This window comes from Miscanthus floridulus, chromosome 18 (genome assembly GCF_019320115.1).
Source record: "Miscanthus floridulus cultivar M001 chromosome 18, ASM1932011v1, whole genome shotgun sequence".
Lineage (NCBI taxonomy): Eukaryota > Viridiplantae > Streptophyta > Magnoliopsida > Poales > Poaceae > Miscanthus > Miscanthus floridulus.
In genome coordinates, this window is record NC_089597.1 from 16,754,071 (window position 1) to 16,809,117 (window position 55,047).

Here is a 55,047-nt window from a genome sequence, read left to right on the forward strand (position 1 = left end):
TGACGTTTCTCCCTGCTCATATCGGCTCTTTTGCTTGTCGCGACATCTTTTAATTTCTCTGTATTCGTCAGCCGATATTTGCATCTCGAGATCGACTGTTCCAGCTTCTCTCGATTTGGTTGATGTCAGGACCTTAGTCTTTCCTTTGAGCAGCCTAGCATCGACCATGTTTTGATCTACTGGAAAAGGATTATCATCAACTTTAATTTTCCGAGGCGTATCAAATTTGAGTCTTCCTTGCTGAATAGTCCTCTGTATATGCTGCCAGAAAATTCTGCATTCATTAATGGAATGAGAAGTAGCATTATGGAACTTGCAGAACTTCTTATTCTTCAACTGATTAGGGGGCAACATAACATGATTATCGGGCAACTTGATATGTCCTCTCTCAAGCAAGAAATCGAAGAGCTTGTCTAATTTTGTGACGTCAAAGTCATAGCTCTCCTCGACTCATCTTTCCCAAGGATTTGGCACCATTACTGTCTTTTTGCTCCAATTCTAATCAGCCACGGCAACCTCTTCTTCTACATCTTCATAGCTGTTATCGACTGAATATGGATTATAAGCTTCGGCCATTGCGGTACTTTTCTAGAATTAGGTATCTCTACGCATATTCTGGAACTGGCTATTGAGCGCTGTCACTCGTTGAGCCAATTAACCCAAGTTGTCAAATTCTTGTCCCAACAGCTTTTCTTTCCATGTTGGTAGCATCCCTTGAACGGGCAAAGCAGCTAGCTGATCATCAGCCAAGTTTAATGCAAATTTTTAGTCTCTCGGAACCTCTGAAGAAACTCAGTACCTGATTTATTAGTTTTCTGCCTTATAGTTGTTAAATCGGTAATCTTCTTTTCTCTAGTCCTAGTATAAAAATATGTATGAAATTTCTTTTCCAGGGCAGTCCAATTGGCAATGGAGTTGACTGGCAGTGATGAAAACCAAGTGAAGGCTGGCCCTAACAGGGACAAGGAGAAAAAACGAACTCGATGGGCCTCTTTAATGGATGCTTCGCCCAATTATGTAAAATACCGACTGACATGTTCTATTGTGCTTGTACTGTCTTAGCCAGTGAACTTGGCAAACTCTAGGAGCCTGTAATTTGTAGGAAGAGCGACCAAATCGTACCATTCTGGATATGAGCGTTTGTACACGAAGGTTAGTCCTTTTGGCTTCAGACCGAACTAATTCTTCATCATCTCGGTCACTCTCAGCAACAACTCATCAGCATTCGAGTTTGGATTTCTCTGCACCTGCTGACCCATCTGCGGATTGAAATCCCATGTGCCTTGATACCCTGGATTCAGAATCATATGAAGGGTGTTATGATCTGTGCCATAATGATACCCCTGTGGAATTTCTATCTGTTGGGTCCTTTGCTAGTTTGTTGTTTGAAGTCTCTGATTGTAGACATGAGGATCTATATCTCTACGGATCCTTTGAATTGATGGTGCTATTTTTTGAGCTAACGACGGTATGTGGCCTAATGTGCCAAAATTAATCATCTGGTTCTAACCTTGCCCCGTCGGCTGTTGCACATGCTGCACTGACGATCCAGGATTATACTGTATCTAATTCGTAGTAGTACCTTGAGCTTGCTCAGATGAACTCTGAACTACTTAGACATCATCATTACTAGCTAGTGCTGCTTCTTGATGGCTGGTACCAGTTTGATTAGTCCCTTGAGTCGATGGATGTGGAATGTTGTAATAAGCCGGTCCAACCTGATCAACTAGAAACCCATAAAACACCTCTTTCATGGTGTTATGGAATGTGTTCAAGAAAACTTCATTATGGTTTGATATGGCATCATAAACAGATTTATTTATAGCTTTTGTGAAGAAACAAACACTTGGTAGCGGATATTTTTGAACAATTGTATTGTCACGTGTTTTAGTGTAGGACAACAAACACTTATTCTGAAATTATTCTATAGCTTTGCTGATGACATCTTTATCTCCATCGGGTAAGTCTTCATAAGGTACTATAAGGATGTCATTATTATTGTGAGCCGTCATAATGATTGTGGGGTCCCACCGAGCATGCCAGAATGTGTGTCGGCACAAAAATTCATCTCATGCCAGGGCATACGAGCAAGCCGGAAGGGTTCGTTCGATGGAGCTAGAGATCCACCTAGCTTCAACACAGGGATTATTAATCCTACGCACTCCTCCTGAAACATGCCAGTCAATTTGACCCTGCAATTGACAAGAAGAGAAAGCTAATCAGTAATTTAAGGCGGAACATGCTGGTGTTGCCAGACAGTCCCGATTGTATGGCTCTGAGAGCCGATGTGGTATGAGATCGACTAAATAGCCGATTCCAGCATACTCATAAGAATAAATCAGTTAAAGCTCATGGAGTTAAGGAAGAAAAATTGGTTATCATTCAGGATGAATATCGTTATTTAGACAAATATTAGTCAATGGCAATAGGATATCGACACTAATCAGTTTATGCTAAGCCAATAACTGCAAGTAACTAAATCCCTTTTTATATGAAAATTCAGCCCATCATAATTTGACCATTTAATAGAGATAAATCTATGAACATATTAGATCTCATCTATCGCTATAACCAGTGGGGCATGAGGCAGAATTATGCAGGCCGTAGAAACAGCAATAAATTCGACAACCCTAACTTATTACTAATATCAGTGGGGCATGAGGTAGAATCATGCAAGACGTAATACAATAATAAGATTATGGGGCTAACACATCTTTCAATCTATCCTTACTTCAACGGTCTCATGACATGAACTGTACGTGAAAACACTCGATATTGGCTAAAATAGCCGATTCAGGCATAGCGCACAGTTAAGGTCATGCCCTATCAGAAATAGATCTAACAAATAACGATCCCCACTCTACGGTGCTAACAGTGAGGTGTGAGACATAATCACACAGACCATGATAACGGGCCATGGAACGGTTCTCGTTAGCTAATAGATCTACTCAAGACCAGACATGCCTTAACCGCACACTATGCATGCTCAAGATTGACATAAAATAGCCGATAAAACATAACTCATCGTTTAAGGTGCAGATGGGATCAGTTTAGATTAATAAACGATGGGTTAAACATAATATAAGGCCAATCTAGATCAATCCCAATCAGGCGAAGTGATATTGCTGTAATTGAATAAAATATGAAAGCAATCAACAATATCGGTAACTTAATGAATCTATCCGAAGAACGCCACCCATAGATAGAGCCGATAACTTGACCTTAATCTAGTTCGAGCAGTGAAGGTCGATCGGATCGATGCAGCCGTACTTGAACTAAACAAGAGTCGATAACTGGCTTATACTAGAGTCACAGTGGAGGTCGACCGGATCGATGCAGCCATACGAACAGAAGTATAAGCCATAACGGTACTTACAGACAAGCTGGAGGTTGGTTGGACCGATGCAGTCCTGCTTGCTGAAGAACTCACCGGGATCTACTCTACTCCTACTCCTAAGGGGTGGCCAAAGCCGAAAAAAGTAAGTAACTTATATTTGATTGATTGTGTGTTTTCTTACAATAGCCGGGGTCCAATATTTATACCCAGAGCCTAAACATGAATCCTACTCGAGCATGACTCATTATAATCTTTGGCATAGAAAAAAACATTCCTAATTTAAGATAACTTGGACCCTAATCTTTTCCTTTTTGTAGAGTCCGATTTGTAGTTTCCTGGCGCCAACCGTAGCTTATTATCGTTATCTTCTGACGTCATCCAAAGAGATCCGATTCTAGAGCCGATCCTTATGCAATCGATTCCTTAATTGGCATAATCTTGGAAGCCTTCGAATTCCCATGTTCCTCTCCCAAATTTTGGTGTAAACAGCGACCCGTGAGCGGTCCTCGTCCATCAGGCTCATTGCTAGTGGGCCGGGGCTTTAGGGCCCTGTCCCTTTCGTCTAGGTATGTACCTATGTTACTTTTGATCTCATAGTTGAGTTTTTTAGCACAACTGACCTCTACTTTTTTTACAGCGGCCAAGGACTGACGGGATTGAGCATCGCCATGCCTCCCGTGCGGGAGGAGTGGAGATCCAGCCTGCAATGAGTTGTGATGAGCGGCGGGGAAAGCAGGCTGGCGGCGGTAAGACCTTCCCTTCTGGGGGTTGCGCCCTCTCAGGCGATCATGAGCACGACGACGGCGACAGCGGTGGTGATGGGGGCAATCCCCATGGCGATGGTGGAGGCTGGGTCATAGGTGACCCTTGCGATCCCTCCTACACTAGCTGTGGTGGAAGAGAGGAGGGAGACCAGGCTCCCTGTCTTGCTTGGTGGAGGGACGCACGACTCGCCCTCCTGGTCGGAGCAGGAGGTGTTGGGAGGTGACATGGCCAGGCCAGAGGTAGAACCTCCACCCACGAGCCGCAGGGTCAAGGTCAAAGATGCATGGCTTGAGTCCTTGGAGGACTATGCCATTGGCCCGCTCGACCTGACCGTTAGTTCATGGATGTCCGACCAAGGCCCAGTCGATCCTGATGTTGTATCCACCATAGAAGTCTAAGAACTTCTTCCCAATGAAGTTAGTTCCATAGTCAGTGATGATACAGTTAGGAACACCAAAATAGTAGATGATGTCGAGAAAGAACTTGACCGCCTCTTCCGATCGAATGTTGGTGATGGGCTTTGCCTCTTTCCACTTGGTGAATTTATCCACCACTACGAGCAGGTGAGTGAAGCTACCTGGGCCCTTTTTGAGGGGTCCTACCATATCGAGGCCCCAGACCGTGAATGTCTAGGTGATGGGGATGGTTTGGAGCTCCTGTGCTAGCAAATGAGTTTGCTGAGTGTAGAATTGGCATCCCTCACACCCGTGGATGACCTCCTCTGCCTCTCGTAGTGCAGTGGGCCAGTAAAAACCTTATCAGAAGGCTTTTCTAACCAGCAACGTCGGGGCCATGGGATGTTCGTAGATTCCTGCATGGACCTCGAGGAATAGCTGTTTCCCTTGGTCGGTAGGGATGCACTTCATGAGTATTCCTGATGGACTTCGCTTGTAAAGTTCGTTACTGAATGTGATGAACATCTTGGCGCATCCAGTGATCCATTGCACTTTAGTCCTTTCAGGTGGGAGAGCCTCCTCGAAGAGGCAGGCTAGTAGCGGCGCTCGCAGTTGATTTGATCAAGTGCTACCACGGCGATGTTGGTGGGCGTCGTCGTCATGGAGGCACCAAGGTCGGAGCCCCCGAGCGCTAGGTTGGCATCGGGGTGTGTTTGGATCAGACCTTCTAGGATGTAGGCGGACGGCTCATGAAGGTCATTGATGAAGACCCCATCTGGAGACAAAACCCGCCTGATAGCCAATTTTACAAGAAAATCGGCGACATCGTTGTCCTTTCGGGGGACATGATGTAGTTCGATCCCCTAGAATTTGTCCTAGAGCTTGCACACCTCTTGGTAGTATGCTACCATAAGGGGGCTTTTGTAAGAGGACTCCTTCATAACTTGGTCAATGACCAACTCCGAGTCACCGCAGACGTAGAGCCGCGTAGCACCGAGCTCAATGGCCATACGTAGTCCGTTGATGAGGACCTCATATTTTGCGGCGTTGTTTGAGGCCAAAAAGTGGAGGCAGATCACGTAGTGGAGCCTACTCCCATCTAGGGAGATTAGAACCACTCTAGCCCTTGAGCCAGGCGCCATTTTGGACCCATCAAAGTACATCGTCTAGTACTCATGGGTGATGTCTGGGGTCGGTAGCTGGACCTTTGTCCATTTGGCGACAAAATCCATGAGAGCCTAAGACTTAATGGCGGTGTGGTGGATATACCTGATGTCGTGGCCCATTAGTTTGAGTGCCCACTTGGAGATCCGTCCTACGGCATCACGGTTGCGGACAATGTCTCCTAGCAGGTATGAAGTGATGACCAAGACCTTGTGGTCGGTGAAGTAGTGTAGGAGCTTCCGGGTCACCATCAGCACGGTGTATAGAAGTTTCTACACTTGGGGGTACCGAACCTTGGTGTCAGTGAGTACCTCCCCGATGAAGTATACGGGTCGTTGGACCTTAAGGTGGTGTCCTGGCTCCTCTCTTTCGATGACTAGGGCGGCGCTCACCATATGGTTGCTTGCCACGACATAGAGGAGGAGGGGTTCTCCCCGTTCATGAGCGACGAGGATTGGGGCCAACATTAGTGATGTTTTGAGGCTCTCCAAAGCCTGTTGTGCTTCCTTAGTCCAGGCGAACGCGCCTATCTTTTTGAGAAGCTTGTAGAGAGGCATCCCCTGCTCACCTAGCTAGGAGATGAATCGGCTCAGGGCGGCCAAACAGCCGGTGAGCCTTTGTATGCCCTTGACATTGCATATAGGGCCTATGTTGGAGATGGCCGTGATTTTTTTGGGGTTGGCCTCAATGCCGCATTCGGACATGATGTATCCAAGTAGCTTCCCCTTTGGAACCCCAAAACACATTTTTCAGGATTCAATTTGATGTTGAACCTTTGGAGATTCATGAACATTGCGGCCAAGTTTGCGATCAGGTCGCAAGCTTGAGCTGTTTTGACCACTATGTCATCAACATAGACGATGATTGTTGGTTTTGGCCGCTCAACTTGGTCAGGCTGGTCGAGCGGGTTGATTTGATCGGTGAAGCATTGCTGCATGCACCGTTGATAGGTGGCGCCAGCCTTCTTTAGATCAAAAGGCATGGTTACATAATAGTACGAACCATACGAGGTGTTGAATGAGGTCGCGAGCTAGTTGAACTCTTTCATCGTGATCTAGTGATAGCCTGAGTGGGCATCCAGAAAGGAGATGATTTCGCATCCCGAGGTGGAGTCGACTATCTGGTCTATGCATGGCAAAGGAAAATGGTCCTTTGGACACGCCTTATTGAGGCCAGTATAATCAACGCACATTCTCTATTTCCCAGTCTTCTTTTTAATAAGAACAGGATTGGTAAGCCAGTTGGAGTGGTATACCTCCTTGATGAATCCGGCTGCCAGGAGTTTGGTGACCTCCTCACCTATGGCCCTGTGCCTCTTGTTGTCAAAGCGACACAGGCGTTGCTTGGTGGGCTTTGAGCCCGGGACAAGGCGTAGTGCGTGCTTGGTGACCTCCTATTGTATGCCTGGCATGTCAGAAGGATTCCATGCGAAGACATCATGATTGGCGCATCAAAAGTCGGCAAGCTTGCATTCATATTTAGCTGGGAGCTAGGTCCCGATCCACACCGTCTTGGTTGGGTCGGTGGGGTCGATTCCCATTGCCTTAGTTTCCTTAAGTGGGTGGAAGGCAGTCAAGGAGGTTGGCTTGTTGTAGTCCGGGACTACTAGGGTCGATGATTCTTTGAGTCAAGGGAGCTCGACTGAGTTGATGACAGTAGTGGCGAGCTCATAATGCTTGTGGTCGCACGTGTAAGCATGTGAAAAGGTGCTACCCATAGTGATGATATCGTTTGGTCATAGCATCTTTAACTTGAGGTAGGTGTAGTTGGGGATCACCATGAACTTGGTGTAGCATGGCCACCCCAAGATGGCATGGTCGGACCCTAGGAAGTCCACCACCTCAAAGGTGAGGACCTTTGAGCAGAAGTTGGCTCGGTCACCAAACGTGATGGGTAGGTCAATCTGCTCGAGCGGGTATGCCTATGTTCCTAGGATCACACCGTGGAAGGGAGAGCTCACTGGGCGGAGCTCCGACTAGGGGATGCGCATGGCATCGAGGGTGTCGATGTAGAGGATGTTGAGGCCACAGCCTCCATCCATCAACACCTTGGTGAGGTGTTTCTTGCGGACAATGGGGTCGATGATGGGCGAATAGCGAATTGGTCTGGTGATGTGGGAAGGATGGTCCCTCTGATCAAAAGTGATTAGAGATTCTGACCAGCTAAGGAAGGAGGGGATGGCCGTTTCAGCGACGCATGCCTCTCTGTAGCGCACTTTATGCTAGCGCTTGGAGTAGATGGCATCAGATCTCCCTAAGATCATGAGGCATTCCTCGAGATCAGGAAAGTTGTCCCCATCCTTGCCTGCCACGCTTCCTTTCTTGGCCGCAGCCTCCTTGCCCTTTCCTTCTTTTGGCCCATCGGCCTATCGTAGAAAGCGCTTGAGGAGTTCATAGTCCTTGTAGAGGTGCTTGATGGGGTAGGCATGGTTGGTGCATGGACTCTCCATGAGTTTGTCAAAGTGGTTAAGCTAGCCCTGCTAGGGCTACTTGCCCGCATGATCGGTCACGGTGACCAAAGCGAAGTTGGTCGATTGGTGTCGATCCTTCTTGTTCTTTTTGCCCCTTTGTGTGGAGGTGACGTCGTCTTGGTCCTCATGCTTGGCCTTGCCCTTGTCCTAGCCTCCACTAAAGATCACTTCGACCGCCTCCTCACTGGAGGCATGGTTCATGGCAATGTGGTCTAAGGCTTTAGACAGACGAGCTTGTGAATCAGAGACTAACAGGTTGTCCTAGAGAGGAACACACTGATGACATCCACGATAACAACATCAGGAAGGGAGTTGCATCATTTCAAGAACCTATGGATGTAATCCCATAGGGACATGTTGGGCTCCTGCTGGTAGCTATTGATGTCCTAGGAATTACCAGGGCGGACGTACGTCCACTAGAAATTCCCGATGAAGATCCTCTTGAGATCCGTCCAGTCGCGGATGCTATCTTGCTGGAGGAATTCAAGCCATGCTCAAACATCTTCCCCCACATAGATGGGGAGGTATTAAATGATGAAGTGGTCATCATCCACTCCTTTGGCTCGGCAGACGAGCCAGAAGTCTTTGAGCCATAAACCAGGATTCATCTCCCTAGTATATTTGGCGATGTTGGTAGGCGATCGAAAGCGTTGTGGGAACAACACTCTCTGGATGCGACGGCCAAAGGCCCATGGTCTCAGGCCATCCGGGCTAGGACTCTGATCGTCCGGTCGGCGACCATGCCTGGGGTGCGTTTCCTCATTGCCCTCGTTGGTCCGGCTAGGGCCTGTGCTGCCTGCTCTCACCGCCCCTTGATAAAAGTCACCATCACACCGGGCTTGACGCCGATTGTTGATGATGCTGCGAGCATCTTGGTTTAGCCCGAGCCATTCACGCACAGGCGGTCAGTGTGGAGTGGGCACCGGGTTAGGCCATGGTGTAGCTACAGCCTCCTATTCCACGCCTGGTGACTATGGTGGTGAGTGGATGGAGTGATTCAACTGGTGCGCCCCCATTCCCCCGGTGGGGAGAGAGGCCGTGAGTTAGTGTTGCGACGCGTTGCTCTCTGCCTATTGAACGACGATGGTTTCCACCAGCGCCTAGAGGTTCCGGTGGAAACCATCGCCGTTCAATAGGCGAAGAGCTACGCGCCTAGGGGTCGACAAGCTCTAGAAGGCCGCACAGAAGCATCGCCATAGCGGCGATGTTCTGGCTAGCCCGAGTGAACAATGGGGATCGTTCCCCCCGTCCATGATGTTGTGCTAGACCTGGCAGGCGTGACCCTGAACGCTGCTCACCGGGTTATGCGCTCGTGGTGCGGCGTGCTGCGTTGAGCGCGCTGGCACAGGTGGTGACTGGCTCCTCACCGTGCTCCTATGCACGCACGAGGGCCTCCACACGAGGGTCCGAAGGGGTGTGAGTCTATAGGGACTCTGCTACCATCGGTGGCTGTCCTAGAGCATCTGCCATAGCGCACTCTTGGGATAGAGGGTGGCTAGGTGCCACGACGTCGTTGATGTTGGAGCCGTCGCTTTCGACCTCGTCATCCACGTGGTCATGGAAAGAGGCAGGAGCGTAGTCCGCCATCCCCACGAATTCGAATGTGAGAGGGGGCGGCGTCAGCATCTTTTGGAGCCCCCACGCGTACGCGTTCGCGGGGGATGCGAGGCCATAGGGGAACTGATTGCATGGCGGTCATAGTGGGGACAATGGGGTCCCTCCAGAGAATCGGTGGAAGATATTAAATAGTGAGTTCAGAACAATATGTATGTTACTCACAGTGGGGTTTGAGCCCAGCGTGGACTCGAAGCGGAGCGTAGGCGCCTCATCGTTGAGGTCGCCGGGTAGCTCGGAGTGGATGGAGGGCGCTCCTCCTCCGATGGGCGCTGGGACAAGTGCCTCCTCATAGAGGTGAAGCATGCCGAGCCGGTCAGTGACGAAGTCTATGCTTCCAAAGAGGAAGGCCTAGGATGGCTCGAAGATAGGAGGAACCCACATCCCAATAGGTGGGAGCATGAGAAACTCCAGCATGCTGAAGCGAGTCGTATCACTTGAGCCCATCATGCCGAAGATGGTGGAAAGGTGGGCCATCCGACGACCTAAAGTGTGAACGTACGGTGTCCTCCCCACGGACGGCGCTAACTGTCGGTGCGAAAAGTGACCAACAAGTAAATATTTATCATTTTTGTCGTATGTTGTGATCGAATGTGACCTAGTACTCAATAACATAGGGTTTATACTGGTTCAGGCAACGTGCCCTATGTCTAGTTTAAGTCGATCAGTGACTTTATTCCTAAGCCTAGGTGATCGAAGTTTGCTATGGGGTTACAAACAAGTGGGAATAAGATTGGGGGTGTCAGAGGTCCGTTCGAACTCTGGACTAAAGAGCCAAGAGTGACGGGAGCTCCTACATACGCTAAGTATTAGAACGTATGCTCTGTGTAGCTTTAGAATGTCTAAAGCTAGCAGAGAGTGAGTCAGAATAATCCATCTGTTGTTCGTCCGTTATTGGGAGAGGGCGTATTCCCTTTTATAGATAAAGGGAATGGCCTTACAAGTGAGAGAGAGAGTGAGAGAAAGAGAGTGTGTGTGCTATCTAGTCTTGTTGCGCACACCATCGTGTACAAGACAGTTTGTCAGTGCCTATAAAACTATTGATGCCCAGATGCATGTGGTAGGCTCCATCGTGTTCTTTTGGTATGGCAAATATCGGTGCCTACCATACTATAGGGCAAATGTCGATGCCTACGACACTGTTTGTGTTCTGACATATCTAAAAGGTCGTAAAGCACCTTTCTAGCATGGCCTGTCAGTACTGTCCTATAGGTGTGCAGGATACGGTCTTTGGTATTGCGGTTGACTTGAGTGCCTCACCTTATCTACTCCGCCTGATTTTTTGGGTCCTCACCGAGCGGGCGTCCCCGTTCGATCGTTCTCAGTTGGCTCTGACCGCGTCGGTCAAAGAAAGAGCTGTAAGTAGAGGTTCAGTGTACTTCCGGTTGAAGAAGCGAGCTAGAGTCAGAAAGCGAGCGTCGTCTCCTCCTTGGCCAGGCCTTCCGGTTGGAGAAGCGGGTCGGAATCGAAGCGAGCGTTGTCCCCTCCTTAGCCAGGCCTTCCGCCCGGAGAAGCCGGTCGGAGTTGGAGTCCTTCCGGTCGGAGACTGGATCACTCTTTCGGTTTGTCGTTAGGTATTTTGGTCGGCCCAGGAGTTGCGCGTCGTCTGTAATGCCATCTACTGGGCTGAGCTTTTGCTGGGAAGCGGGCCCATTAGGGACCCCAGATTATGAACCCGTCATATTTTTTACTTTTTTATACTTCTTTCTTTTTTCTTTTCTTTTTTCTCTTTATATTTTCTATAGATTTTTTTTATTTTTTATTTTTCGATTTTTTATCTTAATTATTTTTTCTTTTCATCCCAACACTTGGACGGGAACCTTTCGTCGATGACTTTTCCCACGCGATGGTTGTGCGGACGGGAGCTCGCGCGGCCCACATGCACGCGTTGGTTTTGATTTCCCAGCGTAGGTATGTACGTATGTTTTTTATTTATTTTCTTTTTATTTTATTTTGTTTTCTTTTTTTCTTTTCTTTTCTCTTTTTCTTTTTATGCTTTATTTTTTATTTATATTTATTTTTTTGTTTTATGTGATTTTTTATTTTTCTTCTTATTTTCCATTTTTATGTTTCTTTTTTATTTTATTTTCTTTTCTTTACTTTTCTTATTATTTTTATTTCCTTTCTTCAATTCATTTTTTTGTTTCATGTGATTTTCATTATTCTATTCATTTTTATAGTATTACTGCTTTACTATAATTATTTATTTTGTTTGTTTTATTTTATTTTATTTTTATATTGTATTATTTTTTGTATTTCTTTCTTTTTTCTTTTCTCTTTTGTCTTTATGAAATCTATAGATTTTTTATTTTCCATTTTTCTATTCTACATTGCTTAATTATTTTTATGTTTTTTTATTTTCTATATTTCATGAGATGCTATGTTCATATAGTATAGATGTGATGTTCTAAGATATTTTTTTCTGATATTCACATGATATATAACGTTATGTTCTGTGATATTTTTTTAATGTTCATATTGTATAATGCGATGTTCTATGATTCTTTTATGTTCACGTGTTATACATGTGATGTTCTATGAATGTTTTCTATGATGTTATATTATGTATTTTGTAATGTTCACGTAGTATATATTGATTGCTCTATGGTGTATTTTGTGATGTTTATACAGTATACATGTGATGTTCTACGATATATTTTGTGATGTTCACGTCGTATACATATGGTGTTCTTGCTTTAGTTTTTTTTATTTTCTTTTCTTATTTAAGTTATTTATTTACTTTTTTACTTATTTAGCATTTGTTATTTATGTTTACATTTCTATTTCTATTATTTTAATATATTTAATTACTCTAATAATTTTATCTTTTGCTTTTTTTCTAAACACACGTGATGTTCGCGTAGTATACATGTGATGTTCTACAATATATTTTATGATGTTCTATGATTTATTTTGTCATGTTCACATAGTATATATGTGATGTTCTATGATGTATTTTGTGAGGTCCATGCAGTATGCATGTGATGTTTACATAGTATATATGTGATTTTCTATGATATAATTTTGTGATGTTCACGTAGTGTACACGTGATGTTCTACAATGTTCATAAGATGTTCTGTGATATATTTTAAGTTGATCAATAGTATCTGTGTGATGTTCTCTGTTATTTTCCTTTTATTTAGTGGGCTTGTTTCCCTTTATTTTTGTTCAACTTTTTTTTATCAATTTTATTTTCTACTTGAGTAGTCTATTATATTTCTATATTATTCATAACATTTTTATTTTATTTTTTATTACAAATTTTTATTCTTCTTTATTTTACTCTAATTCATTCTTTTTCTTTTTCATGTTTTTATTTTCTATATCCAATGATATACATGTGATATTTATATTTTATATTTAGTATATACGTGATGACTTTTGATTATTATATTTTTTCATTCTTTCCTTTATATTTTTATTTTGTTTCCTTTTATTACGTAGCGTTCTTCATATTCCATGTGCTATATTTGATTACTAGAACAAAACATCTAAGTGATCTAGTGGTGGGTAATGACTTTCACATGGCAAGGTCTTGGGTTTGACCCCTCCTACGTATAATTTTTCCTACGTATATTCCCTCTGCTTATATTTTTTATTGGACCAGAGCGTGCGAACGCGGAAGTGCAAAGACAAGCTGGGCTAGAGCGAACGGGATGGCCCAGATCGCCGCAAGCCTCGCTGGGCCAGAAGCGCGCCGGCGACCGTAAGTGCGCGCGACGCGAAAAAATCTAAAGGTGGTCGGCGGATGGTTTCCTTCTACTAGGTCGAACGCTAGGCACCCCCTAAACTCGCACCTCAATTTTGCTCTAGATTTTATTATTTTTATTTATGTTGTGGTATTTATTTATCTACTGTTTATATATGTGTTCATAGTTTTTGTTATTATTTTTTATTTTTACGGATGTTGTAATGCCAATTGCATGAACCTGTAACTAAAATACCGTCATCCTAAGCCGAGAACATTTTTTTATGAAGACGGAGCATTGTTTTCTAAACCTAGAATATTGCCTATACTCAGTAAATAAAAGAAAATATTCTGTCTTCATGAGATAAATGTTCGTTCCTAAAATTTCATCTAAATATATCTATGTGGGATCTTATTTTGAAGGATTTATTGCAAGGAACATCATGGTGTGATTGAAATTTAATTTAGATGCTCGATTTAACAACTATAGCTTTTTTAAGTATCAAAAGTCTTGGTATTAACGCTGATGTCAGCAGCATGTGATGTGCATGTATCAAAATATCAGAAGAAACAGTCCATTTAGGTCAGCTTGTGATCCAATATCAAAACTTCGGGCCCATTCGCGATAAAAGCGTCCAGCCTTCGAGTGCTGGGCCTTGAAAAATATTATTGCCTGTCGATTGCTCCAGTCTGGCCGAACGACGCAGCCTTGTTTCCGTCCCGCACTCCCGCACGCGCCAAAAATAATCGGACGACGCAGCCTTGTTTGCGTCCCGCACTCCCGCGCGCGCCAAAAATCATCGGCGGGAGGTTTCGGTGCGGCAGATCGGATCTTAACAGTCCCCGTGTTCGGTGGCGCAGCGGTCATAATCGCGATGAGCTCCACGAGCACTCGAGGAGGGGACTTGAATCATCTGCTCCCGTGCGTCGTCGCCCTGCGCCATCGATCAGAAACCTTCCTTTGAGCGATTTTAGGACGGAACGGGCCACCACACGGTACGCGCTTCTTTTTTTATAACAGTAAAACATACGTTCATAATTACATCGTTGTGGCACTGTTTTTCCCAAACAATGTACGGGCATTTATCTAGTACACCTAAAACAGACTCTAAAATCATCTATCCGGTGATACCAAATCTCAAACCCTCCTCACACGTACGTGTCTGATACGAATTATCCTTCACCCAGAAGTCACGTATCCGTGTCCTACATGGTTCCGAATCCATGTGGCCGTGTCTGACAAAGTCCTAAGAGCTCACGTGTCCACGAACTACATGGTTTTAATACGAAGACCGGCTCACGCGTCCACATCTGAGGTTTAATAAAAAAAAAATCTAACCCCTATGCAACGCATGAACATATATCTGTATTCCATAATTTAAACAGTGAGTCAGCGACAGCTGCTCAGACAAGCTATACACATGGAAACCAGAAAAGTGACGGTACGCTTGAACTTATCAGCTCTATTCGCTTGAACTTATCAACCATGCTTATTATCCATGATACAGTATTTTTCTCTCATAACAAAACAACATCAGCCAGTTTATCAGCCGAGTCGAACAGGGCGAGTAAAATCTCAACTTTTGAACTACTCCAAAACCTGCGCTTTTTTCAGTACGTTCGTCTATATTACAAAATTACAAAATGTGAAGGATGACAAAGGGTACAAGCAGTAACAGATTTGAGATTTCCAACAAATACGTAATGCAGCTTTATCGAGCTTTCCAGGGGAAAAAATATTCAAGCTACCAGCACGTTAACTAATGATGTCATTTGGTGTAAGAAAAAAAAATCGTGTGAAAAGTCTCCATTGGTTCTTCCTTTAGACCACAGTAGTCCTCTCGTAAGGAACAGCAGTTGGGCTCACATATCTGAGACAGACCAAAGATAGGCTTCTTGCTCCATTGCTTGCTTCTCGTTCTTCAGCTTGAACATGTCCTTCTCAAATCCTGGAGACAAAAAATGGAGGTGAAATTATAACCAGCTACCAGATTTACAAACTGTCCAGAAGGATAAAAATTTTGAAAGCACACAACAAGCAAGATATGCCCTGCAAACTGATAGCAAGTATTTTCAGAGTTTATCTTATGCTTCCCAACCATGTTCATCCAGACATTTCTTGCTTGAAATTTAATATTCTGACAACAATTGTAAACGGGCTCTCAGGTTACTCTACCCAATGAAATTCGCACTAATGAGAATGCACATTGTGTTAAGCTCGAAACCACATTTCTTATATGGACACATGGCTAGATGGCATATTCTGCCAAGCTCAGAAAAACCCAGTGGATATACAATTATACAAGCTAGTTGATATGAAAATGAACAAACTGATTAATTGCGTGAGGAAACAGAAACCAGGCACATGACTATTAGTTGTTGGGCAGGTTAAAACGATGAGCTTTCTCCTTTTGTCACAGACAAATGACTAATCCATATTAGCCCTGTTCGCAGTTTGGTGCGAAACTGCTCAACCTGCAGAACCAGTACAGAGTCCAGACCAAACCATATATACAGTTTCGTACGGGTTTGCCTGGTTTGCAAGTGAACCAACGAAACCATGCCCTCCATCTCTGAACACACAATGATCGCCGAAACACAAACTGGGAGGAATTAATGAAGGCATATAGAGGATCAAAACAATGTGGGAAGGAGTTTGTTAACTACTTGCGATGCCATAGTGAGGAAAGGGGCATCGCAGCAAAGTGCAGGAACGAGAAGTGAAGCCTTTTGGACTCATTAATTGCAGCTGCTTTTCTGCGGTGTCGACCAGAAATTGGTGATGACCAGTGTTCAAGCCCAGCCAGCGAAGCCACCACACGCACAGAGAAGCCAACAGTGACCTCTCGGACAGTCAGCATCGTGTGACAGCCCGTGCATGTGCTCGAGGAAGGAGACGACTGGGCTTAAACTGTTCAACCCGCAAAACCAACCGTCTAACCCGGCAACAAACAGTTTGATCGGCGCTGGTCCCCAAAACCAGCTTAAACCATGGTTGAACAGGCCTAATCTATATATGCAACCAATACACTAGAATCTCTTAAAAGAAACATCATGCAAAATCTCCACAGAAGCACAACGTGAATCCTAAACTACTGTGATACAAGCCTGCATATACACATGGTAATGATATTCAAACCCCAGTAATCTTCTTTTACCACTCACATGCTGCATGAGGCTATAAGATAAAGTTGATAGTGACATTGCAAGGAACATACCATTACTGCGATCCACGCCGTCCCAATGACGACCAGGTTTTATGCCATAGCGGTTTGGAGGAGCATCCACTCCACGTTTCAGCCAGCTGTGAGGAGGTACATTTTGGGGTACTATGAAGCCAGATTCTTTCATCTTTTCATCATCTCCCAAGTCTTCCAAAATAAATTCTGGATCTTTCCGCTGCAATGCATTAGCACACATATCAGCCATTATCCACAAACAAATAGACGAAGTGTTGACAGATTGAACCAAGCCACTCAAAATCAAATACTGCAGCAGTGCAGTTACCTTGACTAGATGAGCCATAGGATCACCCCATCGGATTCTTTCTTTTAGCATATTGTCAAGCTCAGGGTCATCCCTGCAAGCAGAAAAAGTTCAACATCAAATGCACGCAAGAGAAGGTTAGATTCACATTCAATTGGACAAAGAGTAGAGGAAAGAAAAATAGGCACCATATCCTAAGTACCTTGTTCGAGCAAAAGGTTTTTTCTTCTCAGCTTGAATCTCTTTTAATCTAGCCTCAGCTTCTCGTTTCTGAACCAACCCTTTACCCCATTCTATATGTATTTCCTGCCAATAAGTACAACATGGGCCATTAGCTAAAAGGAGTTTTTGGACAGATAGTTACAATACAAGTACCAGAGAGGATAAATTTGCAGTCATAAGCCTTCAATCTGTTTTGACTGTTAACACTAATAGGTACTATAAGTGTGGGTAGCTGTTGACAATAAGCTAATTGGTCAGTAATTTGGTGTCCTGTTGATTGTTGTACATCCTACTCATATGAAAGTTGACCATTTGGTGCTTAGAGAAAATTCCACTTCATGACACAGGCAGAAAGAAAGAAGTTTCATGACATACTTATTAATTGATTTTCAGGAAAAAAAAAAACAAGAACTATGTCCTAATTTACACAATGTCAGGGTTCAAGAGAGTTGCAGAAGAAGTTGTTTCCAATCTATAAACTGAGCCATATTTGCGAATTGCAATTCAACTAACTACAGAATATTTCAGAGAGAGGACAAGAAACATAAGACTAGAAAATAGAAAATCAAGAAGAATATCTATCTACCTTTGGCTTCTCAGGTTCCTTTGCCTTGCGCATTTCTTCTTCACTTATCCGTCTTCCTGGAAAACAACAAAACAATGGTAGCATAAGAAACTAGAATGATTATATGGGTAAACAGCCAATACAAGCTGTACAATGTGCATAATGCATTCATCCTACCTTCCTTATCTCTGAATACTGCTTTTGCCCCTTTCCCAACCAGCGAAGGATCCTGTGACGCAAACCTAATAACAAAATGACAAATAAATATATTACAAATCTAAATCAATGGGCAAGCATCTCTGTTCCAAGATGTGAAGTTGTCACTCACTTAACCATCTCAGCCTCCTTAATCTTTCTTATGTCCTCTTTAACTTCCTCTGCTGTCATCAGTCCAGCTTTCCTCACCTGTTTTGAGGCTCCTTCCTTTTTACTCTTCCTTGAGGGAGAGATGTCTCTCTTCTTACGTGGAGATAACTCATCTGATGCAGATTTGCGACTTTGCCCCAAATTATTTCTTCTTGGGGGTGACAAATCATCATCAGGGTCCTGGTGCTTCCTCCTCCGTGGTGGTGAGATGTCTTCGGGCTCCTCTGAGTCATGCCGTGTCTGTCGCCGAGGTGGAGAAATGTCTTCAGACTCCATCGAATCATGTCTCACACGCCTCCTTGGTGGCGAGATGTCCTGGGGCTCCTCTGAATCATGTCTCGTGCGCCTCCTGGGTGGCGAGGTATCCTGGGGCTCCTCAGAGATATGACGAGCACCCTTCCTTGGCGGCGAAGGGTCTTTTTTCCGCCTAGACTTCCGTGGTGGTGACATATCATCCTGGTCCCCTGCACCACTGCCCTTTGGTGATGGCGTGTCCTGGCGCCTCCGCCTCTGCCTCGGTGGTGAAAAATCCTTGCCAGCAGCATCACCCTGCACAGGCGAGGGCGTGTCACGCCGCTGCCTCCGCCGCACAGGAGAAAGGTCCTCCCTCGTAGCACCTCTCCGCTCTGGCGACGGCGTGTTGTTCCTGCGCTGGCAGGTGGACCCACCGCCCTGCTCCTCCGGGGCGGCCACGGTAACCCACCCGCTGCCGTCCTCGGCAATAGCATTGTATGGCCTCGCCGTGCGTATTGCCTCCAGGCGACGCATCCGCTTGACCTCGATATCCTCGTCAACCAGAGGCTTCTCGTCACCTGCAACCACGAGAGCGACCGCAATTCAGAAATCTCACCACCAATCCATCCAAAACTCGCGCTACGATTTAGGGTTTCGGGGGTTCAAGAGGGCAACGCACCTGACGACGCGGGCTCCTCGTCCACCTGCACGGGCTTCTGCCACACGGGGTCCTCGTCGACGATGAGCACCCCGCCTCCGCCGGCGGCTGGCTTGGGCTTCTTCTTCGTCTTCTTCTTCGCCTTCTTCTGGTCGCCGTCAGCGCCCGGGCCCAACTGGTACCTCTTGAGGTACTCCTTCATGGAGAGCCCCGCCGCGGGCGCGGAGGCGGACGAAGGCGGCGGCTGCCTCGCTGCCATGGCTGACTGTCCCCTCCTGGCGATGCGGTGCCGGATCCCCAATCAGCTGAGACCTGACCCCCCGTCGGAAGAGGTTCCAACTTAGAAGAGCAGCCGGCGGTAGCCTGCCGCCTGCTCCGCCGAGTTGCCCAAGCAGCCGGGCGTGTCGCACCACGCAAGTTCCTCGCGGCCGCAGCGCCGGCGGCGACCGACCGGTGCCCCTCGGGGTCGGTCGGAGAGATTCGAGAGGCAGAGCGCGTGTTGCCTCTTCGACCTGGGCTGGGCTGGGCCGGCTTTGTAAAGTTGGAGAAGGTAAGGAGGTAAGGTCGGTTGGAATGGAGGGGGGGAGCAGGGAAAGGAAGAAAAAATATGGGCCCGACCGGTGAGGGATTGTAGACTTTTCATGTTTTCGGCCCATAGCTAACCCCGGTATACACAAACATTTGGGCCGGCACAAGATCAGATCAAACCGAGCCGTGGAGTTTTCTTATTTCTTTATTTGTTAATACACTTTCGTTTCATACAAATCTTTTTTTAAGGTGAATCCACAAATATTTTTTCAAAAAAAAATAACGCTCTATTGTACCATTTGACGAGTTGGCACAAAATATGTCTAACCCAAAGTAAACGAGACTTGTCTTTAGTCACTATTTACAATGATATATTTCATGATATATCTAATGGGATTAATTTGTTTTATAGCTACCGATGTTTTTTCAATAAATTTGGCTAAGCTTAAAAAATTGACTTAGAAAATTCAGAAGTTGATTTTTTTGGAAAGAGTAAAATTATGTACTTCAAACGGTATTTAGCTTCAGCTATGTACAAGTCAAACTTAGTTAGCGATTTTTTTAAAAAATATATTAATATTTACGAGATCAAATAATTCTATTATGAGCACATGTCCCATAGAGAATTCAGGCACTAATTGGTATTGTACTTTAAACAAAGTTAAAACAAGTTGTAATTCATAACTAAGGAAGTGTAGTACCGAGAAGGCGATTTCTCGATAGAATCGCGCGATGAAAACGCAAAAAACTTGTAAACCCAAGGCATTTGTTTATATATGGCACCGCTATGAAAATTGTATTTAATAAGTATACTAAAAAATTAAAAATTTCTATAATTTCAGCGTGCTCCGGAACAACTTTGCTGTGGCTTGCGCTGCAGCAGCGGGTTGCGGAGCCGAATATAGCAATTTAATGTAGGGCCTGTTCGGCTGATATTAAAGTCGGCTGATAAGCCGACTGAAGCTGTTTTATTGTGCGAGAAAAATACTGTAGATTCTAGCTGATAAGTCGGCTGATAAGTTAAGCGAATAGGCCTGTAGCATATAGCAGGTAGCATACTAGCTTTGCAGCTGTTGGCTTGCAGCCGAAACACCGGTAGAAAATCACTGCCGAGCAGGCCGTTTCGGTCCCGTGCCCCCGTGGAGTTTGGCCAGAGCAGATGCCGTGCACGACTCGCCCCTGCGCGGCCAACACCAAGGAGTACACTACACGAGCACACGTGGACTGTGGACTGTGGTGCCCCGGTGCAGAACCGGGATTCCATCCAATCCCATCTCCGCTGCTCGGCGAAAGCAGCCCTGGCGTCATACCAGATTCGGACGGCGGCCGGCCGGCCCGTCCAAACCTTGAATCCACGGCACATCCAAAAAATCCGCCGGAGCCCGGACGGGACTCGGATCGGTCATCGCGCCGCGCCGAGGATGAGGCGGCGAACGGCCGGACTCGGACCAGGGCAGCGCTAACCGCCTCCCCCGGTTAGCACTCGACGAAAGCAGCGGACACGACGGCTACTGGTGCCGGTAGTCGTCTTGTCTTGGATCGGAACGTGGCGTGCAGCAGGCCCAGCACCGCGCCGCGCCGTGCCGAGCCGCGTCGCGTCGCGTCCACCCGCGAAGCGACACCTCTGCACTCCTCCACTCCCGTCTCGCCTCTTCGCCTTCGCGCGGCCCTCGATCGAGCACCACCACAGCACCTATCTGCCTGCACTCTGTGGCCGTCAACTTGTTTCCCATCAGCGCATGCAGCAGCAGTGGTGGTCGTAGGAATCCATTACTCGTTTGGCCACGAACACACAGCTAGGCCATACGTGATGCCCTGCATCCGGCCACACGTGGTCCAGATACACTAGCCGTGTCAGTGTCACCCGGTGCAGGCGTGGCCTGCCCTGCCTAACAATCGCGCTCGCCGCGGCGACCAAGTACTCTACTCGGTGTATCTCCTATATCTTCCCGCCCGCCCGCTCGCCGTCTCCATCCACCACCCCCCACACCGCCGCCGCACATGCACGCACGAACTCACCTCCATCGACCGCGCGTTCTCAACACCACCTACAAGAGCGAGCCAGCCCGCCATGCCGACCGGCAGCAGCGGCTCCACCCAGACGCTGGTGGCGCCGATGCACCGAGGCGGCGGCGAGCCAGAGACACAGCTCCACCGCCTGCTGCTGCAGCGCATGGCGCCGCTGTTTCGCCCGGCGCCGACGGACAGGGACAGGCGGCTGACGCGGCTGCTGGTGAACGTGACGGTGGACCGCAGCCTGTGGCCCGTCCACCTCGTGCTGGGCGCCGACGCCACCGTCGCCGACCTCGTGCGCGCCGCCGTCGCCGCCTACGTCCGCGAGGGCCGCCGCCCGCCGCTCCAGACCGGGACGGCCGCCGACGCGGCGGACGGCTTCGAGCTGCATCTCGACAAGTACTCGCTCGAGAGTACGTGCACCAACCTACATTCTGTCAGGTTTCTTTGGAATGGAGTTTCATTGCATCGTATCGTATCGTATGGCAACTGACGATCGGTCGATTTCTTTGGAATTCTGTCAGGTTTGAGGCCGGAGGAGATGGTGCTGGACCTGGGCTCTCGCAACTTCTTCCTCTGCGCGCGGAGATCTGCGGCTGCGGCTTGAGCTGATCGAGCTTGCTTCGTTGGATCATCGTCCGTCGGACGCTCACCCTGTCGTGCACATGCATCGTCGTAGGAAGAGCAGAGCAGTAGTATGTATAGTACGCATCCAAAAGGCTACGCCTCCATCAGGTTTTCAGGTTGACGACGCAACGCATCTTGATCTGCTTCTGTAAACCTATATACTCGTGTAGAGAAATGGATGTGGATATTTCGTCATGCGAATTCTGCTGCTTGGCTCGCGCTGGTCGTGAAACGCGTCTGTCTTGGCATCAGTGGCATGGCCAATTGGCCATGGCTCTCGTTTGGCGTCACCTTGTCCCGTATGGACCTGCAAGCAGTAGGACTTTGTGGGCATGGCAGCAGCCTGCCTGCCCGCGCGCGTGCGTACGTGTACCAAACGACGATGGCGGCGTGTGGCGTGGCGGAACCTTGTCAGTAGACATATCGAAGCTGGGCGAATACGCCGCCAGGCACCGGCAGGCGGCAGCACCGACGAGTGGGACGGGACTTTGGGAGGACCTCCGTCACTCCGTCGTGCAGCAGCGGCAGCCGGCAGCTAGTGTCTGGTTGTTTGTTCTGATCCCAAACCTCTTTCTGATGACAAGTGTGTGGGTGGTCTCGCTCGGCGGTGCCTGGATCGCGTGAGCCGTGACGACGGCGTGACAGGCTTTTTTTTTTATTCCCGGTTGTTAGGCGGCCGTACACTAGCAGCCTGTTTGCTTGGCTACGGCTTGTCGTAAACGATCGTAAATTTCTAGCATAAACAGTATTTTTCTCTTACATAAACCAGCCAGTAGTATTTCTTCACGAACCAGCAACGATATGAACCAGCCAACCAAACAGGCTGTAGTTCGATTTAGATCGATTTTAGATGGATTGATTTCCACTCAAAACAGGCCTAGTGTTCGAACAGGCCTCAGATCGGTTTTGAATGGAAATCGAACCTAGTTTTTGAATACTGGAAATTTTAAATAGAACGTCAAATCACGTGCATAATTTTGGACCAAAACCCAACGTCGGCCCATCTCACTTTCTTGGCCCAACTCGGCCATCTCTTGGACCCTCTTCTCCGCTGCTGGCATAGTTGAAAAGGTCCTTTTAAATCCATCAATCATTTTTTACGATCATTTGATTTCTCTTCTCATACAAGCTGTACAATGTGCATAATGCATTCATCCTACCTTCCTTATCTCTGAATACTGCTTTTGCCCCTTTCCCAACCAGCGAAGGATCCTGTGACGCAAACCTAATAACAAAATGACAAATAAATATATTACAAATCTAAATCAATGGGCAAGCATCTCTGTTCCAAGATGTGAAGTTGTCACTCACTTAACCATCTCAGCCTCCTTAATCTTTCTTATGTCCTCTTTAACTTCCTCTGCTGTCATCAGTCCAGCTTTCCTCACCTGTTTTGAGGCTCCTTCCTTTTTACTCTTCCTTGAGGGAGAAATGTCTCTCTTCTTACGTGGAGATAACTCATCTGATGCAGATTTGCGACTTTGCCCCAAATTATTTCTTCTTGGGGGTGACAAATCATCATCAGGGTCCTGGTGCTGGTCCTGGTGCTTCCTCCTCCGTGGTGGTGAGATGTCTTCGGGCTCCTCTGAGTCATGCCGTGTCCGTCGCCGAGGTGGAGAAATGTCTTCAGACTCCATCGAATCATGTCTCACACGCCTCCTTGGTGGCGAGATGTCCTGGGGCTCCTCTGAATCATGTCTCGTGCGCCTCCTGGGTGGCGAGGTATCCTGGGGCTCCTCAGAGATATGACGAGCACCCTTCCTTGGCGGCGAAGGGTCTTTTTTCCGCCTAGACTTCCGTGGTGGTGACATATCATCCTGGTCCCCTGCACCACTGCCCTTTGGTGATGGCGTGTCCTGGCGCCTCCGCCTCTGCCTCGGTGGTGAAAAATCCTTGCCAGCAGCATCACCCTGCACAGGCGAGGGCGTGTCACGCCGCTGCCTCCGCCGCACAGGAGAAAGGTCCTCCCTCGTAGCACCTCTCCGCTCTGGCGACGGCGTGTCGTTCCTGCGCTGGCAGGTGGACCCACCGCCCTGCTCCTCCGGGGCGGCCACGGTAACCCACCCGCTGCCGTCCTCGGCAATAGCATTGTATGGCCTCGCCGCTGCGTATTGCCTCCAGGCGACGCATCCGCTTGACCTCGATATCCTCGTCAACCAGAGGCTTCTCGTCACCTGCAACCACGAGAGCGACCGCAATTCAGAAATCTCACCACCAATCCATCCAGAACTCGCGCTACGATTTAGGGTTTCGGGGGTTCAAGAGGGCAACGCACCTGACGACGCGGGCTCCTCGTCCACCTGCACGGGCTTCTGCCACACGGGGTCCTCGTCGACGATGAGCACCCCGCCTCCGCCGGCGGCTGGCTTGGGCTTCTTCTTCGTCTTCTTCTTCGCCTTCTTCTGGTCGCCGTCAGCGTCCGGGCCCGACTGGTACCTCTTGAGGTACTCCTTCATGGAGAGCCCCGCCGCGGGCGCGGAGGCGGACGAAGGCGGCGGCTGCCTCGCTGCCATGGCTGACTGTCCCCTCCTGGCGATGCGGTGCCGGATCCCCAATCAGCTGAGACCTGACCCCCCGTCGGAAGAGGTTCCAACTTAGAAGAGCAGCCGGCGGTAGCCTGCCCGCCTGCTCCGCCGAGTTGCCCAAGCAGCCGGGCGTGTCGCACCACGCAAGTTCCTCGCGGCCGCAGCGCCGGCGGCGACCGACCGGTGCCCCTCGGGGTCGGTCGGAGAGATTCGAGAGGCAGAGCGCGTGTTGCCTCTTCGACCTGGGCTGGGCTGGGCCGGCTTTGTAAAGTTGGAGAAGGTAAGGAGGTAAGGTCGGTTGGAATGGAGGGGGGAGCAGGGAAAGGAAGAAAAAATATGGGCCCGACCGGTGAGGGATTGTAGACTTTTCATGTTTTCGGCCCATAACTAACCCCGGTATACACAAACATTTGGGCCGGCACAAGATCAGATCAAACCGAGCCGTGGAGTTTTCTTATTTCTTTATTTGTTAATACACTTTCGTTTCATACAAATCTTTTTTTAAGGTGAATCCACAAATATTTTTTCAAAAAAAATAACGCTCTATTGTACCATTTGACGAGTTGGCACAAAATATGTCTAACCCAAAGTAAACGAGACTTGTCTTTAGTCAACTATTTACAATGATATATTTCATGATATATCTAATGGGATTAATTTGTTTTATAGCTACCGATGTTTTTTCAATAAATTTGGCTAACTTAAAAAATTGACTTAGAAAATTCAGAAGTTGATTTTTTTGGAAAGAGTAAAATTATGTACTTCAAACGGTATTTAGCTTCAGCTATGTACAAGTCAAACTTAGTTAGCGATTTTTTTAAAAAATATTAATATTTACGAGATCAAATAATTCTATTATGAGCACATGTCCCATAGAGAATTCAGGCACTAATTGGTATTGTACTTTAAACAAAGTTAAAACAAGTTGTAATTCATAACTAAGGAAGTGTAGTACCGAGAAGGCGATTTCTCGATAGAATCGTGCGATGAAAACGCAAAAAACTTGTAAACCCAAGGCATTTGTTTATATATGGCACCGCTATGAAAATTGTATTTAATAAGTATACTAAAAAATTAAAAATTTCTATAATTTCAGCGTGCTCCGGTAACAACTTTGCTGTGGCTTGCGTGCGCTTGCGCTGCAGCAGCGGGTGGCGGAGCCGAATATAGCAATTTAACGTAGCATATAGCAGGTAGCATACTAGCTTGCAGCTGTAGGCTTGCAGCCGGAACACCGGTAGAAAATCACTGCCGAGCAGGCCGTTTCGGTCCCGTGCCCCCGTGGAGTTTGGCCAGAGCAGATGCCGTGCACGACTCGCCCCAGCGCGGCCAACACCAAGGAGTACACTACACGAGCACACGTGGACTGTGGACTGTGGTGCCCCGGTGCAGAACCGGGATTCCATCCAATCCCATCTCCGCTGCTCGGCGAAAGCAGCCCTGGCGTCATACCAGATTCTGACGGCGGCCGGCCGACCCGTCCAAACCACGGCAGATCCGAAAGATCCGCTGGAGCTGGGACGGGGAAACGAAAAGCGACGGCATCCATTCCGTTGCGCGGCGGGGCAGGCACTCGGATTGGTCATCGCGCCGCGCCGAGGATGAGGCGGCGAACGGCCGGACTCGGAACGGGACAGACCAGACGACAAGATCCGTTCGGCGTCTCGTCGTCCGCGCGAGCGCGACTCGCCGACGTAGGCAGGGCAGCGCCAACCGCCTCCCCCGGTTAGCACTCGACGAAAGCAGCGGACACGACGGCTACTGGTGCCGGTAGTCGTCTTGTCTTGGATCGGAACGTGGCGTGCAGCAGGCCCAGCGCCGCGCCGCGCCGTGCCGAGCCGCGTCGCGTCGCGTCGCGTCCACCCGCGAAGCGACACCTCTGCACTCCTCCACTCCTGTCTCGCCTCTTCGCCTTCGCGCGTCCCTCGATCGAGCACCACCACAGCACCTATCTGCCTGCACTCTGTGGCCGTCAACTTGTTTCCCATCAGCGCATGCAGCAGCAGTGGTGGTCGTAGGAATCCATTACTCGTTTGCCCACGAACACACAGCTATGCCATACGTGATGCCCTGCAACCAGCCACACGTGGTCCAGATACACTAGCCGTGTCAGTGTCACCCAGTGCAGGCGTGGCCTGCCCTGCCTAACAATCGCGCTCGCCGCGGCGACCAAGTACTCGGTGTATCTCCTATATCTTCCCGCCCGCCCGCTCGCCGTCTCCATCCACCACCCCCCCACACCGCCGCCGCACATGCACGCACGAACTCACCTCCATCGACCGCGCGTTCTCAACACCACCTACAAGAGCGAGCCAGCCCGCCATGCCGACCGGCAGCAGCGGCTCCACCCAGGACGCTGGTGGCGCCGATGCACCGAGGCGGCGGCGAGCCAGAGACACAGCCCCACCGCCTGCTGCTGCAGCGCATGGCGCCGCTGTTTCGCCCGGCGCCGACGGACAGGGACAGGCGGCTGACGAAGCTGCTGGTGAACGTGACGGTGGACCGCAGCCTGTGGCCCGTCCACCTCGTGCTGGACGCCGACGCCACCGTCGCCGACCTCGTGCGCGCCGCCGTCGCCGCCTACGTCCGCGAGGGCCGCCGCCCGCCGCTCCAGACCGGGACGGCCGCCGCCGCGGCGGACGGCTTCGAGCTGCATCTCAACAAGTACTCGCTCGAGAGTACGTGCACCAACCTAGACTCTGTTCTGCTTCCTCTGCTTTGCTTGCACGCGGCATGGCGCCTTTCTTGCTTCCCTTGCATCTTCTCTGAAGAATGTAGTTTCATTGCATCGTATCGTATCGTATGGCAACTAACGATCGGTCGATTTCTTTGGAATTCTGTCAGGTTTGAGGCCGGAGGAGAAGGTGCTGGACCTGGGCTCTCGCAACTTCTTCCTCTGCGCGCGGAGATCTGCGGCTGCGGCTTGAGCTGATCGAGCTTGCTTCGTTGGATCATGGTCCGTCGGACGCTCACCCTGTCGTAGGAAGAGCAGAGCAGTAGTATCTATAGCACGCATCCAAAAGGCTACGCCCATCAGGTTTTCAGGTTGAGGACGCAACGCATCTTGATCTGCCTCTGTAAACCTGTATACTCGTGTAGAGAAATGGATGTGGATATTTCGTCATGGCATGTGAATTCTGCTGCTTGGCTCGCGCTGGTCGTGAAACGCGTCTGTCTTGGCATCAGTGGCATGGCCAATTGGCCATGGCTCTCGTTTGGCGTCACCTTGTCCCGTATGGACCTGCAAGCAGTAGGACTTTGTGGGCATGGCAGCAGCCTGCCTGCCCGCGCGCGTGCGTACGTGTACCAAACGACGATGGCGGCGTGTGGCGTGGCGGAACCTTGTCAGTAGACATATCGAAGCTGGGCGAATACGCCGCCAGGCACCGGCAGGCGGCAGCACCGACGAGTGGGACGGGACTTTGGGAGGACCTCCGTCACTCCGTCGTGCAGCAGCGGCAGCCGGCAGCTAGTGTCTGGTTGTTTGTTCTGATCCCAAACCTCTTTCTGATGACAAGTGTGTGGGTGGTCTCGCTCGGCGGTGCCTGGATCGCGTGAGCCGTGACGACGGCGTGACAGGCTTTTTTTTTATTCCCGGTTGTTAGGCGGCCGTACACTAGCAGCCTGTTTGCTTGGCTACGGCTTGTCGTAAACGATCGTAATTTCTATTTTGAATGGATTGATTTCCACTCAAAACAGGCCTAGTGTTCGAACAGGCCTCAGATCGGTTTTGAATGGAAATCGAACCTAGTTTTTGAATACTGGAAATTTTAAATAGAACGTCAAATCACGTGCATAATTTTGGACCAAAACCCAACGTCGGCCCATCTCACTTTCTTGGCCCAACTCGGCCATCTCTTGGACCCTCTTCTCCGCTGCTGGCATAGTTGAAAAGGTCCTTCTAAACCCATCAATCATTTTTTACGATAGTTTGATTTCTCTTCTCAGCCCTGGCGAAAAGTTAAAAATTTGACTAGCGTAGCACTTTTGTTTTTATTTAATAATTAGTGTTTAATTATTGATTAATTAGGTTTAAAACATTCGTCTCGTAATTTTCAATCAAACTGTGTAATTAGTTTTTTTTCGTCTACATTTAATGCTCCATGCACGCATCGTAATAATGAGTACCATAACACTTTTTGAGAAAACTTTTCGCGAACTAAACGAGGGCTCATCTACCTAATCTATTTTTCTAAACAAAAAAATCTATACATTTTTTTTACCTACTAACCCTATCTACATAAAAACGCGAGCGCTCGTCCCTGTTCGGCTGTTCGGCTGGTCTTCGTTCGCTCCGCTTCCTCTCCGAACTCCGTCGCGACTCGCGAGCGCCGAGTGCTAACCCTATCCAGCCACCGGTCCGCCCTGGCGCCCTCCCGCCGACCGCCACGGTCCTCTACCACGCGTGGCCGCGCCCCTGGCTCAGCGGCTCCCCGCGTCCCCGCCGGCCGCCATCCTGCTCGTCTGCTCCTGTCGTCCGGCGCCTGGCCGCGGCCGGCGGCCTGCATTGGCTGGGCGAGCGCGAGCTGCGACCGCCGGCCGGCGACCTGGTGTCCGCGGCTCCGCGCCCGGCAGGCGTGGCCGTGTGTTCGCGTGGGGGTCTCGTCTGCTCTCCCTCTCCTGGTCTCCTACCAACTGTTGTGATTTCTGAGTCTTGGTAATTTTTCCCATTCTCAGTTCTTGAATCTAAGTTCTATGTTAATGTTGAACTCTTCCCGATATAAGAATTGTTGAATGATTATTTGATTAGATCGATTTTTATAGAGTTGCACAATGAAGAGGACTAAAATCCTTTTTTTTTCCTCCTGCTCCTATGTCAATTATACAACCAGTTCTCTGCTATTTATAAGCTAGTTTTGTTATCTTTCGGTATTAGACTCAGTTTAGACTCTGTGTGAGCGATTCTAAAAAAAAAATCTGTGAGCGGTACCTTAACCTAGTGCAGGCAGTATATATGTTGTGATAGTGGCCCGGCGTAAAAATCGACAAGCTCCGCCAGTAGCAGTTCAATCCCCTGCAAAGAATCTTCGTTGGGAACCCTTGCAAGCTTCAGGGAACAATGGCGTGCTCTCTCCTCTCTCTAAACTCTAGCAGCCCTCCCCAGTCTGGATCTGGTCAAGGGGTACAGCACTGAGCATTTTCACCAGTACCGGAGGGCCAGATAGTGGCCAAAGGATTGGGGAATAGCCATGGAGGACAGCATGCCAAAAAGTGGCCAAAAGATTGGGTAACAGTCACGGAGACCAGCATGCTGTGAGGGCTGCACAGGGCAACCCAAGTCGCCACTCTGGTGCACTGCTGGTCTGCCACTGTCAGGTGCGAATGTAATTCTGAGTTGAGGGGTGTGTGTGGCGTGTGTTGTAGGGCTCTAGCCCCTTTCTTTCTTCTTAATATAATGATGGGCAGCTCTCCTGTGTTTTCGAGAAAAGAAAACTTGTGTGCCAAATTTTTTTTTCTTGCAATAGGTGATATCGAATGCTGAGGATTGTGTGCTTAAATGTTGCAATAGCCTTGCAATAGGTGATATCGAATGCCGAGGATTGTGTGCTTAAATCTTGGAATTGGTTTTTCTTTCCAGGGAGACTTTGGTGCAGTAGGTCACTCAAAATGTTAGGCTATACCTTAGTGTTATGATGGAAATCTTGGAATTGGTTTCTTTCTTTGAGTCGGTTTGTTGCATTAGGTGATTCAGAATGTTGGGGACTGTATCTTTTAATATTCCAATGGGAGCATCTTGATGTTGCTACAGACCTACAGTTCTGAAATTGATTTCTTTTCTTGATTTGATCTGTTAGAATAGGTGATTCAAATTGTTGGTGGGTTTTGTAGCAGGCTTCTAAATAGGGTTCTGGGGTGATGGTGTTGTTGCTAATTGGTAGTTCTTGTGTATCAAATTGAACGCCTTGTTCTCCCAGTTGATTGGTTTGATTCATCATTCCAAAGGAGATTAAAATATTGTTGCTGAGCTTCCAATGTTGCAGTCTTATTTTCTTCTATGCTTTTTCTTGTTGTAAGCGTGACTGTCCACGTTGCTGTGGGCATTATCCTATTCGTGACTAGTTTGTAGACCACCTTGCGGTTGAGCTGGGCTGCACTTATGAACTTGGAAGATTGCTTGACCGTCCAAACCTAAGTACCCGGAATCCCTTTTTGTCTTCATTGCATGTTTATGTCACACTCTAGAATAACTACTCTCTAGGGATGCTCTGTTACTGTGAAATATAAGAACCTTGGTTACGAGTTGCTCTCTTTAGGTTTAATGTTTGTTCCATTTTTTAATTAACTTTATGTATGTATTCATGGAGAAGTAGGGGGCGGTTGGGCTTCAGGAGCAGAAGAAGCCAGTACCTGTAGCTGTGCCAATCCTAGACGTGAGTATCGCTGACTGAGATTATGAACCTGAGAAAAATTACCGAGGTGCTTATCCCATTTCTGGACTTTGTGTTTCTGATGGGTGCAGCCAGTACTTCTCTACATTCCTGTCAATAAAAAGATTTGTATTGTAGCCTCTTATTGAAGCCTTTGCTCTTGATAAAATTTGTGGGTCAGGGAGATCAGCGGACACCACCGAAAGGAAGAGTGATGGAAGCCCAAAGTAGTACTGGCTTTGCACAAGGTCAGTGATAATTAGTGGATCAGTTTTTGTTATTAAGTCCTTTCTGCCTGATTAGTTCAATGCTTTAGTTAAAGGATGACTTATTGTAGATTCCAAGGGCAAGTAGTCTGAGCCAATGAGGTGACCTAGGGTGTAGAATAGACTTAGGGTGTGTTTGGTTTGACTAATGGGGTGATCCATCACCTTCTCACTCACCCTTTTGTTTGGTTTGTGGACTAGAATGGGTTGACTCCCCCCCCCCCCCCCCCCCCCCCCACCCCCTCCCCCGCTTATCCCTCACAAGCTAATAATTAGTATAACTATGACAAATGGAGGTCATTCAACCAAAACCATGGGATGAACTCATGAAGTCATGATGCACCATGCACCACCTCATATAGGATGAGGTGATTCCTCAACCAAACACCCCCTTAGTGTCTTGACTCACAACTGGATTATTTGAACTCCATGATAATTTAGAATGCAATATGTAACGGAGAAATAAGTAAGAGAAAGTGACCACTGATCAGTTTTACTGCAGTCAACAAAATTGAATGCCTTTGTGAGATGGTTTGAGTCGAAATGGTGAATGATTATGGTGATTGAGTAAAGCGCAAATGCACTTGAACAATTGTAGTTCAAAAATTTGCTAAGCCCAGTAGGCCATTAGAGCTTGATTCTGAATGAAGGTGTCAACAAACAGAACATAATTAATTATGTGTTAGACTCACAGAATTTGTTGTTTTTAGACTGACAGCTCCAGTTGTGCAAAACTGCAAATAGAAACTGAATTAGTGATAGTGTTAGCATGTACTTGATAATGTGATTGCTGCAGTGCTAGGGATTAGCTTGGAATGTTGACATGTTGTCCAATGATGGCTTTATATTGTTTCCTCGCAGTTTGTGGTTGGATTTTTCTATGACAAATGTCCTGGCTTCACGGTACATTTGGCATGTTTGTAATTCTTCTAGGAAGATATTTGAAATGTTTAAATTATAGTTATGTACTGTATATGATTCCTTTCATTTGTATAGATATCTTTTTTAGATTTGAAATTGTAAACCCTTTCGCCCTTAGAAACTCAGGTAGTGTTTGGTTTGGTAACAGAACATGGGTGAAATGAGATCTCATTTTGTCTCGCAGTTTGGTTTTGAGAAATAGGGATGGAGTTGTTCCCTAGATTCGGGATAAAATCTCGTCTCAAAAATCGGAGGGGCGCCCCCGTTCTCTCCTAGCGCCAATTTTTTTAGATGACACAGGGTTCAAGTGAGTCGTTCTATTCAAACCAATTGGAATTTTCTATCTAAAAAAGAGTATGTTTGGTTTCATGCCTGGGCAGAGTTGTGTGGTCCGGCAGCTATCTCAGGCCATCAATTTTGATCGTCTAACGGCCAAGATTATTGCATGAGAGGTGGGCTGCCTGGCGGGGGCTGCTAGAGTCTACCCTATTGGACGGTACCCCGCGCCGTGGAAGGGCGCCAAAATTTCATGCACGCAGGTGGCCTCGGCGGTACCGCGCTGGTGGAAGGGGGGCCAAAATTTCCCGTGTGCAGGTGGATGCGGGCCTTGGCGCATGCTGGACCCGGAGCATTGCCCACCTCACCAGTCAGCTCCGCCCACACATGCCCACAACTTTTAATGTACTAATAAAAGTAATATCCGTTAAACCAAAGATCCAAATTAAATTCCAATTATACCATCATATTTTTTACAATAAATCCTTCAAAACAAGATCTCACATGGATACATTTAAATAAAATTTTAATAAGAACATTTATCTTATAAAGATAGAACATTTTTGTATTGAGCAGATACGATGTTCTAGGTTTTGAAAATAATGTTCCATCTTCGTAAGAAAATATTCTCGGTTTAGAATAACAATATTCTAGTTTTAGATTCATGAAACTGGTATTATAATATACATTAAAATAGATAAATACATAACATAAATAAAATAATAAAATCTAGAGCAATGCCTAAGGAAAAAAAATAAAAAACACGTAATAGAGAAAAAATTTAAAAAAACATCACATGGATACTTTTGAGACATCCTAAAATACACTATAGAACATCAGATGTATACTAAGTGAACATCACTAAATACACCATAGAACACCACTAAAAACATTATTGAACATCATGTATATATATATATATATATATATATTACATGAACATCACTAAATACACTATAGAACATCACATGTACACTGCGTGAACATCATCAAAAAATATCATAGAACACCACCTGTATACTACGAGAACATCACATGTATATTATGCGAACGTCACAAAAAAATTAATAGAACATCACTTGTATACCACATGAACATAAAAAAATCATAGAACATCACATGTATTTACGTGAACATCACCAAAACCATCATAGAACATCATATGTATATTACGAGAACATCATAAAAAATATCATAAAACACCACCTGTATACTACGAGAATACCACATGTATACTATGCGAAGATCATAAAAACATCATAAAACATCACATGTATACCACGTGAACATAAAAAAATCATAGAACATCACATATATAACACGTGAACATCACAAAAAATCATAGAACATCACATGTATACTACATGAACATCACAAAAAAAAATAATAGAACATGACATTATATTCCATGCGAACATCGTAAAATACATCATAGAACATCACATATATATTGTATGAACATAGCATCTCATGGAATATAGAAAATAAAAAAACTAAACATGAAAAGTAATTAACTAGGTAAAATAAAATATAGAAAAAACACACATAAAACATGAATACTAAATGACAAAATATATAGGAAAATAAGAAATAAATATGTGCATAAAGAATAAAATAAATAATTAATGAAAAATAACACAGAATAGAAAATAAAAAGGAAAAGGAAAAAAGAAATATAAGAAATAAAAAAAAACTAAGAAGAAAATAAGCAGTTGAAAAGAAACATACGTGTGGGGGAACATACAAAATAAAATAATAATAATAATAATGAAAAATATCATGAAACAAAAATAAAAGATAAATTGAAGAAAGGAAATAAAACATAATAAGACAAGAAAAAAGAAATTAAAAAACATACAAAATAAAAAATGAAAAGAATAATAAAAAATCACATAAAACATAAAAGAAAAAAAAAGAAAAAAGGGAAAATTGTCCATAGGACACCCAAAATGACATCTCTTTGCTGGCGAACACTGGAAAGTAATCAGATTTGCTGAAAGACACTCTGTTTTTTTGCAAAATATGCTGGCGGACACTGCGTCTATTAAAATATTCATTTCTAACTTTGGAGGAGAGAGAAGAGGGATGAAATGTTATTTTTGCCCCTGCCTTCTTCTTCTTCCCTCTCCCTTTTCTTCTCTCCCCTGCTCAATGACGCCCCTCCCTTTTCTTCTTTCTAAGTTCAGAGTGGCAGCCGTCGGCGAATAAACAACATGTGCTCCTCTCCTAAATACAAGTTCGACTAGCAGTAGTAGTAGTCTACATAGTGCTGCTACATAGGATGGGATGGGATCTCCTTAATTAACACAATGCTTCGCATTGATTCGATCTGATTTGGTATGGTTTGGGGTTTTCTTCTACGGCCGTGTGACGACGCCGACGTGCTCCGCGGTGGCGCGCATGACGCCGTCCACCAGCTGCGGCATGCACGCCTCTCCGACGGCGCTGGGCCACACCCGACGTGGAGGCCTGTGTCGGACATGTACTTGCGCACCTCGGTGCGGATCATCTCCTGCATCGCGGCCACCAGCTCGCCGCTGAACGGGTACGACGATGACTGAGATGGAGCCATCGCCGCCTGCAGCGAAGGAAGGGCGGCGGGTGGAGGAGACTGCGGCGATGGGGAGCGCGACGGGAGAGAGAGCCTCCTGGAAGTGGCTCCACGCGCTGTCATAGTGGAACCCCGACGACGCCTGGTGGTCCAGCCCCGACAGCGAGAGGGAGAGCGAGGTGAGCGGGTCCTCGTAGTCTGCTGCTGATGCTGGCGGGGGAGGCGGAAGAAGGCGCTAGAAAGAAGAAAAGGGAGCTTCGGACTGCGCGCGTCAATGATGGCCGGACTCAGCGAGCGCAGAGAGCGGATCGAGGCTGGACCGAGGAGGAGCAGACAAGGGTGGGTAGGCGTGGGCTGGTCTTCGGATTGCTCGGTTGCCACCCGGTGCTGCGACTGCTGTAGCGCCAAACTCCGTGGTGCCTTTGGATGGAGCGCGAGGAGTCCGCCGCGCACGTGGGGCTCATGCTCTCTCAATGAGCAGGGGAGAGAAGAAAAGGGAGAGGGAAGAAGAAGGCAGGGGCAAAAATGATATTTCATCACTCTTCTCCCTCCTCCAAAGTTAGAAATGAATATTTTAATAGGCGCAGTGTCCGCTAGCATATTTTACAAAAAAAAACATAGTATCTTTCAGCAAATCTGATTATTTTCAGTGTCCGCCGGCAAGGAGAGGTCATTTTGGGTGTCCTATGGACCATTTTCCCAATAAAATATGAATCATGAAAAGAAAAAAAAGAGAAAGAAAAAGAAAAGAAAATAAAATAAAGAAATAAGAAGAATAAGAAAAAAACAAAAAGAAACCAACGTAACTTACCTGGGTCGCTCCTAGTCGCCGATTCCCGCGCTTGGGTGCCGCGCCCTCGTTCCTGCGTGCCGTCGCTTCGTTGATCCTTGTTTCCCGCGTGCAGGAAAGTCTGTTCAGCGGAGGGTTAGGTCCGAACGTTCGGACCCGATGAATCCCGCTGTCTGACTAGCCTTGAACCAAACATACTGTAAATCTTCTGTATCATTATTCATCTTTTCTTTAAAAAAACAAAAGCCTATTTTATTTTTTATAGAATTTTTCAAGGACATCGTGTCAAAAAAATCAAGGACACATGACCAGAGGTGCTGAAGAAACCAGAGCATGTACACAAGACGCATCATTACAACTTATGGCCTATATTCATGCAAATCCCGTTATCCTAAAGTGATTCGAAATAGCTAATATATACTCCGTTCCAAAATAAGTTAATTAGAGAAAGGTCCAAAATACTATGTTTGGTTCAGTTTAGTCCCCTCAATTACTTCAATTGCTCCAATTTACACATCAACAAAGATTTGTCTTTTCTCTCCACATCCGAGTTAATTTTTTTATTTTTATTTATTTTTTGACGGGGATATCTAGCACCATAATTTATATGTTTAAAAAATGTCATAATTTTTATCATCATTATGTTGATAGGTCAGACATATAATAATAAATTAATATTTGAAATATAAAATTATATTAAATATACTATATAAAATTGGTAATGCATTTTTAAAAATGGTTTATGGTGTCCACTATAACCTCACAAAATTTAAATTTAAATTCAACTTGTACTTGTACGTAGAGAAATGAAAAGGATAAATCTTGATAAGACGTAAATTGGACCTACTAATAAAATAGTTAAAGGGAGTAAACCGAAGCAAATGTTCGATGAAAGGTTATCTGAACATAAGGGATATTTGTAGTAGTAATTTGAACTTTTCCAAATCAATTTAAGTTAAAGTATCCTATTTTAGAAAAAAGTTAACAATATCTATGACATAAAACAAATACATTATAAAAATGCATTTCATGATATATAATTTAATTATTATTAATATTGATGTTCTTTCAATAAATTTGGTTTCATTTAAACCGGTTCGACTTAACACAAATGTTACTCTAGAAATTGATTTAATTTGGAGCTAAGGTCGGGACTTGGGAGTCCGACCACCGCCCGCCCACCGATCTTCGCTGCCCACATTGCTGTAAATCCCGCTCACATGTTTGGTGGTGCCACGGTGGAGACATGCCACCGCTGGAGGCGATGCAGGACGGAGACGGACCTAGTCCTCGGAGAGCTTGGCGAGCCCCGTCGCCGACTCACCGTGGTAACAGAAACCCAGGACTCGCAGTTGTCGCCTCCACCATAAGACTACCATCACCTCTCTTGTGTTTTCATCATTTTCTGTTTACGATCTAGTTCTTCGGTGGTAAACATCGGGCTTCATAGCTAGTCACCAGTCAGCCACCAAATCCTAGCTCCCCGATCCGCGCCCCCAACTCCCTGTCTTCCTCAGCCCTCAGTCGATGATGCTATAATCCTCCTTCCAGTTCAGCCAGAGGCGCCGACCGCTGCCCCCAACTCCTTGTCTTCCTCTCCAGCGATGCCGTAATCCTCCTTCTAGTTTAGCCAGAGGCGCCGACCGCTGAGACACTAGCAGAACCACGTGAGGGCCATACTGACTCTGGCGCTCCCTACCTGGACAAAATTTTGAGGAGCATCAATACTAATCCTTCATGTCTGCATTACCAACAATCTGAGTGGCGGCTGCATGTCTGCATGCATGCATGTTGGATGCTGCAGTCACCGGTTAACCACTTGCTCTCTCCTATAATGTCGATTCTTTATGGCTCTTTTATACAGTACATCCGTTGCTAAAATTCTCAGTGAATTGGGAAACAATTTTGTAGCTCATAAACAGTTTTGCTCATTCAACTGTTTCTATGAGTTATTTGCATCCCCTAAGCCCTATATGGATTATGGTTCATGGGAAACAATCCTGTGAAGGCCGCATAAAGTGGTGCTTTCAAAAAAAGACCCATGGTGTGTCGTCATACGGGATTATATATCCTTTAAGTGTCTACCTTGTTTTCAGTTTTTCAGCAAAGATTGTGCCAGGAAAAATTAGATTGTGGTTGATGCAGACCTTATATTTATCCATGTGTGGAGTCTCAAACTCCAACTTTTACTCTTGATGCACATGCAAAATCAGTTAATTCGGTTGATTTCTTCACTGAGTGTGAAGTTTTAACAAGCAATATATGATCACAGGATCTGATGACAATACTACTAAGGTTTATTTTTTATCTTGCTATATATTTGTTGTAGTTTTTTCAAAAACACAGGAGAGCTGCCCTTCTTTGTATTATATCCCCATACATCAACCCCACTCATATGGGGATCAGATACGAGGAGGGTTTACATCACACTAGCCTTGCTATATAATTTTCATTGTTGTAACAATGAAATTTGATAGAGTTCAAATATGTGCATTAGGTCTAGGACTATCAAACAAAGAGTTGTATTCAGATACTAAGCCATGCAAGCATTGTTTTAACTGTTTGCTTTTATCCTGACCCTTTTAATCATCACTCGGTGAGAAGATGGAGAAATTCATATATGGAACCTCATGACTTTCAGGTTGGCTAATTTTCTCTTGCAAATATGCACGATGTTCTAATAAATTGGACTTTTGTTGGGTTAGACAAGTTTTATCGGGTTTGGTCACGCGATAGACGAGTGTAGAAGAAGGTGTGGATGGTCGTGTGAGGGGCATGCGTACGCGACGATGAACCTAGTGCCGCTTAGCACAGGAACATGGTGAACTACTTCTCTGTCTTATGGTCCTAACTTATCACAGCTTGGTAAGTATGGAATGGACATTTGAACCTATAGGTATTTATAGGCTTTATGGTGTTACTATTTAGCAACCCTCATAACATTCTATATTTATAGAATCTCTCTCATTCTTATTCATTTCCTAGATATTTACCATTAGTGCGAAATATCTAAATATAGAATATTCAACATTTCATCCTAAAGCATGACAACCACATCTCATGTTTTTCTGCCACTTACGCAAACCGATCACACCCTTGGACATTTTTTTCTTCTATGAGGATATTCTTTTCTCTTTGTAGAATTTTTTCTTCTTTTAGAACAATTAGTTATGCCCAACCAAGATAAATGTTCCACAATGAAGGGTAAATAAAAATATTCTATCTATAGAAAAAAATTGTTTGATAAGGGACATGTAGTGGCATGTGAGACGGGTAACATCCCTAGTTCCTCAATTACACATTATTATTATTTGGATCAAGCCCATTTGTTTCTCCTTAACTCTTGTTTGTTTTTCTATTTTTAGCCTAGACTACAAAACCTTGTAAATTTTACACTCAATTATTCATACCATTCAATTTTAGCCTCTCAACCTAATTTTGATGGTTTTTAGGTAATTTGGGCCCACGCATTAACAAAGCTCACATATAATAGGCTCAACCTCTCTTTTCCTTACTTCCTTTCTCAACACCACCACCTCCACCTCCCTCTCTCCCCCCCTCTCTAGCCGGTGCTTCCTCCCTCCATCCCTATCCATTGCCCATGGCATGTAGGACCATTGCCCTCCCTGTCTTATTCCTTCATGCTCCCACAATGGCTACTCGCCTTGCAGCAACATGCCACTGCCCCGAAATCCACCACAAGCCTAGCTAATGGTAGTGTTGAAAGCCCTAGTTTGGTTTTGGATAATTGATAAAACCTATGCACTGACCTTTGTCATGAGCTATGATATGAGCTAGGTTAGTGCAATCCAAGTATGGAGCATGGTGGCACTCAAGAGAAGGGGGTGATCACATGTGATGATGATCAAGTGCTCAACTTAGAAAAGAAGAAAGAGAAAAACAAAACCAAGGTGATAAAGGCAAAGATATAAGATAGGTTTTGTTTTTGCACTCAAGACACCATAGAGGGTGAGTGATTTAGGATCGATAGCCGTACTATAAAGAGGGGAAATCTTTGACTAAACGGTTTATCGAGTATCACTAGATGACATGACTTTTGCATATGCATTTAGGGATCTAGTGTGCTAACTTTGACCCTTGTAAAATACTTTGAAAAATGATAACACGTGTGCACACAAGTTCTACACTTTGTGGTTAGCAAGTTAGAAGCAAGGGCGAAGAGGTTGCGGACTTAGAAAAAGAAAAGGAGGCGAAGGCTACTGACCGGATGCTGGCCGGCCAAGTCCGGTGAATTTTAAAACTTGGCACATAGTTGGCCGAGTGTGTTGAGTTTCAATCGGACGTTGTTCAGGCTTGACATACGTGTCCGGTCACATGTTGAGAGCTGGTGTTTGGGTATAATGGGATGCGTAGGCCTCGCATCAGGTGGTGTGTGATGTATGGTGACATCAGCCTGGTCTACGCGTGGGAAGAAGGAGTGTATTGATCGGACGCATGGGTGCGTTAGGTCCTCTATGACCAGACATGTCTGGTTGCTAATTTCCCACTCTGGATCATCTCTGGAGTTGATCGAACTCTGGTGGTGCGGCGTTAGGTCATTCTAGCAGCGAGTCCAGTCATCACTTAACTCGCGAAGCGCTATGACTTGATCATTGAAGATCTATTGCTGAGGTTTGAAGGAAGACGATACATGGATGGCTGTTGATGATCGGACACTAGTGCATGTGTCCAGTCATGATCCACCTGTGTCCAGTCAGGCTAAGAAAACATAGAGTAGGGGGGCAACTGCTCTATTCATTTGGGCTCCCTATTTAAGTGTCTTGGCCGGCTCTTTGCTCACTCTCTTGGCACTTTGACATACTTGACATCCTCGTGAGCCTAAGCAAACACCTCCCACTCATCTCCATCATTGATTCATCATCATAGTGAGATTGGAAGTAATTCCAAGTGCATTTGCTTGAGTGATTGCATCTAGTGGCACTTGAGGATCGTTGTGGCTACGGATTTCTTATTTCTCTTGGTGGTTGCCACTACCTAGATGGCTTGGAGCAGCAGAGGAGCTTCGGCATGTGTTGGTGATTGTTCATGGCCGACTCCGGTGATTGTAAGGGGTCTTATACCTTCCCCGCCAGAGAGCCAAAAGATAACTCTAGTGGATTACTCATGTCATTGAGTTACCTCACTTGTGGGTAGGTTCTTACGGTGTCCAATTATGTGGACGAGGTTCATGCAATACCCCTTAACCGCCGAACCACCAAGTATTAGTCGACACAACGAGGATTAGCGTGCTGGCAAGCACGTGAACCTTGGGAGAAAAATCTTATGTCTCTTGTCTGATTGGATTTCTCCCGGTGATTGCTTGTCATCATATTGTGATTGGTTCATCCCTCGACGTGGTGGTATAATCACCTTGCTCACTCCTTTATATTCCCGCAAACTAGTTGTAGCAAGCTCTTTAGTGTAGCTAGATTTGAGAGCTTACTTTGTAGCTTAAGTTCATCTAGTGGAGCTCTTTAGAGTAACAAGTTTAAAAGCTCTTAGTGAGTAGCAACATACCCTCTTGTGTGCCTAGCGATCATTGTAACTAGAATTGTTAGATAGGAGCCTTTCAAGTGGTATCAGAGCTGTGGTCACTGTTTGATTAAAAACTTACCAACCTCGGTGTCAAATTATGGCTTAAGTTATGTTCAACTATGTGGGGGGCAAACCACCGTTCTTTGATGGCACATACTGTGATTATTGAAAGAGAAAGATGAAGATGTATCTAGATTCAATCAATGATCAAGTGTGGGATGTGACCAAGAGTAACTATGCTATCATTGATCCCGACAATCTCACTAACCAAGACAAGGCCAACAAGCAATGCAATACAATGGCTCTCAACACCATATACAATGCCATTGATTCCAAGGTGTTTGAGCAAATCAAGGATTATGAGAGAGCTAGTGAAGTGTGTAAGAGGTTGGTGGAGACCTATGAGGGCACTCTGGCGGTGAAGAGTGCCAAGCTATACATCCTCAAGGATAAATTGACAAGCTTCAAGATGAAGGATGATGAGAGCATTTTGGAGATGTTCCATAGATTGTAAGTAATTGTCAATGACTTGAAGGTTTTAGGAGAGAAAATCAATGATGATTATGTCTCTCATCGGTTCTTGATGTGCTTACCTCCAAGATTTGAGATGTTGAGATTGCTCATCATAAGAGGAGGATTGAAAGAAATCACCCCTCACCAAGTACTAGGTGATGTCATGGCATAAGAGACATACCATGTGGAAAGGGAAATGGTTGACAAGGATGAGAAGAAGGAAGATGAAGACAAGATGAAGAGTGTAGCATTCAAGGCTAGCTCATCATCCAAGAACAAGGGCAAGTCCAAGAAAGAATCAAGTGATGATGAAGATCTTAGTGACATTGATGATGCTATGACTCTCTTTGAGCGCAAGATGGGCAAATTCATGAAGAAGAAGGGTTATGGTGAAAGAAAGAGAAGAGATCACAACAAGGAGTATGTGAGAAGATGCTACAGGTGCAAGAGCCTAGATCACATTGTAGTGGATTGTCCCTACAATAGTGACAATGATGAGGATGAGAAGAAAAAGGATAAGGAGAAGAAGGAGAAGAAGGAGATAAAGGAGAAGAAGAAGGGTGGAGGCTATGTGGTCACTTGGGATAGTGATGGTTCTTTGGATAGTGATGACTCTAGTGATGATAGCAAGAAATCTATCAAGAAAGCACTAACAAGCATCGCCATCAATAACAAGCCTTCTATCTTCAACACTCTATCGACATGCCTCATGGCAAAGCCTACCAAGATAAAATATGATGTGAGTGATGATAATGAATGTGAAAGTAATGCTTGCAGAAGCGATGATGATGATGTGGAGTACACCAAGGAGGACTCTTGGACATGTGTGAGCAAGTGCACATTTGCTTTGAGATTAAGAGAAAGGAGTGCAAAGAATTGTGTAAGAAAGTGAAATTTCTTGAGTAATCCTTTGATGAGTTCAATGCCACTCATGAGAGGATAATGGAAGCCCATGAGAAGCTTGCCAAAGCTCACTCTAAGCTTGAAAAGGCTCACTCCTCTCTCATCGAACAAGTCAAGGAGGAAGCCAAGATGGAGCAAGTAATGTGTCTTGTGATGTGGGACTAACATGTGATATTATTGATAAATCATTTTATAAGCCCATTATTGTTGCTCCCACTAACCCTTCTTGTAGCACTTTTACTTCCACTTTACCTTTGAGTGATGGTTTCACTTGTGATGCCTCACTAATGGTGGAAAATGAGACCCTCAAGAAGAAAGTGAATGAGCTCACTCGTGCCTTAGGCAATGCATATGGTGGAGATGTCTGCTTGCTAAAGTGCTTGGGTAGCCAAAGGTTTTCTCTCAATGAAGGAGGATTAGGCTATACCCCCAAGAAAGGCAAGGCGGCCTTTGTCACTCCCAAAGCTAGCTTTATTAAGGGCAATGGTCGATTTTACAATAGATGTAAGCAAGTTGGGCATATAGAGCAATATTGCATGACTAACAAGAACAAGCAACCTAATGTATCCATAATTAGATTTGATTCTTGTTACATGCTTGTTAAAAGTGCCAATGGTGTGAAGGCTAAGTTCATTGGTACACATTTTATGGGCTCAAAGAAGAAAGTCATTTGGGTGTCAAAGACCTTAGTAACTAACTATTGACGGTCACTAACATCAATTATAAACCGTCAACATAACATGTATTTATAGTTAATTCCATCACCAAACATAGGTATAGGGGTTTAAACTAATAAATTCCATGAGTTTTGGTGAATCTGTGTTTTTCAGCAGGGTTTATCTAGAAAACCGTTAAGGAGACCTATTTGTTAAAGGAAATTACAAAATTCTACCGTGTAATCAACGTAGGAAGACTCTAGAAGACTCCAGAAGGCGAATCACCGAAGCAGAGCCTATGTCTCTGACATATGGGGCTGGCCGACTCCACCTAGAGGTTGCCCAACCTATGGGCCCCCTATGTCAGCCTCACATTGTTATGTCGGTTCTCCACCGCCTCCTAGGTTGCATCTACACCGTCCTTTAAGTCAGTTTGATCTAAGGGCTCACATTGGATGCTCCAGTCTATATATACCAGCCCCTACCACCCTCCTTGGAGCTATCCTAAAACCCTAATTCATATCATGAGGATTAGAGTCAGCTATCAAGAGAAGATTAGTTCTCTATAGGATCTAGTCTTATAAATAATAGTGAGATAGAAAGTAAGGGAAGAGTTTGGAGGAGGTGCTGGCATGTCGGTGCTCTCTATATGGCTTGTACCTTGGTGGATTTAAGTTCTATCTATGCTTTGCGTCTGAGATTTCTCTAGTAATCAACTACTGATTTAAGTAAGCATCTTGTTTATATTGTTCTTTAGGTTCACGACTCTCTTTTGAGTGCTTTATTCTCTTCCTTGGGGAGTAGAGTATTAATCGTAAGTGTAAGCGTGGTACTTAGATTTAGGTTAATCATGGATGCACCCTGCATTCTGAAAGGTGGTAGATCGCGTGAGTGACATAAGTTCTATATAGCCTATACTACATACCACATTCAACATGGATGAAAGAACTGTAAGTACCAAAGTTCATTCACTTTGTCTTTTGCTGCAAGTTACCTTTGCCTTGAGCCATGCTTGTATAAAACATGATCTCTATACTAAAGTAATCCCAAAACCATCTTTTCATTAGCATAGAGGGAAATTACAAAATTTTGGACAAACAACCTGTGTTTCATAATTGTATATTCCTTTGGGTATGTGTTGTCCACTAATCCTTTGCAAGCATAAAATAATGAGTGAGGCAAAAGGTCTAACAAGGTGTCAAAAGATAGAAGAGCAGAAAGATGGCATGACAAAATGATGAGAAAGAAAACATGCGATCTAGGAAACAAGAAGCTCATGAATCGCTCAAGATATGAGACTAGCCGAGCAAGGAAAACTTCAAGCAAAAGGGAAAAACCATCACGAGTCATTTACCCTTCGTCATATGGTGCCTTCACACTCTAATGACAAAGGTAACATCCTAAGGTTTGGCAAAAGAAGGAGGCATCACCATTGGAGGCGTCATCACAAGAATCTTCATCTTCAGAACAAATTGCGGTACTTGATCAATGAACTTCATAAGGAGAAATCCAGTTCAAAGGACTTAAAATACTAAACCCTCACCGAAAGAGCAAGCTTGGGGGAGAAGCACTCCTGTGTATCTAGGTAAGTATGCTTTCCCTTTGTTCTAGTTTTAGTTTCTTTTAAATAGTTAAGAAAATGATGAATGAAAAACAAAATATAAAGTTATCTATATAATAAATATATATAGTTATAATAATAATGTGTGATCTAGTAAAATTGAAAACAAAATAAAAAGGTGTGTCTAGTTTGCTTTAATTTGTTTTTAAGAGCTAAATAAAATAAAGAGGACTCAGAATAATCTCTTAAACAGAAATGATGAATAGTTGCTCTGTTGTAATTCCTTTTAAGTACCTAGTTTTCAGCCTCGAATTCTCCTGAGTTTTGGATATGACTGATTTGATATAAAGATTTACTCTAAACTTGAAACTCGTGGGTAGCGAATGCTTGATCTAAGTCTAGGTAATTGACGGATATGATATGAGAAGGTCTGAGCTGTTGTTTATCTTGTTCCAAGTAGCACTAAAGTTCTCGAGATTTACTTTCTAAAAAACACAAAAATGCTATATGATGAGTTCCTGTATGATAAAGCTTGAATTCCTACTAGATCCATATATGTTATTTAGTTTAAAAAACTTCCACATATATATTGCTTGCTTTTACATTGAGTTTTGTCAAGCTTTGTTGACCCTTATGAGAGATTTGTCATGCTCTTAAAATCAAGCTCACATACACACCACCTAGATATGCACTACTCCTACACTAGGGGTAGGCGCAAAAACACGCCTTCCATCTAGATCTGCCCAAAAATATTTTACTTCTACATTGGGAGTGAATACAAAAACATATTGATAGGTTTTCCATCCACTCAAAATAAATGCTCCAAAGTTCTTGTTGATATCTCTCAAAGTTTTGTTGCAGAAAAGAGACATGGGCTATGCAAAAGTTATTCATAAAAAGAAGAGAAAAAAGCGAGTTGAGAAAAAAAATGGACAAGCGTCTGAGGTATCTAAAACAATAGGTACTTAGATGCCCGACTGAAAAAAGAAAGAGATGAATAAGATAGCCACTGTTCTCTTGCAAAATTATTTTTAAGTTTCAAAAGAGAGATACATTTTCAAGGAGTAAAGTAGAATTAGGTTAGCCACCATATATATCCACCATTTATCCACATACATGCACATCTTGATTTGATTGTATGACTCAACTCTCTTTGGATCCCTTATTTGACTTTACAATATATGCATTGCAAGTATGCTCTAGTTTTGTCCCTATACATAAACTCCACATAAGCTTTAGTTGTAGAAAGAGAAAAGGCATAACATCTTTACTGCCTTTGGTGAGGATCCACAAATACCACATATATTGAGAGACTTGAGAGTGTCATACAATGAAATATCTGAGTTTTATTTTAAAAACTTATAAAAACTCCAAAACAATGGTGAAACAAAGAACTTGAGACATAGTGCTTGACTTGATCGTTCTGTCTTTCAATTGCTCATGACCCAAGTGAAGGTTAAGAAGCCCCATGATTGAAGGTAACATGGATAAGTTTAAAAGTTAGATTAGTTTATTCTAATCCAGAGGAGAATTTTTGATTGAACACTTATGTACTTTTGAGGCATGAAAATATTGTAGCAACTCCTGATCCATTGCTGAGTTTAGCTTTGCTTAGGGACTGGCAAAGGTTAAGCTTGGGGAACTTGTTGACGGTCACTAACATTAATTATAAACCATCAACATAACCTGTATTTATCCTTAATTCCATCACCAAACATAGGTATAGGGGTATAAATTAATAAATTTCACTAGTTTTGGTGAATCTATATTTTCAGCAGGGTTTATCCAGAAAACCATCAAGGGAGACCTATTCGTCAAAGGAAATTATGGAATTCCGCTACATAATCGACGCAGGAAGACTCTAGAAGATGAATCACTAAAGCGGAGCCTGTGTCTCTAACATGTGGGTCGGGTCGGCCCTACCTAGAGGCCACCCGACCTATGGGCCCCCATGTTAGCCTCCCGTTGTTATGTCAGTTCTCCACCGCCTCCTAGGTTACATCTATGCCATCCTTTAACTCAGTTTGATCTAAGGGCTCACGTTGGACGCTCTGGCCTATATATACCAGCCCTTGCCACCCTCCCTAGAGCCATCCTAAAACCCTAATTCATATCATGAGAATCAGAGTCAGCTGTCAAGAGAAGATTAGTCTTCCATAGGATTTAGTCTTATAAATAATAGTGAGATAGAGAGTGAGAGAAGAGTTTGAAGGAGGTGTCGGTCTATCGAAGCTTTGTCTATGGCTTGTACCTTGGCGGATTCAAGTTCTATCTGAGCTTGCGTCTGAGATTTCTTTAGTAATCAACTTCTGATTCAAGTAAGCATCTTGTTTATATTGTTCTTTAGGTTTATGACTCTCTTTTGAGTGCTTTATTGTCTTCCTAGATGGAGTAAAGTATTAATTGTAATTATAAGCGTGGTGCTTAGACTTAGGTTAATCATGGATGCACCCTGCATTCTAGAAGGTGGTAGATCGCGTGAGTGACATAAGTTCTATATAGCATGTACTATATAGCTTCGTTGATCCCTTGTAGTCCACCTCCCGTCTGTAGGCGCATGTAGGACACGGTTGCAAAGGAAAGCATCCTCTACTGGTGTCTTTCCCTAGTAATGTCCCTAGTTGAATAGTAGAAGACATAAGCTTACCTAAGTCAGAACTAGAGAACTTTAGATATCCTCTCTATGCTCTTATTTATCCTAACCTTGTTGCTATCCTTAGTTAAGTTAGACCGTAGTTAGTCTCACACATTTTCTTGTAGATACGATACTTGGAATACCTTCGGGTGAAAGCTACAGTGGTACCCATGTGCTTATGGATTTATCTGTGTGCGTTAAAATATAACAACACTAACCTTTAAGGACCCAAGTAAGTTTGGGTACCTAAAAAGAATTGATCTTCTTTTGTAGGTCAATTATAAAACCAGAAGAATGCATTGGGTGCTTGATAGTGGGTGCACACAACACATGACTAGTGATTCAAGAATGTTTAATTCAATCAAGGCAAATGAGAGCAATGGGATTGATAGTATTACATTTGGTGACAAATGGTAAAGGCAAGGTCAAAGGTCTTGGTAAGATTGCAATATCCAATGACTTGAGTATTTCTAATGTGCTACTAGTAGAGAGCTTAAACTTCAACCTATTGTCGATAGCTCAATTGTGTGATATTTGGTTTTAAGTGCATATTTGGTGTGGATGATGTAGAGATCATAAGTATAGATGGCTCTAACTTGATATTCAAGGGATTTAGATATGAGAATCTATACTTGGTTGATTTCAATGCTAGAGAAGCTCAATTGTCAACATGTTTGCTCACTAAATCTAGCATGGGTTGGTTATGACATCGAAGGCTTGGTCATGTTGGAATAAAACAATTGAACAAGTTAATTAAGTATGATCTAGTTAGAGGCTTGAAAGATGTCACATTTAAGAAGGATGAGCTTTGTAGTGAATGTCAAGCCATAAAGCAAGTTGGTAACACACATCCTAAGAAGAGCATGATGAGCACATCTAAGGCATTTGAGTTGTTGTACATGGACTTGTTTGGACCAATCACATACACTAGCATTGGTAGAAACAAATATAGATTTATGATTGTGGATGATTTTACTAGATATACATGGGTGTTCATTCTTATTGACAAGAGTGATGTGTTTGCAACCTTCAAGATATTCATCAAGAGAATTCACAATGAGTTTGAAACAACCATAAAAAAGTGAGAAGTGACAATGAAAGTGAATTCAAGAACACAAGAGTTGATGATTTGTGTGATGAGTTTGGGATTATGCATTAATTTTTGGCCAAGTACACTGCACAATCAAATGACCTAGTTGAGAGGAAGAATAGAACATTAATTGACATGGCAAGATCAATGTTGAGTGAGTACAATGTGAGTCATTCATTTTGGGCTGAAGCAATCAACATGGCTTGCTACTATAACAACCGATTCTATTGTCATCCATTGAAGAAGACACCTTATGAGCTATTGAATGATAGAAAGCCCAACATTGTATACTTTCAGGTTTTTTTGTTACAAATGCTACATATTGAAGAAAGGCACTAGATTGAGAAAGTTTGAGAAAAAATGTAATGAAGGTTTCTTGCTTGGTTACTCCACTACTAGCAAGGCTTATAGAGTTTAAAATTTGGCTAGCGATACTCTTGAGGAGGTTCATGATGTGGAATTTGATAAAACCAATGGTTACCAAGAGGAAGATGAGAATCTAAATGATGTAAGAGGCATTCAATTGGTCAATGCAATGAAGAATATAGATATTGGTGATATAAGGCCTAGAGAGGTGATTAATGTTGAAGATGACAAGAATCAAGTGCTCTCTAGCTCAAATATGTAAGCTAGTGGTTCTCATGATCAAGATCAAGCTAGTGCAAGTAATGACAAAGTGCAAGATCAACAACAAGTAGCCAGTTCATCATCTCAACCAAGTGATCAATCAAATGCAAGCAATCAAGTGCAAGTGCTCCAACTAACTAATGTTGCAAGAGATCATCCATTGGACTCCATTATTGGTGATATCTTAAGAGGTATGCAAACAAGATCAAGATTGGCATCCTTTTGTGAATATTTATCATTTGTGTCATCCATTGAACCAAAAAAGATAGATGAAGCATTGAAGGATGTTGATTGGGTGAATGCTATGCATAAAGAGCTAGACAACTTTACAAGAAATCAAGTATAGGAGTTAGTTGAGAGGCCTAGGGATCATAATGTGATTAGAACCAAGTGGGTCTTTCGGAACAAGCAAGATCAAGATAGGATAGTTGTAAGGAACGAAGCAAGATTAGTGGCTCAAGGTTACACTCATGTTGAAGGTCTTGACTTTGGAGAAACATATGCCCTGGTTGCAAGATTGGAAGCAATTAGGATCTTGTTAGCCTATTCTTATGCCCACAACATCAAGTTGTACCAAATGAATGCGAAGAGTGCATTTCTCAATGGGTACATCAATGCGCTTGTGTATGTTAAGTAACCTCCCAGTTTTGAAGATGAGAAGAAGCCCAACCATATTTATAAGTTGAGAAAGACTTTGTATGGATTGAAGCAAGCACCTAGAGCATGGTATGAGAGATTGAGAGATTTCCTACTCTCTAAAGGGTTCATTATGGACAAGATTGGCACCACTCTCTTCACCAACAAGATTGGCAAGGACTTGTTTGTGTTGCAAATCTATGTTGATGACATTATCTTTGGATCAACCAATCAACATTTTTGTGAGGAGTTTGGAAAGATGATGGCAAGTGAGTTTGAGATGTCCATGATTGGAGAGCTTAGTTACTTTCTTGGTCTTTAAATCAAGCAAATAAAGAATGGCACATTTGTGAGTCAAGGCAAGTACATCAAATACATGCTCAAAAAGTTTAGAATGGATGATGCTAAAGCTATTAGTACACCAATAGGGACAAATAGAATCTTAGATAGTGATGCTAGTGGCAACATGGTGGATCAAAAGATATATCGGTCTATGATTAGAAGCCTACTCTATGTAACTACATCAAGGCTGGATGTGATGTTTAGTGTATGCATGTGTACTAGATTTCAAGCTTCACCAAGAGAAAGTTATTTGAAGGAAACCAAGAGAATATTGAGGTACTTGAAGCATACACAAAATATTGGATTGTGGTATCCCAAAGGAGCAAGATTTGAGTTAATTGGATATTCGGACTCCGATTATGCGGGATGCAAAGTTGAGAGAAAGAGCATATCAGGCACATGTCAACTATTGGAAAGATCACTTGTATCTTGGTCATCAAAGAAGCAAAATAGTATAGCACTTTCAACCATCGAAGCGAAGTACATTTCAGCTGGTAGTTGTTGTGTTCAATTACTTTGGATAAAGGCTACTTTGAGTGACTTTGGAATCAAATTCAAACAAGTGCCATTGCTATGTGAAAATGAGGTGTCGTGAGGCTCACCAACAATCCGGTTCAATATTCAAGAACAAAGCACATAGATATCCGTCATCATTTCATAAGAGATCACCAGCAAAAAAGAGATATTTGCATTGAGAGTGTGGGCACCAATGATCAACTTACCGATATCTTCACTAAGCTACTTGATGAGAAGAGGTTTTGCAAGCTAATGAATGAATTGAACATAATTGACTTCTCAAATATATGTTGATGCACCCCATTATATGACATGCCTCTCCTTCGAGCAAAGCAAGGTAAAGTTGATTGACATGTCATTCATTCATTGCTAAGGACTTGTTTAGTTCATCTAGTCATTCCTCATATATCTTGGGATCATTCATGAAAATCAAATGAATTTGATGCTTGTATGGTACCACTATTGCTTGTATGCTTGAAATGATCTAGTGGTAGCATATGACATGTTTGTGGGCTTGTGAACCTAGTGTTTGATCTAGAAAATGAGCTATAAGTGTTTAACTTAACATGGTGCATGATAACCCTTATTTGGAGGTGTGAAGAAGCTTGCCCTTGGATCAAACCGAGTTAAATATCTTTTACAAATGATCTAGACTGAACCAAATTAGGAAAATGATCCTCTCTTCATATGGTTTCACCCCAACCTATCTAAAATTTGAGCTTACCTTTTATGCTAATTGTTGACAAAGGAGGAGAGAATTCACAAAGATAGTAGATAGGGGGACCAAACAAATGAAATGACTTTGTAAGGGGATCAATTAAAAATTTGAAGCACACAAGTAGGGGGAGCAAGCTCATAAACTTGTATGTTGTATTTGTATGTGCATTACACATGTTTGCTTGCATGGCACAAGTTCTTAAATTCCCTATCTATGCTTTTGTGGTGTATGCTAGATTGTAGAAAACGATTGATGGAATAAAAATTAGCATGCATAGGATAGCTAGATATACCTTGATCTTTTACAAGTGGTACTAGAGTCTTGCTTCTAATGTTGATCTCATAAGGTATCTAGTTTATCTTTGCTTTTCAAGTGGTATCTAGCAAACCGTGGTGCTAAGGATGGTGTTTAAATGGCAACTCCGATCGGTATCACCCTTCAAAGGTCCATTCTTTACACCTTAGCATCATTTGGTAGCTATTACTCTCCCAAACTTCCAATCCATGCATATGTGCAAGCTTTCAAATCCAAACTCTTAGCACATATGTAGGAGGAGCTAATACTACCAATTTAGGTTGATGAAACTTGTCCATAACCTTTACACATGGTAATATGCTTGGACAAGCAACATGAATCCAAAAAGATTTTACTGAATATCTTTGTAAATAGGTTGTCATCAATTATCAAAAAGAGGGAGATTGAAAGCCGTAGTTTGGTTTTGGATAATTGATAAAACCTATGCACTAACCTTTGTCATGAGCTATGATATGAGCTAGGTTAGTGCAATCCAAGTATGGAGCATGGTGGCACTCAAGAGAAGGGGGTGATCACATGTGATGATGATCAAGTGCTCAACTTAGAAAAGAAGAAAAACAAAACCAAGAAAGAGAAGCTAGCGTTTGGGTACGATCGGACACGCAGGCCTCACGTCAGGTGGTGTGTGACGTACGGTGACATCAGCCTGGTTTGCGTGTGGAAAGGAGTGTATTGATCAGACACATGGGTGCGTCAGGTCCTCTATAACCGGACATGTCCGGTCGCTAATTTTCCGCTCTGGATCATCTTTGGAATTGACCGAACTCTGGTGGTGCGGCGACAGGTCGTTCTAGCAGCAAGTCCGGTCATCACTTAACTCGTGAAGCGTTGTGACTTGACCGTTGAAGATCTATGGTTGAGGTTTGAAGGGAGGCGACACATGGACGACTGTGGATGACTAGATGCTGGTGCGTGCGTCCGGTCATGATCCACCTATGCGTCCGGTCAAGCCAAGAAAACAAGGAGCAGAGGGCCAATGACTCTATTCGTTTGGGCTCCCTATTTAAGTGTCTTGGCCAGCTCTTGGCTCACTCTCTTGGCACTTTAACATACTTGACATCCTTGTGAGCCTAAGCAAAAACCTCACACTCATCTCCATCATTGATTCATCATCATAGTGAGATTGAGAGTAATTCCAAGTGCATTTGCTTGAGTGATTGCATCTAGTGGCACTTGGGGATCGTTGTGGCTATGGATTTCTTGTTTCTCTTAGTGGTTGCCGCCACCTAGACGGCTTGGAGCAGCGAAGGAGCTTTGGCACATGTTGGTGATTGTTTATAGCCAGCTCTGGTGATTGTGAGTGGTCTTGTTCCTTCCTCGGCAGAGAGTCGAAAGGTAACTCTAGTGGATTGCTTGTGTCATTGAGTTACCTAACTTGTGGGTAGGTTCTTGCGGTATCCAATTGTGTGGACAAGGTTCATGCAACACCTCTTAACCGCCGAACCACCAAGTGTTGGTTGACACAACGGGAACTAGCGTGCCGGTAAGCACGTGAACCTCGGGAGAAAAATCTTGTGTCTCTTGTGTGATTGGATTTCTCCTAGTGATTGGTTATGATCATATTGTGATTGGTCCATCCCTCGATGCAGCGGTATAATCACCTTGCTCACTCCTTTATATTCTAGCAAACTAGTTGTAGCAAGCTCTATAGTGTAGCTAGATTTGAGAGCTTGCTTTGTAGCTTAAGTTCATCTAGTAGAGCTCTTTAGTGTAGCAAGTTTGAGAGCTCCTAGTGAGTAGTAACATAGCCTCTTGTGTGCCTAGCGATCATAGTAACTAGAATTATTGGATAGGTGGCTTGCAACCCTTGTAGAGCTGGAGCAAGTTTGCATTTTGCCATTTGTCATACTAACCAAATTGCTCTAGTTGGTTTATCGATTTTTAAATAGGCTATTCACCCCCCTCTAGCCATATTAGGACCTTTCAAGTGTGTGTACATTGATTCGTCGTCTCTTGAGATCCAATCCACCACCAAATATTGAAATATAGCACTATCTCGACTCTCAGTCCTAACCAAGTCCTCCATGAGCAACATGTACATGTTAGGTTTCATGCACCAATAATATGAACCCAAAAGCTTAAGTCAATGGGAAGAGATGGACAATCCACTTATACTTCAACACTCACACTCAAACATGGAAATAAAGGAGCAGAGGACTTAAATGACGTCTCTGTCGAGACTCGGACTCAAGACATCTGGCTTTGATACCATGTTAGGTTTCATGCACCAATCAGATGAACCCAAAAGCTTAAACCATTAGAAAGAGGTGGGCAATCCACTTATACTTCAATATACAATACTTCATCACTTTATGTAAGTTTGTATATGGATCCAGATGTGCACGTGCATATATTGATTCATATTAGCTTGCTCCTTCTATTCTTCTCTAAAATCATGTTGTTAGTTTGACCATGCTTCATTGTTGATTATGTATTTTTTCCTTTCTCACCGATTATGAGTTGAATAGAGGTAGCAAATGAGCCAAGCCGAGCTTTTAGCTTGTTATGAGGATAAATACCAATAACAATATACATGGCTCATGTAGTCTTTATAGGTGTACCTATATTAGTGGACTTTAATTGTTTTCATTGTGCATTACTCTCAAGCACAATTTAGTTCATGTAGTCTTTATAAGTGTATCTATATTAGTAGGCTTTAACTATTTTTATTGTGCATTACTCTCTAGTCCAATTTTGAACAAAAGAGTAGCAAATAAAAAATCCATCTCAAGCCCAACTACCTGCCACCTCGCTTGTTTATGTCTCCCTCCTCGCCTTCCTCTCGTCTGTTTCCCACTGCTGACGTTGTCACCGCTTGGCTCACACCACTAACAATGACTCAATCTAGACCGATCCTCCCTCTTCACATACCAGGTCCTAGTTGGGCGGCAACAACCACTGCTACATCTGTCATCTTCACACCGTATGTGCACTCTCTCCCTTGCTCTCTCTGTCTATCTACAATGACTGGGTGGGCTACCGCCGCCACCACCCTACACTAGGTGCCAAGGCCTTCACCAATCTCTTCATTAGCGAAGAGGGCCCACCAAGTATTCCCACACCACACTCTCTTCCGTGTCTACTGTGTGAAACTGAGTTCTCAAATCCTTTTTTTTTTGAAATTGAGTTCTCAAACTCTAACCTCAAGCTATTTGGTTATTCGATACCTA

At 44.5% G+C, this 55,047-nt stretch overlaps 3 protein-coding genes, 1 long non-coding RNA gene and 2 pseudogenes across 4 annotated transcripts; 3 read left to right on the forward strand and 3 right to left on the reverse strand.

Annotated features, from left to right (window-relative positions):
• Window positions 1–14,877: 14,877 nt before the first annotated feature.
• LOC136520362 (uncharacterized) lies at window positions 14,878–19,468 on the reverse strand. Its single transcript, XM_066513835.1, has 8 exons — window positions 18,987–19,468; window positions 18,036–18,885; window positions 17,885–17,949; window positions 17,729–17,784; window positions 17,123–17,226; window positions 16,942–17,014; window positions 16,653–16,833; window positions 14,878–15,383 (listed from the first exon to the last, which is right to left on the reverse strand). Exons 1-8 carry the CDS (start codon window positions 19,222–19,224, stop codon window positions 15,298–15,300), a joined length of 1,653 nt encoding a protein of 550 aa, XP_066369932.1. The 5' UTR covers window positions 19,225–19,468; the 3' UTR covers window positions 14,878–15,297.
• Window positions 19,469–21,259: 1,791 nt separating this feature from the next.
• Window positions 21,260–22,328, forward strand: LOC136522818 (uncharacterized protein At4g22758-like). Its single transcript, XM_066516619.1, has 2 exons — window positions 21,260–21,919; window positions 22,031–22,328. The coding sequence occupies exons 1-2, from the start codon at window positions 21,565–21,567 to the stop codon at window positions 22,111–22,113; spliced, it is 438 nt and encodes a 145-aa protein (XP_066372716.1). The 5' UTR covers window positions 21,260–21,564; the 3' UTR covers window positions 22,114–22,328.
• Window positions 22,329–23,219: 891 nt separating this feature from the next.
• Window positions 23,220–24,852, reverse strand: LOC136523365 (uncharacterized; annotated as a pseudogene).
• A 1,748-nt stretch (window positions 24,853–26,600) lies between these two features.
• Window positions 26,601–27,775, forward strand: LOC136524821 (uncharacterized protein At4g22758-like; annotated as a pseudogene).
• Window positions 27,776–28,948: 1,173 nt separating this feature from the next.
• On the forward strand, window positions 28,949–31,498 carry LOC136523084 (uncharacterized). The gene is made up of 3 exons (XR_010776092.1): window positions 28,949–29,315; window positions 30,970–31,075; window positions 31,208–31,498. It is a non-coding gene; the product is annotated as an uncharacterized lncRNA (long non-coding RNA).
• A 3,348-nt stretch (window positions 31,499–34,846) lies between these two features.
• On the reverse strand, window positions 34,847–35,504 carry LOC136523366 (uncharacterized). The gene is made up of 2 exons (XM_066517069.1): window positions 35,376–35,504; window positions 34,847–35,275 (listed from the first exon to the last, which is right to left on the reverse strand). Exons 1-2 carry the CDS (start codon window positions 35,502–35,504, stop codon window positions 34,847–34,849), a joined length of 558 nt encoding a protein of 185 aa, XP_066373166.1.
• Window positions 35,505–55,047: the final 19,543 nt, after the last annotated feature.

Bases quoted from the DNA above. Each gene is read 5' to 3' on its own strand.
- LOC136522818 (XM_066516619.1), top strand. From the start codon at position 21,565: ATGCCGACCGGCAGCAGCGGCTCCACCCAGACGCTGGTGGCGCCGATG. The intron at 21,920-22,030 runs GTACGTGCACCA...GAATTCTGTCAG, and splicing joins CGACAAGTACTCGCTCGAGA to GTTTGAGGCCGGAGGAGATG.
- LOC136520362 (XM_066513835.1), bottom strand. From the start codon at position 19,224: ATGGCAGCGAGGCAGCCGCCGCCTTCGTCCGCCTCCGCGCCCGCGGCG. The intron at 17,227-17,728 runs GTAGATAGATAT...ACTTATTGGCAG, and splicing joins AGGAACCTGAGAAGCCAAAG to GAAATACATATAGAATGGGG. The intron at 16,834-16,941 runs GTAACTGCACTG...AATGCATTGCAG, and splicing joins CTATGGCTCATCTAGTCAAG to CGGAAAGATCCAGAATTTAT.
- LOC136523366 (XM_066517069.1), bottom strand. From the start codon at position 35,504: ATGAGCCCCACGTGCGCGGCGGACTCCTCGCGCTCCATCCAAAGGCAC. The intron at 35,276-35,375 runs GTCTGCTCCTCC...TCTTCTTTCTAG, and splicing joins GCCCACGCCTACCCACCCTT to CGCCTTCTTCCGCCTCCCCC.